At 44.3% G+C, this 72,089-nt stretch overlaps 1 protein-coding gene and 1 non-coding gene across 4 annotated transcripts; one reads left to right on the top strand and one right to left on the bottom strand.

Annotated features, from left to right (window-relative positions):
- Nucleotides 1-18,210: 18,210 nt before the first annotated feature.
- LOC123407891 (alpha/beta hydrolase domain-containing protein 17C-like) lies at nucleotides 18,211-34,703 on the top strand. 3 transcript variants are annotated; one of them, XM_045101130.1, is made up of 6 exons: nucleotides 18,211-18,625; nucleotides 18,779-19,152; nucleotides 19,649-19,685; nucleotides 20,526-20,762; nucleotides 20,852-20,899; nucleotides 33,995-34,703. In XM_045101130.1, the coding sequence occupies exons 2-6, from the start codon at nucleotides 18,845-18,847 to the stop codon at nucleotides 34,406-34,408; spliced, it is 1,044 nt and encodes a 347-aa protein (XP_044957065.1). In that variant the 5' UTR covers nucleotides 18,211-18,625; nucleotides 18,779-18,844; the 3' UTR covers nucleotides 34,409-34,703. The 3 variants fall into 3 exon arrangements, with proteins under 3 accessions (XP_044957065.1, XP_044957066.1, XP_044957064.1); XM_045101131.1 differs by lacking the exon at nucleotides 18,211-18,625 and having other exon boundaries at nucleotides 18,817-19,126; XM_045101129.1 differs by lacking the exon at nucleotides 18,211-18,625 and having other exon boundaries at nucleotides 18,817-19,138.
- LOC123414480 lies at nucleotides 29,740-29,878 on the bottom strand. The gene has a single exon (XR_006614438.1). It is a non-coding gene; the product is annotated as a small nucleolar RNA Z247 (small nucleolar RNA).
- Nucleotides 34,704-72,089: the final 37,386 nt, after the last annotated feature.

Raw genomic sequence — 72,089 nt, 5'->3', positions numbered from 1 at the left:
GAACTGGCTGATGTCAAATTACTAGATTCCAGTAGTGCTTGCTGAAAACCACTTGTCAATTCCTTCTGCTCCTCGTTGGGTTCGACACTCTTACTTATCGAAAGGACTATGATAGATCCCCTACACTTGTGGATCATCAAGACTCTTTTCTGGCACCGTTGCCGGGGAGTGAAGTGCCTTTGGTAAGTGGAATTTGGTAAGGAAACATTTATATAGTGTGCTGAAATTTATTGTCACTTGTCACTATGGAAACTAATCCTTTGAGGAGCTTGTTTGGGGTATCTTCACCTCGAACGGAAGCACAAGGAGTTGCTTCTCAACCTATTGCACCTACTGAAAATATTTGTTATGAAATTCCTTCGGGTATGCTAGAGAAATTGTTGGCTAATCCTTTTACAAGAGATGGAACATCACATCCCGACTTGCATCTAATCTATGTAGATGAAGTTTGTGGTTTATTTAAGCTTGCAGGTTTGCCCGAGGATGAGGTCAAGAAGAAGGTCTTTCCTTATCTTTGGGGGATAAAGCATTGACATGGTATAGGCTATGTGATGATACTAGATCATGGAACTACAACCGGTTGAAATTAGAATTTCATCAAAAGTTTTATCCTATGCATTTGGTACATCGTGATCGGAATTATATCTATAATTTTTGGCCTCATGATAGAGAAAGTATCGCTCAAGCTTGGGGGAGGCTTAAGTCACTGTTATATTCATTCCCCAACCATGAGCTCTCGAGAGAAATTATTATTCAGAACTTTTATGCTCGGCTTTCTCATGATAATCGCACCATGCTTGACACTTCTTGTACCGACTCTTTTATGAAGAGAGATATTGACTTCAAATGGAACTTATTGGAAAGAATTAAACGCAACTCTGAAGATTGGTAGTTTGATGAAGGTAAGGAGTAAGGTATGAATCTTAAGTTCGATTGCGTTAAATCCTTTGTTGAAACAAATACTTTTTGTGATTTCAGCGCTAAACATGGACTTGACTCTGAGATAGTAGCTTCACTATGTGAATCATTTGCTGCTCATATTAATCTCCCTAAAGAGAAGTGGTTTAAATATCATCCTCCCTTAGAAGTCAATGTAGTTAAACCCAATCCAGTTGAAGAGAAAGTCATTGCTTATAATGATCATATTGTTCCTAGTGCTTACATTGAGAAACCACCCTTCCCTGTTAGAATAAAGGATCATTCTAAAGCTTCAACTATGATACGTAGGGGCTACATTAGAACACCTACACCCCTTGAGCAAATTAGAGTTGAACCTAGCATTGCTATTATCAAAGATCTCCTGTCCGACAATGTTGATGGCCATGATATTCACTTCTGCGAAGATGCTGCTAGAATTGCTAAACCTCATGCTAGAGACAAACACATGTCTGTTGTTGGCACGCATGTTGTTTCTGTTAAGATAGGAGATCATTATTATCATGGTTTATGTGATGCGGGTGCTAGTGTTAGTGCAATACCTCAATCTTTATATGATGAAATTAAAGATGAGATTGCACCTGTCGAGATGGAACCTATTGATGTCACTATTCAGCTTGCCAATAGAGATACTATCTACCCTTTGGGAATTGTTAGAGATGCCGAAGTCTTGTGTGGTAAAACTAAGTATCCTGCTGGTTTTCTTGTTCTTGCTACCACACAAGATAGCTTTTGTCCCATCATATTTGGCAGACCTTTCCTCAATACTGTCAATGCTCATATTGACTGTGAGAAGCAAACTATCATTGTTGGCTTTGAAGGTGTGTCACATGAGTTCAATTTCTCCAAGTTCGGTAGACAACCTCATGAAAAATAGTTGTCTAGTAAGGATGAAATTATTGCCCTAGATTCTATTGTTGTGCCTCCTACTGATCCTTTAGAGCAATACTTGCTTGAGCATGAAAATGATATGCATATGGATGAAAGGAATGAGATAGATAGAGTTATCTTTGAACAACATCCTATCCTTAAGAATAATTTGCATGTTGAACTGCTTGGAGATCCACCCCCACCAAAGGGTGATCCTGTGTTCGAGCTTAAATAGTTACCTGATACTCTTAAGTATGCTTATCTCGATGAAAAAGAGATATATCATGTTATTATTAGTGCTAGCCTTTCAGAGCATGAAGAAAAGAAGTTATTGAAAACTCTGAGGAAGCACCGTGCTGCTATTGGATATACTCTTGATGATCTTAAGGGCATTAGTCCCACTCTATGCCAGCACAAAATTAAAACCGATCTTGATTCCAAACCAGTTGCTGATCATCAACGGAGATTAAATCCTAAGATGAAAGCGGTAGTAAGAAAAGAAATACTAAAGCTCCTGGAAGCAGGTATTATCTATCATGTTGCTCATAGTGATTGGGTAAGTCTAGTGCATTGCGTCCCTAAGAAGGGAGGTATTACCGTTGTCCCTAATGATAAAGATGAATTGATCCCACAGAGGATTATCACTGGCTATAGGATGGTGATTGATTTTAGGAAATTGAATAAATCCACCAGGAAAGATCATTACCCCTTGCCTATTAGTGACCAAATGCTAGAAAGATTGTCTAAACACACACACTTCTCCTTTCTAGATGGTTATTCTGGTTTCTCCCAAATACCTGTTGCACAATCTGATCACGAGAAAATCACTTTTACCTGCCCTTTCGGTACCTTTGCTTACAGACGTATGCCTTTTGGCTTATGTAATGCACCTGCTACCTTTCAAAGATGTATGATGGCTATATTCTCTGACTTTTGTGAAAAGATTGTTGAGGTTTTCATGGATGACTTCTCCGTTTATGGGTCTTCTTTTGATGATTGCCTCAGCAACCTTGATCGAGTTTTGCAGAGATGTAAAGATACCAACATTGTCTTCAATTGGGAGAAGTGCCACTTTATGGTTAATAAAGGCATCGTCTTAGGACATAAAATTTCTGAAAGATGTATTGAAGTCGATAAGGCTAAGGTTGATGCGATCGAGAAAATGCCATGCCCCACAGAATTTAAGGTATAAGAAGTTTCCTTGGTCATGCTGGTTTCTATAGAAGGTTCATTAAAGACTTCTCTAAGATTTCTAGGCCTCTCACCAATCTCTTGCAAAAGGATATTCCATTTGTTTTTTATGATGATTGTGAGGAAGCATTTGAAATACTTAAGAAGGCCTTGATAACTGCACCTATTGTTCAACCACCTGATTGGAACTTACCTTTTGAAATTATGTGTGATGCTAGTGATTATGCTGTTGGTGCTGTTCTAGGACAAAGAGTTGATAAGAAATTGAATGTTATTCATTATGCTAGTAAAACTCTAGACAGTGCCCAAAGAAACTATGCTACTACTAAAAAGGAATTTTTTAGCAGTCGCGTTTGCATGTGAAAAGTTCAGATCTTACATCGTTGATTCCAAGGTTACTATTCACACTGATCATGCTGCTATTAAGTATCTCATGGAAAAGAAAGATGCTAAACCTAGACTTATCAGATGGGTTCTCTTGCTACAAGAATTTGATTTGCATGTTGTTGATAGGAAGGGTGCTCAGAACCCCGTAGCAGATAACTTGTGTAGGTTGGAGAATGTTCTTGATGACCCACAACCTATTGATGATAGCTTTCCAGATGAACAATTGAATGTCATCAATGCTTTGCGTAGTACACCATTGTATGCCGATTATGCAAATTATATTATTGCCAAATATATACCACCTAGTTTCACATACCAGCAAAAGAAGAAATTCTTATTTGATTTGAGACATTACTTTTGGGATGATCCTCACCTTTATAAAGGAGTAGATGGTGTTATTAGACGTTGTGTACCTGAGTATGAACAGGGACAGATCCTACAGAAGTGTCACTCCGAGGCTTATGGAGGACACCATGCGGGGGATAGAACTGCACACAAGGTATTGCAATCCGGTTTCTATTGGCCCACTCTCTTCAAGGATGCACGTAAGTTTGTCTTGTCTTGTGATGAATGTCAAAGAATAGGTAATATCAGTAAACGTCAGGAAATGCCTATGAATTATTCAGTTGTCAATGAACCATTTGATGTTTGGGGTTTTGATTATATGGGACATTTTCCAAAGTCCAACGGGTATACTCATATCCTAGTTGATGTTGATTACGTTACTAAGTGGGTAGAAGCTATCCCAACTAGTAGTGTTGATCACAACACCTCTATTAGGATGCTTAAAGAAGTTATTTTCCCTATATTTTGAGTCCCTAGATATCTAATGACTGATGGTGGTTCACATTTCATTCATGGTGCTTTCCGTAAAACGCTTGCTAAGTACGATGTCAATCATAGAATTGTATCTCCCTATCATCCTCAGTCCAGTGGTCAAGTAGAGCTAAGTAATAGACAGATTAAACTAATTCTGCAAAAGACTTTTAATAGGTCTAGAAAGAATTGGTCTAAGAAGCTTGATGATGCACTGTGGGCTTATAGAACTGCTTATAAGAATCCCATGGGCATGTCTCCGTACAAAATGGTTTACGGTAAAGCATGTCATTTACCTCTTGAGCTAGAGCATAAGGCTTATTGGGCAATCAAAGAGCTCAACTTTGATTTCAAACTTGCTTGTGAGAAGAGGTTATTTGATATTAGCTCACTTGATGAATGGAGAGCTCAGGCATATGAAAATGCCAAATTGTTTAAAGAAAAAGTTAAGAGGTGGCATGATAAAAGGATACAAAAACGTGAGTTCAATGTAGGTGATTATGTCTTGCTATACAATTCTCGTTTAAGATTTTTTGCACGCAAGCTTCTCTCTAAATGGGATGGTCCTTACATTGTTGAGGAAGTATATCGTTCCGGTGCCATCAAGATCAACAACACGGAAGGTAATTTTCCGAGAGTGGTAAATGGGCAAAGAATCAAGCATTATATCGCAGGTACTCCCATAAATGTTGAAAGCAATATTATTAATACCATAACTCCGGAGGAGTACATAAGGGATATTTATCAGCCTGTTTCAGACTCCAAAAACGAAGAGGTATGTGATTCGGTAAGTAAACTGACTCCAAAACTTTTCCAGTAGCAAATTTTCTCCGTTTTGGAATTTTTAGAAAAATAGAAAAATTTAAAGTAGTCCAAAAAGCGCACGAGGAGGCGACAAGCCTGCCAGGCGCGGCCTACCCCCCTGGTCGTGCCTGGGTGACTTGTGGGCACCTCGTGTGCCTCCCGGACTCCGTTTTCTTGCGGAGTACTCCTTTTGGTCGGGAAAAATTCATTATTTATTCTCTCGAAAGGTCTGACCCTCGTATCGCGCAAATATCCTCTGTTTTCGCTTCGAGCTACTGTGCAGACAGATCTAGATCGCTATGGCATCCCCAAAATTTCCGAAGGACAAGTTCTTCGAGAAGGTCATCAATCCCTACCTCGCGGGTGTGCTGCAACACCCTCAATCTATTGAGATGCATGAGGGGGTGCTGCACATCCGTGATGTTGAGGGGTCCAAGAAGACCGAAAGCATGGAGGAGAGGCTCGAAGCAATGGAGCAACAAGTCTTCAAGTGCCAAGGGATGGTGGAACGCGGACTCAACGCCAACCACATGATAATCACGGAGTTCACCAACAAACACAAGATCGATGCAAATGACATCGGGAAGCACATCTCCAGGCTCTATGACAGAATAGATCACCTCCAAGCCCAGATCTACGACCTGCAGAACCAAAACTATGAGAATGAGTATTGATTTAAATCAATATGGTTGGCTGCAGATTTGAGGATTCCGGAGACTCGATCATCTTTCCATGATGGAGCACCTATGCCTTGGAAGACGGAGGATCAAATCCAGGTTTCAACAACTCCACCACCATCATCTTCGAAGGAAGAGAATTAAGCACGGGTATGGGCAATCCCCTTGGCTTGTGCCAAGCTTGGGGGAGTTGCCGCGGTATCGTATCACCATCACATCTTTTGCCTTTACCTTTTTCTTAGTTCGATCCTTTTTGGTTTTATCTTTCTCTAGTGGAATAAAGTTTTTAGTTTGTTCTAGGCTTGAGTTTTGCTTTGTGTCACCCCCAACGTATTCGAGTTCGTGAGCCATATAATAAAGAGTGTTTTAGTTAAGGGCCTTGCCTCATTCCATGATATAAAGAAAAGAATAATAAGAGAACAAAAGCATGAAAGATCATGTAATGATCTTACGGGAAGTGATGGCTTCACAAATAAAAAGAATGTTGATTTAAACTTGTTGTGGGTGAACAAACGTAGACCTTGGTCATTGTTGCAATTAATAGGAACTAATAAAGAAGGAGAGGTTAACATATAAATATATCATCTCTGACACCATCTATGATTGTGAACACTCATTAAACTATTACATGCTTAGAAGTAGATGTTGGACAAGGAAGACAACATAATGAACTATGTTTGCTTGGTTCCGAACAGTGTTATATGACTAGAGATCCCTTAGCATGTGACGCTTGCTTCCACCTCATATCATCCAAAACTTCCGCACTAAGTAGAGATACTACTTGTGCATCCATAAACCCTTAACCCAATTTTGCCATGAGAGTCCACCATACCTACCTATGGATTGAATAAGGTCCCTCAAGTAAGTTGTCATCGGTGCAAGCAATACAAATTTCTCCCTAAATATGTATGATCTATTAGTGTATGGAAAATAAGCTTTGTACGAACCTGTGATGAGGAAGACATAAAAGCGACAGACTGCATAATAAAGTTCTTTATCATAGGAGGCAATATAAAGTGACGTTCCTTCACCCTAAGAGGTCGCACATCCAAACCTCAAAAGCGCATGACAACCTGTGCTTCCCTCTGCGAAGGGCCTATCTTGTACCTTTACTTTTTGTCCTTAAAAGAGTCATGGTGATCGACACCAATTCTTCATTTCGCCTTTATCTTGGCTAACATCATGTGCTAGGGAAAGATCTATATTCATATGTCAACTTGGAAGTAAGTATTCATGAATTATTATTGTTGACATTACCCTTGAGGTAAGTAGTTGGTAGGCGAAACTATAAGCCCCTATCTTTCTCTGTGTCCAACTGAAACTTTGATCTCATGAGTACCACGTGAGTTTTAGCAATTGTAGAAGACGAAAGGATGATTGAGTATGTGGATTTGCTTTACAAGCTCTTATTTGACTCTTTCCAATGTTATGATAAATTGCAATTGCTTCAATGACTAAAGGCTATTGGTTGTTAATTCTCAATAAGGTTCTTGACCCATACTTTACTTTGTGAAGGATTTATCACTTTAGCATAAGAGATTATATGACGATATTGTTGTTCTAAATATGATCATGATGCCTGCATGTCCGTATTTTGTTTTACCGACACCTCTATCTCTAAACATGTGGGCATATTTATTGATCCCATCTTCCGCTTGAGGACAAGCAAGGTCTAAGCTTGGGGGAGTTGATACGTCCACTTTGCATCATGCTTTTATGTTGATATTTATCGCTTTATGGCTGTTATTACACTTCACGGTACAATACTTATGTCTTTTCTCTCTTATTTTATAAGGTTTACATGAAGAGGGAGAATGCCGGCAGCTGGAATTCTGGTCTGAAAAAGGAGCAAGTTTGAGATACCTATTCCGCGCACCTCCAAAAGCCGTGAAAATCAACGAGGAATCATTTTGGAATTTATAAAAAATACTGGGTGGAAGAAGTACCACAGGGGAGCCACCAGGAGGCCACAAGCCTGCCAGGCACGGCCCACCCCCCCTGGCCGCGCCTAGGTGGCTTGTGGGCCCCCTGTTGCCCCTCTGGCTCCCATCTTTTGCTATAAGGAGGGTTTCGTTCCAGAAAAAATAAGGAGGAGGCTTTCGGGAGGAGTCGTTGATACGTCTCCAACGTATCTATAGTTTTTTATGGTTCCATTCTATTATCTTGTCAAACTTTGGATGTTTTGCATGCCTTTTATATATTTTTTGGGACTAACTTATTAACTCACTGCCAAGTGCCAGTTCCTGTTTTTTCCATGTTTTTGACCCCTTTCAGAGGAGGATTTTGAACGGAGTCCAAACGAATGAAACTACCAAAAGATTTTTTCCGGAACAGAAAAATAACGGGGAGCCGAAGAATCAGGGCAGGGGGCCACCAGGGACCCCACAAGCCCTCATGGCACGGCCAGGGGGCCCCGCGCCCCCTAGCTTGTGGGCTCCCTGAGGCTCCTTTGCCCTAGGTTTTGCGCCTATATATTCTCTAAAATTCCATAAAAATCAGGAGATCATCGAAAGTACTTTTCCGCCGCCGCAAGCTTCTGTCTCCGCAAGATCCCATCTGGGGCACGTTCTGGTGCCCTGCCGGAGGGGGGATTCGGATACGGAGGGCTTCTTCATCAACACCATGACCTCTCCGATGATGCGTGAGTAGTTCACCATAGACCTACGGGTCCATAGCTAGTAACTAGATGGCTTCTTCTCTCTCTTGGATCTTCAATACAAAGTTCTCCATGATCTTCATGGAGATCTATCTGATGTAATCTTCTTTTGTGGTGTGTTTGTCGAGACCCGATGAATTGTGGATTTATGATCAGACTATCTATGAATCTTATTTGAGTTTCTTCTAATCTTTGTTATGCATGATTTCATATCCTTGTAATTCTCTTCGAGTTGTGGGTTTTGTTTGTCCAACTAGATCTATGATTCTTGCAATGGGAGAAGTGCTTGGTTTTGGGTTAATACCGTGCGGTGACCTCACCCAGTGACAGAAGGGGTAGCGAGGCACGCATCATGTTGTTGCCATCAAGGGTAAAAAAATGGGGTTTTCAACATTGGTTTGAGTTTATCCCTCTACATCATGTAATCTTGCTTAAGGCGTTACTCTGTTCGTCATGAACTCAATACACTAGATGCATGGTGGATAGCGGTCGATGTGTGGAGTAATAGTAGTAGATGTAGAAAGTATCGGTCTACTTGTCTCGGATGTGATGCATATATGTATGATCATTGCCTTAGATATCATCATGACATTGCACGGTTCTATCAATTGCTCGACAGTAATTTGTTCACCCACCGTGATATTTGCTATTTTGAGAGAAGCCTCTAGTGAACACTATGGCCCCCGGGTCTACTCCATGCCATATTTTCAGCCTTACTCTTTTACTTCGTTTCACTTTCTGCCTTCAAATCTCACTTTGCAAAGAATCTTGAAGGGAGTGACAACCCCTTTAAAGCGTTGGGTGCAAGCTCTTTTGTGTTTGCGCAGGTACTCTGGACTTTACGAGATTCTCCTACTGGATCGATACCTTGGTTCTCAAACTGAGGGAAATACTTACTGGTCATGTGCTGCATCACCCTTTCCTCTTCAAGGGAAAAACCAACGCAAGCTCAAGAGACGACAGAAGGATCTCTGGCACCATTTCCAGGGAAGGACTTTTGTTGCCGTAGCAGTCGCCGCCGCCACGAGGCGGAACTTGAGCAGAACCAATCTAGAGCTCCGGCACGGCCCTCCTGCCGGGGAAACTTCCCTCCTGGAGGGGGAAATTGTCGCCATTGTCATCACCAACAATCCTCTCATCAGAGGGGACTCATCACCATCAACATCTTCATCGGAACCATCTCATCTCCAAACTCTAGTTCATCTCTTGTAACCAATCTCCGTCTCACGACTTCGATTGGCACTTGTAAGGTTGCTAGTACTGTTAGTTACTCTTTGTAATTGATGCTAGTTGGATTAATCGATGGAAGATTATATGTTCAGATCCTTGATGCTATTCAATACCTCTCTGGTCATGATCATAATTATGCTTTGTGAGTAGTCACTTTTGTTCCTGAGGACATGGGATAAGTCTTGCTATAAGTAGTCATGTGAATTTGGTATTCGTTCAATATTTTGATGCGTTGTATGTTGTCTTTCCTCTAGTGGTGTTATGTGAACGTCGACTACATAATACTTCACCATTATTTGGGCCTAGAGGAAGGCATTGGGAAGTAATAAGTAGATGATGGGTTGCTAGAGTGACAGAAGCTTAAACCCTAGTTTATGCGTTGCTTCGTAAGGGGCTGATTTGGATCCACTAGTTTAATGTTATGGTTAGACTTTGTCTTAATTCTTTTTTCGTAGTTGCGGATGCTTGCGAGAGGGGTTAATCATAAGTGGGATGTTTGTCCAAGTAAGGTCAGCACCCAAGCACCGATCCACCCACATATCAAACTATCAAAGTAGCGAACGCGAATCATATGAACATGATGAAAACTAGCTTGACAGAAATTCCCATGTGTCCTCGGGAGCGCTTTACCTCATATAACAGTTTGTCCAGGCTTGTCCCTTGCTACAAAAGGGATTGGGCCACTTTGCTGCACCTTTTTTACTATTGTTACTTGCTACTTGCTACGAATCATCTTACCGCACAACTATCTGTTACCGATAATTTCAGTGCTTGCAGAGAATACCTTGCTGAAAACCACTTGTCAATTCCTTCTGCTCCTCGTTGGGTTCGACACTCTTACTTATCGAAAGGACTATGATAGATCCCCTACACTTGTGGGTCATCATATCCCCTATACTTGTGGGTCATCACAAACAACATTTTGTATCTGGGTGATCATAAAGGTGCTCTACACGTCTGTGTGAGGGTGTCTGTTGGGTTGGCGTGGATCAATACTAGGATTCGTCACTGTATGAGGGAGAGGTATCTATGGGCCCTCTCGGTAATACAACATCATAAGAAGTTTGCAAGCAATGTGACTAAGGAGTTAGTCATGGGATGCTATATTACAGAACAACTAAAGAGACTTGCCGGTAACGATATTGAACTAGTTATGGAAATACAGACGATCGAATCTCGTGCAAGTAACATACCGCTGGACAAAGGGAACTACATACAGGATTGATTGAATCCTTGGCATCGTGGTTCGACCGATAAAGATATTCGTGGAATATGTGGGAACCAATATGGGCATCCATGTCCCACTATTGGTTATTTACTCGAGAGGTGTCTCGTTCAGGTTCGTATGATTCTCGAACCCGTAGGGTCCACACGCTTAACATTTGGTGACGATGTGTTATTATTGGGTTATGTATATTGGCGACCGGATGTTCTTCGGAGTCCTGGATGAGATCCCGGACGTCACGAGGAGCTCCAGAATGGTCCAGGGGTAAAAGTTTCATATATGGGAAGTCATATTTTGGCTACCGCAAAAGTTTCGGGTTTTACTAGTATTGTACCGAGAAGCTTCTAGAAGGTTCTGAAAACTTCCGGAGGAGTCTGGAAGTCCACCAAGGGTTCCACCATGTCACAAGTATTTGCATGGTATGAAGGGATGCGCCCTGGCCTTGGCCAGGCGCACAAGTCTCTCAAGGCCCATGTGGCTTGGGAGAGGTGAAAAGTCCACCTTTGTATGGAAGGGAAGGGGCATCACTAGGATTCCACCTCCTCCCCCTTGGCTGTGGCACTAGGGCTTGGAGGGGCTATTCCCCATGCCTCTCCACCTATATATAGAGGGGAGGGTGCGCACCAAGATCACACACCAAGCCCTTGGCGCCCCTCTCCCTCCCGTTACTCCATTTTCTCCTCATATCGCATCAACAGTAGTGCTTGGCGAAGCCCTGCCGGGATTGCTCCCCACACCGTCGTGCTGGTTGAGATCCCATCTACTTCTCGTCCCTCCTTTGTTGTATCAAGGAGCAGACATCATCGAGGAGTACGTGTGTTGAACGCGGAGGTGTTGTCCGTTCGGCGTTGGATCGCGATTGGATTATGAAGATTACGACTACATAAATCGCGTTATATACGCTTCCACTTAGCAATCTACAAGGGTATGTAGATACATTCCCCTATTGTAGCTACGCATATCCATGGATAGATCTTCCGTGTGTGTAGGAATTTTTTTGTTTCTGACGCAGTGTTCCCCAACAGGTCTCTCCTGTGAAACTGCGTGAGAGCCACCGCTCGCCACCATTCGCTGTGCGCATGTCCAATGATCTTTGAGAGATCTACAAGGTTGTCAATTGTAACCTACATGTTGTCAGGAGCTTATTCTCCAACGATCATGGTCTGAGCTTTGATAGCATAACAGATATATATCGTCAACCTCGTCTATAGTCGCTAAACATTTGTTTCGATTCGTCGAGCTCCGATCTTCCCTAGTCTATATGACAGTACCACGAGAATCGTGGTGAGCTCCATTGTCGTCGCCCTCTACACTACACCTCTAGACCTTCCTCTAGTCATCGCCCGTCGAGCTCGAACACTGCCATGGCCGGTGAACTCATATTTGTAGAGCTCCCCTAGCTAAATTTGTCTGCTTGGCATGCTCCAGGATACCCGTAGATGCTATATGTCCCTTCAGATTGCTTGTCCATGGCCCTAAATTTCGCTTTCGACAATGTCATTCCACTGCTCCCTCAAAAACTCGAAGACAACGACAATTTCCTCCACTCCGGTGACCCCCTAACATCTGAGTGAGGTGCTCGAGGAAGGGATTGAACGTGATGCCCCGAACTGCTGCTCCTGTGCCCAACCACAAGCACAACTTCGTGGAATTTAGTGACCGGTGGCCTAACCCCGACGAGTTGACATGTTAGTAGTTAGATTAGGCTAATTAATTTGTTAATTACCCTTAATTAGTATGGCTTGTGACCCTCTCTAAATAACAAATAGTCTAGAAAATATTAATAATATTTTATTTCTCTTTTTCTTCCTTATTTTTTCTAGTTTGGCCCCACATGTAAGTATAAGAGAGATGGTGTAAGAGAAATGGTTTTCTTGTTTTATTTTCTGAGGGTGGGTCCCACCAGTAAGTGACACGTGAAGATTTGGGGGAAAATGTCACAGAAACAACCGTATAACAGTCAAACGGCTTTGAGTGCATGGAAACATCATGGAATGGTATTTCTACAAGTGCAACTAACCGTGGAGGGGGGAATTTGAGCGTGCTTCAAAATTAGGGGCAAATGTGAGTAGCGGGTTCGGGTGAAGGACACAAGAGTAATATACCCCCAAAATATATTATGATTTGAGCAACAAAGTGTTCTAAAGAAAATAAAGGAGATATCCATGATTTGCGCACTATTTAGATTTTTTTATTTGAATACAAAATGCACAAAAATAGGATCAACACTCCCCCAAAATCAATAAAATCACAAAACAAGTGTGAGCGAGCATAGATAGGTAAGAAAACATATCACTTGCAACAATCTTATGCTTAAGCAACATGTAAAAGGGATAATACAAGAATAGGATCAACCAAAATGGTGTGTGTGTGACATGGAAAAGCATTTGATAATACAAACATAAGGATGGGAATTAAGCATAAACATAGACTTGAGGGAATGAGAAACATGGTGCAAGACATGTCCTTCCAACACAAATGATATTAAGAAGATCACAAACAACTACAAATAGGTTTACAAGCTCAAAGATAACAAACTAAAAAACAAAGCTTGTGAAAACGATGAAGATGGGAAACAATAGCTCATCAAGACAAGCATGAGGACACCAATCTTCACCACAAATAAGTGCACCAAGATACAAAGAAATAAGACACTCACTCATAAGGTAAATGCTTTTACGGAGACACCAAAGAAAGAAAGTAAACTTGACATATATATATTTGATCAAAGAAAGAAAGCATGCGGAATGATATACACAAAGCAAATATGCAAGCACAATACATTCAAGAACCAAAGGGAGATACAATTTGGACATGACACCAGGTAAAACAAGAAGGCAACTAGAAGAATGACATGACATAAAGTTTTCCAAATTATATCAGTGACCCAACTCAACACATGATTGATTCCAAAACATATCAATAAGACATACCAAATGAAACAAATAACAAGGAATGAGATATCAGACTCCTAACATGAGAGCAAGGTTAAAATAAAGCAAATCAAACCCGGCCTCTACTCATATTCATGGTGGCACAAAGCATCGAAAAGAAATTTGTTGCCATCCATCAACACACACTTGATAAGGATCAAAATGTGTTATGATAAACACACACAGGGAGTGTTCTAAGAAAAATAGGATACCTCCCCCAAAAGTTGTGAATTACATATATTTTTTCATTTGAATACAAGGTGCGCAAAATGGGATCATAACTCTCCCTATAGCTATAGAAACACTAAACATGATCAGGAGCATCAAACGAATACACAAGAGCCAATGAAGACAACGTGAGTTAAAACAAAACAATTTCTTAGGAAGAAATAAGTCAACTATAAAAAAAGTTCAATGTAAGCATTATCAACATGTTTTACCCGAATAATAATACCAATTGTCAAAAGACAATATGTATTTGGAATAAACTTCCGATGGTAGACTGAAAAGGTATCCAAAATCATCTTCACAACAAAAAAGCACAAATAATTTCACTCCCCCATAAAGTGATAATCCCCTTTTTCCCTTTTAACAAGAAGCAAATAAAATCCAACTATAGATAATTAATGTACATTTTAGAATTTGAATATCTCATGAGTAAGACATACCACGTGAGACTAGATAATTTTGCAATATCAATACTAAGTGGTATCCTCATGTACACACATTTTTAGGATTGCGATGTGCCCAAAGCATACCACTCCCCAAAAAATGGATGATACATTAATATCTCACAAGAGCCGAATACGATACAAACAATATGCAAATAGGCTCTACATAAGACTCACACGCACATGATGTGCAAACCCACATACACATACTTGAATACTCAAGACAAGCAAATTGGAAGCACAACATATGCAAACAAATGCAAGATACAAAACCAAAACATGCAACAAACTTTTAATATAAATAATTTAAGTACAAGTTACCGCAAGATGGAACATTGGATATAAGATAGACAAATGGTAATCCAAATGACTTGACTCGAATCAATATAATTGATGAATAACCCTTAATTCTTCATGAGATAACCAAGTGTTCAATGTACTCCAACAACACCTATGATCAACTTTGATCTTGTTGGTCCCCAATCAAGTTGGGTCCTAAGAGGTTAGTCACAATAGGTTTGGTTCTTTCCTTGACAACACTGTGAGTAGCAACAAATTTGGCAAAAACATTACCAACCATATCCTATGAAGGATATCATCAATTATAATAGGTTTGGATAAGGTACCATTAGTGAATGAAGAAGCTAAGTGAACCTTCTCACGACATAAGTAGAAACACCCACTCCTTTCTTTCTTATTAATTGATTTCTCAACTTGAGGAGCATTAACTTCAGTATTCTTGGGAAGTGGCCTTTCTTTAAATTCAGGCATCTTCCCTTTTTGCTTGTCACGAAGAGCCTTTTTCTTCAAGTGGGAAAGATATAACATGACACCCTTAAATTTTGCACTTGAAGCAAATAATCTTGGCTGAATTCTTGACTTGTTCTTGGCCCTTATTCTTGTTGATCTTGGATTTCCTATTATGGGAGTCGAATCAAAGTCCACCTTTGTCATCGGGGGGATTTTCCCACTCAAAACATTTTCAAGTGTGAACTTCCCTTCATGACCCTTTTCCAAGTATTTCTTCAAAGAAGTGACTTGGGCCTTGAGCTCTTTAATTTTCTCTACATGGTTAGTATCACCACAAACACTACACGATAGATGCTTGATTATTAGAGCAACAAGGAAAGGTAAGTAATTTATCACAAGATGTAGCAATATTATGAGTCCAGGGATTACTAGGCCTAACACATGGCAATATAGCATTTTGAGTAGAAGTATTGCTAACGTTCACATGAGGCTCACTATATGTTACCATAGTAATAATAATCTCATGAGATAACTTTAGCCCATTATGTGAGTCTAGAAGATCACCATGAGAGTTTGGGAGATTTTTATGACTTTCTTCCAATTCCTCATAATTGCTAGATAACAACTTAAGTTGAGCCATTATCTCTAATAATTCTTTCTAAATACACATGCTTCAAAATAAATAGAGTTAGTAGCATAAGCATCATCATGAATAACAAGAGAACAAGCCAACTTGCCAAGCTTTTTAAATATGAATAATTAAATTATGCATGTGACTCAGTGAGTTCGATGGGCTCACCCTTAATGGCACTTGAGCCATTTTAGAGATGCTCAAAGTCCTCAAGGACTTTAACATGTGGAACTTCAAGCTTATCATTTTTTGAAATCATTAGCCACCTCAAGGGTTCTATCTTGAGATTCTTTTATGTTAGATAATTCTAGAGCAAATGTCTCCTTAAGAGATTCCTTGGTGGTTTGTTATTTTTCAAGAGCTTGAGATATATCTATGATCTCATTTGCGTAATCACGCTCATGACCTTATTCTATTTTCTCAATGGTGTCCTCATGCTCCTCGAGATGAGCTTCAACTCCTTAATTTATTTCTTGCCATCAATAGCAATTTACATGATTTCCAAGAAGCTAGAACAAGCAATTTTATTCTTATGAAGAGCTTGAAAAATCACTTCACCCTTAATCTCTAAGGAAGCAACATTATCATCCTCTTCATCATTATCACCATCCTCATTATCTCCATTATCATCATCACGAGATATATTGGGTTTTAAAGTAGGAGATATATTTAAGTCCATAACCATAAGGCAAGAGTGGGAACCAAGATATGATGATGTAGGATCCCTTGAAGGACCATGCAATCCCATATCCCGTTCCATAGAGTGTTGGGTTTCCTCTACATTGTTAGCACACCAACTAGAGGAAATAAATGCCTTTTTATCACGGCAACAAGATATAGCAAGCATATCATTATGAGATTTAGTTAAACAATTTCTACATGATATGCAAGTACTATCAACACAAGCGAGCGAAACATCTAGGGTGCTAGAAGTGTCTAAGTCCAAAAATGAAACATTGCAATAAGATACTAATAAAGGATATAATTTATCTATCATCATTGCAATGACTAACACTATTCACCATTTCATTACCTGGTGTAAAGCCACATGTTGGTGAAGTAGAAGTTAATATCTCTTCAAGACCATGTCCGCTGCTCTAGATCGACACGAAGCCATGTCCGCTGCCTACTCCTCCCTACCTGCTACGGGAAGTCATCAAGGAGGGTCACCGCGTGCCATGTCGTTCCACCCACGTGAGCGATGACCAAGGTGGGGTGCTCTACGCTAACGCAAATCGCCGAAGGAAGGAGGAGACGTTGTAACAGGAGAGGGACAAACGATGTCATTGCGTGGGGCAACGGAGGGATACCATCACAACATCTAGGCTGCTGCTGCAGCTACAGGCACTGTCGTGCGCCGACGGTGTTGCGACGGGGAAATGTCACCCATGCAGGTGATGCGAACCTCCCGTTATAACCGGCAAGGGGTAAAGCTGCAAGCGGCAAGCGACAGGGCTAGAATCGGCCACAGAGGGAGTTACAACCGACAGGGGGAACGACCGAGTTTCTTCTAGAATTCAGAGCTAGAACAACTTCTTCGAGAGCTATGACGACCGAAGAAGAACAACCTTTTTTGCTGGAACCAATGATTCTTTTTGCTGGAACCAACTTCTTTAGATTTGCGATGACCAATCAACAATTCCTTTTTTGTTGGAACCGGATTTTTTGCTAGAAGTGGTAGTCTGGGTTGGCACTGTCGGTGCATCACGGAGAGAGGCGGGTGTGCATACACCGGCTAGGGCGAGCTATGACTACCGACTAGAAAGCTACAACCAATGATTTTTGTGGGCACCGACGGTGATTGTTTTGGGTGGGATGGTACTGCATGCGGTGGTGGACGGTGGCGAGCGACATCAGGCTGTTGTTTCAAGGTCTTGGTGGGCGAGTGCGGGAACACGCATTGCGACCCATGGGAGGCGGCGTCATTTTTTTCTCGGTTTGTTGATGATGAGAGAAACAAGGAAGGAAGACGATGTAGGGGTGCGGATTTCAACGGTTGAGGCGTGTCAGATCGGACCGTGGGCGACCGGCCAAAATTTTGAATTGAATTTATAAAAGATAAGAGAAATTTGAGATGAATTTATAAATGATAGGAGTATAATAAATCTCCCACACGGGCCTATGTGCAAAACACACATGGATTTAGCAAAGCGGCAATATTCACCCCCTGAATAGAAAGAAAAATACAGTACAATTTTGGGAGGGCCTTAAAAGTCGGGCAGCGTGACCCTTCCGGAGCGCCGTTTATTTGCATCCATCCATCCGTGCGTGCGTGCGTGCGGCGTGACAAAATCGCATCGCATCGCCGTGGTGCGAGAACATGTGAAGAAAGGAAGAACATCTTTTGCAAAGGTGTGGGGATCCCCTGCGCTTTCTGCTGCCCCGTTCCAGCTTCATTTCATCACCTCGTCGCTGCTCCTGGTCCTCACTCCTCCTCTACACGCGCACACACGCTCTCCTTCTCTTTCTCGAGCGCGCACGCACGCACCGCACACCAGTCCACCACCCTCCCTCTGTCTCTGTGCAGCATGAGTAATAAATGGCAGTGGCAGCGTGGCTGAGGCGGACGGACGGACGGACGGACGGAGCTCTCTTCCCTACTGGTCCACACCCACACCCTCCTCTCCTCCCCGCCGCTTGCTCTTCTTCTTCTTCCTCCTCCTCCTCTCCCTCTCTCTCTCTCTTCGCTGCTCGCCATTTCCCCACAATGCACTAAACCCTCTTAAAACCTCCCGCCCCATCCCAGCAAACAACGGAACCGGACGGGGTTCATACGACTTGGGGGGATAGCAGCGTGCCAATTTCTTCTTGATGTTTTGTCGATTTGGCTTCTACTCTCACTGAACAAGTAAGTCCCTTGGGGAAGAAGATCCACACCAAACCCGTAGTTCCTCTTAGTATTTCCACCGCACCCTCCCCCAATTTTGTTTTTGATCCTCTCCGTTCACCCCAAGCTTGGGGGATTTTTTCGATCCATTTGATCGTTTTGGGGGTGAAACAGGAGGAGTGGAGAGGTTCCCTCTGATGAGCAGCAGCACTGCCTGTCGATGACTGAGCGCTGCCACCGATGCTTTCGGGGTGCTCGGTGTCCAGTCTCGCGGCGAGGTTCGCCTTCTTCCCGCCGGACCCGGCCACGTACGCCGTCCGGAAGGACGAGGCCTCGGGCCGCCTCGTCGCCTCCGGCGTCCCGCGGGACAACGCCCTGGATGTGCTGCTCCTCGACACCACCAGGGGGACCAAGGTCGTTGCCTTCTACCTCAGGAACCCCTGCGCGCGCCTCACCCTGCTCTACTCGCACGGCAACGCCGCCGACCTCGGCCAGCTCTACGATCTCTTTGTGCAGCTCAAGGTCAATCTCAAGGTCAATCTGATGGGGTTAGTGGTGCATTTTGTTTCTCTAGGAGGACACCTCATTCTACTCCGACTACTTTTTAAAATTTTTTTTGCTTCCCTTGTACCACTAGTAGGAATTATTATCTGACATGTTTTTTTTTTTTCATTCCTGCATTTCCTTTCACAAATGCTTTTTTTTTTGAAAAGGAGGATCACAGCCCTATCACAAATGCTGGTACGCGTACGACATCAAGTAGATTTGGTTATTGGGGCAGATGTTTTGCGGGAACACGGGACGGGATATCTGCAACCTAACCACTCCGTATATATTATTATAATATAAGAGATTCTGTAAATAGTACACATATAATAATCACTCCAATTTGCTGATCTTGAATCCTCAGTTACAACCATGCCAGTTTTTATTTTCAGCACTTTTCTTCTTCTGTTGCAATTTCAATGTGGTCTGGAGGTACACAAGATTTGCTGTGCAGAAAAGCCTGGCGTGATTTACTTTTTAATTTAATTATTATTGCAGATATGACTACTCGGGGTACGGAGCATCTACTGGCAAGGTAATAAGTAGTAGTAACTCATCTTCACTACCGTGTAATTTTAATTTTACCGTCGACTCTAATATACTCAAGGAGTAGTTGCTTATGTCATGGGGTAAATTTTACTTTCCTTTCCTTGACTAATGTATGCATAGAATGATAGTAACAATAACCTGAATTCATTAAGATACCTCGAGAAATGTGGTTCAGTTTCAGTTTCCAAGAACAAGCTGCATTTATCTAAACTGAACTGAAGAACGTTTGGCCCATGCCCCCGACTGGTGCATTCCAGTCGTATCAAGTATCATGGTCATTATAAACCTTTTATATACCTGCAACTTCTGTCCTCAGTCACGCATGCCATTGTAAACTTCAGGGCAAACAGTAATTTGGGCATGCCTTTATACCTTTATCCTAAAGGACAGATAGTAATGCCTGTATCAACTATCTATGCATTTTCTCAACTTCATTTATTGCTGCTTCATCCATTGAAATGGAGAACATTTTATGTTGATTGTTTCTGCTGTCTATTTCGGGCCCCCTGCATTTAAATGCAGTGAGAATTTTCTTGTTTTGTTCGATACTATCCAACATGGACCAGGTTCCACTATAATGAAGATAACGGAACAAACAAAATGCTATGGGTGGTGGTATTTGAAATTTATGTTTTTTCCCTACTGGGAGTTAGATATAAATGTTTGTGTATCCTGTATTTGCTTATTTGAGCTAAATCATATGACACTTTCACTTTGAATTACTGTCACCTAATTGGCGTTTGCACAAGCATGCGTATGTCCATATTTCTCCCTGGAGGAATTCATTTTTGTGGAAGGATTTTTATTCTTGTATTTTCAAGTGCAGCCAAGTGAAGAGAATACATATGCAGATATTGAAGCAGTTTACCAGTGCTTAGAAACTGAGTATGGAATCAGCCAGGAAGAGCTTATCCTGTATGGACAATCTGTTGGCAGTGGGCCCACATTGCATTTAGCATCTCGTTTACCAAGATTGCGTGGTGTGGTTCTTCACAGCGCTATCCTGTCAGGCCTCCGTGTTGTTTGCCATGTGAATTTTACTTTTTGCTTTGACATTTACAAAGTAAGCATCTCAAATTGATTATTCATTTCAGTCTGTACCTTTTGTACCTTCGGAGCTTTTACTAACGTCCAGCTAACTTGTTCTTGCAGAATGTCAAAAAAATAAAGAAGGTGAAATGCCCAGTGCTTGTTATTCATGTAAGTTTCTTTACTAACAAAACTAGCAGAGTTCCCATCCATTTTAACGGATCTAGAATAAAATCAACTTGTGCCCACAGACCTGCAAAACATTATAATTTAGTTTTTACCTTCAAACATCCTATGTTACATTTTATGTTCTTTTAAAATATATTATGTTTCACTTCAGATTTAGTTCCCTTGTTCCGCTACACATTAACAATCCTATCGGTAGTATAAAAATAATCGAATCAGGAAAGAAAATAAATTGAACGTTTACTTCCCAATTTCCTTTGTCTGCATCATGGTTATCCAGAAGAACCAAATATCATAAATAAACTATTGAGTTTACGACAAAATCATTTCATGTTAAACTTTGCTAAATTGCATAGGAAGACCACTAAATAAACAATCCTTCTAAATCTTGTTAAAAATTAGGCTCACAAGGAAATTCCAGCTCCCATTTTTAGGATGAGACCCGAATAAGGACCTTTACATGTTGTAGATTGTAGCCACAGGCTAAATCACTTTTGCAAGTAGCCAAACAAGGGCGGAAATCACTGTTCTGACCTTATCAGGAAACTTTGTCACAAAATGAACTCGATATGAAAGTACTTCACGATCAGACCCTTTTGGCAACGCCGCAGCCCGTGGCGTTTCTGCTCTATTTGGAAACGCCGAACCTACATGCGTTGCTCCCCTTCATAGCTAAATGGGATGTGTGAATATCTTGCTGGAAACGCCACAACCCATGGTGTTTCTTAATGGGGCAGCAACGCCACACCCCCTTGGCGTTTCTAGCAATGCAACATAGGCTGGCGTTTCTGCCCTGCCACGCAGCGTCTTGACCAGGCCAGCAACGCAGGTAGGTTCGGCGTTTCCAAATAGAGCAGAAACGCCGCAGCCTGTGGCGTTACCAAAAGGGTCAGGTCGTGAAGTAGTTTTGTGTGAAGTTCATTTTGTGCTATACTTTCCTGAAAAGGTCAAAACAGTGAAAAAGTCCGCCAAACAACACTAAAGTGTACCTATCTTGTAGACACATGTACTGGAAAGTACACACATGCCTCTCCTATGGCGACATCAAGTCAGACCCATTCTTGTCTTCGCCTATCAGCACTTTTTCTTACCTCATCTTGATCTTCTGCTAGTATACAAGTGGTGAGAAACTATACATCGTCACTGGCATCTGGCCATGCTGGTTGGGACCTTGATCTCAGTAACGTAGTCATCTAGAGTACACCACAACCCATCTGATTCAATTTCAAATGCTTACACAGAGTCAATTCACAAGAAGCAGACTATTTAGTTTGGGTATCACACCAATTATTTCATTTGATAACACCTGGTTTACTCTCGGGTCAGTGGACCTAATGGTCAGAAAATGAGGAAACAATAAGTGCAACTTGCAGCCACCTTTATCAATTGGAACTGATTTTTTTTAAATGATCAATGGGGGGGGGGGAAGGCTCCCCACCTGAATATATTCCAAAGTGGCCTTAATGCCAAGATATTGATCCAGTTTATAAGGAAAACCGGATCGAAAACCGTGCAATAGAGAGTAAAAGGGGAGAAAACAAAAGAAAGGCGCCCAAGACAAGACCCGCCTAGCTAGCAAAGTGAAGGACATCACCACGAGAGGCACAAGTAGATCAGGGGAGTTGTCGAGAGATAACAATACCAAGACTTAACAAGCAGCCTAGCGCACCACACCGGCGTGCGTATCGAGCACCACAGCGCAACAGAGGAGCATCCAAAACAACGAGTGACTAGCACGAACCTTAATTGGGAACTCCGCCATGGAAGATCGGGACGATTAGCAAGGTGGGGAGGCAACTTACGGCATCATTGAGCTAAGATGAACCGGGACAACGCCAATAGCACGAAGCTCGCTGCACAACAACGGCAACCATGAAGGTCTTGAGCATGCAAAGCAACAGGGGCGACACCACCAAAGAACACCACCACAGACGAAACATACCACCGTCGACCCATTCGGCCGCACCACCATCACCAACAACATACCCGCAACAACATCCACACGTCAACCAAGCAGACCCCATGATGATGCCTTCAAGAAGGGCCACGACGCAGATCCGCTGCCATCATCCGCACCAGGAGGAGCTGGGCTCCCTGGTATCTCAACTTTCGTCTTCATCTGACCAAGCAAGGAGACCCTTGAACATTGGTCGTCTGGTCGCCATCCAATAACACCCCATACAGGGAAGAGGTGTCATACAGGAACGAGGTGGCCCAGAGAGGAACACACCCTGCTAACCTGGCTTCGGAAGGAAGAAGCCGACCCACTCCAAAGAATGGTCGAGCCAAGATGACGCTGGCAGAGCAGCACCTCCTCACCGACACCAAGCACACCACCGTCGACCTCCCGTCAGCCGCACCACCACCACCAACCAACCCGCAGAGAGCAGCGACCACACGAATCGACCAAACCGATGCCTTCAAGAAGGAATGCGACACAAAAATGCGCCGCCATCGACCGTTCCGGAAGGACCAGCAACAAGGGTTTCCCCGGAGCTTCAGAGGGGAAGTCACCATCACGGAACTGAATTATGAAGGAACCAGTCGATGTAAAAGAACAGAGAAGGGAACATGAGGGCATTAGATGCTCTTCAAGTTTCAGTCAGATGTGATTAAAATGAATTGTCCATGGTAATTTGTTTATTATGCAGTAAGACAAGTGAGCCATTTTCCATTAAATCTATCTCGCCGTTCTGTCGATATAAAATCCAGCCACTCTATATTAAGCATGTCAGAACATATCAATACATTTAATCAACTGAAACTTGTACAAAAACTTGGACCTTTGACAGCATGTATAACACCCGAGCATTAGTAACCAGAGTATGAGTTTTAGCTAAATTAAAGTTGAAGAATGTGAACATCCATAATGTACAGATGTCTGCTGTGCAAACTGTTAGAATAAATCCGAGGTACGCGGTCGATCTACCGAGGAACAAGCAATCACAGCATAATGACGACACCGAGATTTGTTAACGAGGTTTGGCGAACTCGCCTACTCCCCGGTGCAATGATTACGGGCGCTCCTCCTCGAGATACTGCAACACCGGCCACCCGGGCGCCGGCACAAGCCGCCGGCTCCCCCTTGCGGGCCTGTCGCTATCTAGTCGTCTCTTAGGTTACAACGTGGGGTGCCTCCTCATATATAAGAGGCCAACGGTACGACGTGTCCGACTACGACACTACATGTATCCTACCCACACTACAACACCAAGTCCATATGTAACCCAACCCGTACATCAATATTCGACACAACTCTAACAAACTCCACCTTGGCGAATATTTTCACCATTTTGAATTTGTCCATGCATCAAACTTCCATGTACTCCGGACTTGTGTTGTCTTCTTCGTAGCTTACCGAGAGCTACCCGACGAGTCTGCCCCAGACCCGCCGCCTCCGTGGGATCCCACTGCTACTCCTGCAACTCCAGTCTCCGTGACTCCACCTGCAATAGTGCTTCCTTTCAACTTGTAAAGATGCGAAGCCGTCCTCGCTCCAATCATCACGGTCACCTTATCTTCCATGATTTCCATGGTCTTCTTATCCCGATCACAACGGCATACCATACCACTATCATGAAGAACTCCAAGCGAAATTAGATTCCTCCTTAGCCCCGGCACATGCCTGACTCCCCGAAGCATCCGCTCAACTCCGTCAAACATCTTGATTTTAATGTCACCTACTCCAGCAACACGATAACCAGTGTCATCGCCCATATAGGCTAAAGCAAAATCACCGGACTTGTACGAAGTGAACCACTCCTTGTTGGGTGTCGCATGAAAAGAGCAAGCTGAATCCAACATCCTCGCTTCACTTTTGGTTGACCGCCTGTCTGATACTACGAGGGCATCACTACTGCTGTCTGAGTCATTACCATGAATTGCCATATTAGCACTTGACCCACCATTGAGCTCTGGACAGTCCTTTTTAATATGTCCCCTCTGCTTACACTTGTGACACTGTATTTTCTTTTTCTTTTTCTTGTTCTTCCCTGCCTCATATCCCTTCCGCCAATCTTCACCCTTGACTAGCAAACCTTCATCATGAGAGACTTCCACCGCATTCTTCTTTCTCATATGATAAGATAGCAAGGCCGCAGTAATATCCTCATTCTTGACGGTCTCCTTGCCGTGCGTCAAAGTAGTGATCAAATGGTCATAGGACGATGGCAATGAACAAAGAAGCAGAATTGCCCTATCCTCGTCGTCAATCGTTGCACCCAAGCGTGCTAGATCCGTCACGACTTGATTAAAGGCGTTCATATACTCCACAAGATCCGACCCCTCCTGCATCTTCATCCCATATAACTTTTGCTTTAGATACACCTTGGTCGTCGCAGTCTTGGACATAAATTGACTCTCCAGCTTCTCCCAGATCTTCTTCGGTGAATTCTCATCCATCACATGATAAATAACCTGGTCCGACAGACACAACCGTATAGTTCCGGCTGTCCTCAACTGTAACTCCTCCCAGTCCTCCCTCCATCTTAGCTGGCCTGGCTTCCTGCAACAAGGCCTTCAAACATCCCTGTTGTGCCAACAAATCTTCCACCCTTGTCTGCCATAACCCAAAGTTTCCGGTCCCGTCGAACTTCTCCACCTCAAACCTGGTACCCACTGGCGCCATGGTTCTTTGTACGGCTGACTGTGTGAAAAAATAATCCGAGCTTCTCACGTGTAGTAGCTACCACACACAACTCGCGATGCTAGCTTTTGCTTTGCCTCAACCCTTGCTTTTGATGGATGTGTATCCCCTGATGGATTTTTTCTCTTCCAAATTTGATCTGGCTGCTTTGTCTCTCGTCTCGCTCGTCCAGGCGCCGCTGCTTTTAACTTGCATGCGTACGAGTTCAAAACAAACTCGGCTTCCTGGCTGTACATGAGTTCACCTGGGACTCGGTCCCCTTTTCTTGCAAAACAAATCTCCTATCGGACGAGCTGACCAGGACTCGGCCTCCTGCATGCAGCCTTGTACGAGGACTCGGCCTCCTGCATGCAGCCCTGCCAGGACTCGGTCCTCGAGTCCTCCTGCATGCAGCCTTGTCCGTTCTCGGTCCTTCCTGCATGCAGCCTTGTCCGTTCTCCAGCTGGATCGGCCTCCACGCCAGCTTGGGCAACCGGCGATAAGGCCGCACCAGGCCACCTAGCCTTGGATCACACGCACCAGACCCTCGGGCTGCACGGCCAGTCAAGCCGCTGTACGACACAACCATGACATAGTCCAGTATTAGATCGATCTGCTGCTCGTACTTCCGATAACCAGCGTAGAATTTCCTCGCCAAGCATCCACCACGAGTGATCCATCTTGACGAATTCTACTCCACCTCTAGATCAATAACCACGGCCTCTTCGAACCTTGCTCATGATACCACTTGTTAGAATAAATCCGAGGTACGCGGTCGATCTACCGAGGAACAAGCAATCACAGCATAATGACGACACCGAGATTTGTTAACGAGGTTCGGCGAACTCGCCTACTCCCCGGGGCAATGACTACGGGCGCTCCTCCCCGAGATACCGCAACACCGGCCACCCGGGCGCTGGCACAAGCCGCCGGCTCCCCCTTGCGAGCCTGTCGCTATCTAGTCGTTTCTTAGGTTACAACATGGGGTGCCTCCTCATATATAAGAGGCCAACGGTACGACGTGTCCGACTACGACACTACATGTATCCTACCCACACTACAACACCAAGTCCATATGTAACCCAACTCGTACATCAATATTCGACACAACTCTAACACAAACATTTCTATTTGTTTATCCTAACTTTTTGCCACATGAAGGCAAAATGATGCTTTCCAAGAAGGAGCAATAAATATTGCCATAGGAGGCTTATTGGAATCAAACACATGGAATCAAGCTAAACTGTAGCCCTAGTTACATTCAGGAGATTACCCAATCTGGTGCACTCAGCCCTACAGCTATCTTGCAAATGGCTGGAGGCATCATGTCCCACGGCTAGGCTACGTACCACCTCTAACCTCTTGACCAAGAGGGGCATCCATATCAGTGCAGCTCGACACCTAACCACTGATTTCACCTGCACAAATCAACCAAATTAGTGCCCATGCAGAAGTATTGAGGTAAGGAATACAAGAATGTAGAGAAATGGAATCATCCTTCATGCTTCAATATTTGTAGAGGAATGTTTACTACTCACACACCTCTTACAGCCTTGGGTTAATGTGTAACCATCCAATCATCCCACAATTGTTCTTTTGAGGACAATGTTTGATCTAAGATGTGCCACTGGACACCTGATACACTGATGTGCCATTGAACCTGATACCTGATACACTGATGTGCCATTGAACCTGATACCTGATACCTGATACCTGATACACAAAGGCCATTGAACACCAGCACCTCTAGTGATCTGAGATGTGCCATTAGAGTTCTTTCTGACTCACTCTATAAACATTAGGAGCTTATTTGGTTTGATTCAGCCTGCTGTAAAATTATAATAGGCACTGGCAGGCCTTGCATGGCTTGACTTCCATTATTCTGCTCTTTGGCCGAGCCCAAGAAAATGTGTAGTGTAGCCACATAAGGCATGCTGTGCTGTGAAGGACTAGGTTCAGAAGATCAGGATTTTTGTACAAGTCTAACCGAATCTACATCTAGTATCATGATTTCTGTTGCCTACGCTTATCTTCCACATGTTTCTTTTTCTTTTGCCTGTTTTGGTTTTGGTTTTGGTCAGAGGGCACCTTTGGTGGTACTCCGCTGCATAATATAAGATGTTATTACAACCGATCTGTGTATATCGGTTGTAATAACATATATTATGGGATGGAGGGAGTATACTACACCTTTGGTTGTTTTCTACTAATACACAACTATGGGTGTTCAGGAAAAAAACTATAAATACCATAGTTCCGGATCAAATGCATGTCCAAGAAATAAAAACTAGAAATGCCATAGTTCTGGAGCAACACACCTTTACTGGTAACTGCCCAGTTTCTGCTCTTTTACTATCACTTAACCTGCCAGTCATAATCTGATCACTAGAACTCTACAAGTCGACTAATTTCATTGCTCGTACAAAACGATGGTATCAGCATGTGTTGTCCATAGCTCTTACTGAAATGGCTTCGCTGTGCGAGATGGCGGAAAACGTCTTAGCCATCTTGGCCGACGCGTTGCATGTTATATAGAGGGGTTGCGACCCCAAACACGCGTACAAGTTTGTTGAAGAGATATTCTAGAGATATAACTTGAAGGAGAAGGAAACAAGAGATATGAGAAGATAAAGATTACATGAGTATCTATCTTGTCTAACTACTCCTTATTGCGGTTGAGAATATCCCCTAACGTGCTGGCTCAATATCACGGTTAACACCCTCCCTTAATCACAACTTCATCAAGTTCAGATTATGCTTAAAGTCTTCAAAACTTCTTGTAGGTAGAGCCTTGGTAAACCCATCTGCTACCTGGTCCTTAGAGTGAATGAACCGAATGTCTAAGAGTTTATTTGCAACTCTTTCTCGAACAAAATGGAAATCTATCTCAATGTGCTTTGTTCTAGCATGAAAGACTGGATTTGCTGATAAATAGGTAGCACCAAGGTTGTCGCACCATAAGCATGGAGCTTTAGTGTTTTTCATACCTAGTTCCTTCAAAATAGACTCTACCCATATAATCTCTGCTGCTGCATTGGCAAGTGCCTTGTATTCTGCTTCTGTGCTGGATCTAGAAACAGTGGCTTGCTTTCTTGTACACCAAGATATTAAGTTAGGTCCAAAGAAAACTGCAAAGCCACCAGTTGAACGTCTATCATCTAGACATCCTGTCCAGTTTGAGTCAGAAAAGGCACTAACAAGTGTAGAGGATGACTTGCTGAAATTTAGACCAATGCTGAAAGTATTTTTCACATATCTCACTATACGTTTTGCAGCAGCGCAATGAACTGTAGTAGGAGCATGATGAAATTGACAAACTTTGTTAACAACAAATGAAATGTCTGGTCTAGTGAGTGTCAGATATTGAAATGCACCTACTAAGCTTCTATATTTTGTGCTGTCTTCTGAGTTCAGAAGTTCTCCTTCAACAAGGGACAATTTTTCTGTGCTAGACAAAGGAGTGGGTGCAGGCTTGCAACTTTGCAAACCAGCCTTTTTTACTAGATATGCTGCATACTTAGCTTGGGAGAGATGAAGGCCATCTTTGTGCCGTTTGACTTCAATCCTAAGGAAGTAGTGTAGATCTCCTAAGTCCTTGAGAGCAAATTCTGTACTCAAAGTCCTTTAACAATCCTGTTATGGCTTCATCAGATGAGCTGGTTACAATAATATCATCAACATATATGAGAACAAATATGGATGTATTTGACTTGTTATAGATAAATAACGAAGTGTCTGACTTTGAAGGGACAAAGCCAAGTGCTTGCATCTTTTTACTGCGACGCGACTACCATGCTCTTAGGGCCTGTTTCAGACCATACAAGGCTTTGTCAAGTTTGCACACATAAGATGGTGCACGTGGATTTTCAAACCCAGGAGGTTGCTTCATGTAAACCTCTTCCTCCAGAACACCATGTAGGAACACGTTCTGTACATCTAGCTGTCGTAGGCTCCACCCCCTGGACACAACGATAGACAAAACAAGACGGATGGTGGCAGCTTTAATAACCGGACTAAATGTCCGGTCTGGATCTGTTGGAGCCACCGCCACGGCGTCCTTTGGAGTTGCCGCGAGGGGAGCCACCACCGCGACGTCCCCTGCCACGGGAGGAGCCACGAGAGCCACCGCCACGGCCCCTGGAAGCTGAGTTGGCCGGCGACTTGAAGCCGCCGCTGGAGCCGTGGTATTGTGCCATGCGCTGGTCAAAGTTACTAAGCATGGCAAAGAGTTCGTCAAGGGTTACCGGAGTGACGCGAGCGTCCAAGGCGGAGACCAGGGGCTGATAATCTTGATCAAGCCCGTGGATGATGTAGGACATGAGCTCGTCATCCTGGATGGCTTTGCCGGCTGCTGCGAGTTCATCAGCAAAACCACGCATGGCGGCGAAGTAGGAGGCCACCGGTTGGTTTCCCTTCTGCGCGTTGATCACCGCAGTTCGGATGTTGTTGACGCGGCTGAGTGACTGGGACGAGTACATGCTCGCCAGTGCCACCCAAAGATCTCGTGCCGTGGTGATAGTGGTCACCATGACGAGCACCTCCTTGGAGAGGTTTTGGAGCAGGTAGCCAAGGACCTGCGGGTCCTCCCTCATCCAGATTGGATGAAGGGGATTCGGCTTTGAGGACTCCTTCTCGGCGGTGTCCTTGGTGCTCAGGACTTTTGCCGGTTCCGGTGTTGTGCCGTCGACGTAGTGGTAGACGCCGGCGCCCTGCAGCTGTGCTGTGGTGATCTGAGTTCACCATAGAACATAGTTGGTGCGGTACAGTTTCTTCGGGACCCCGCCGCTGAGCAACGGCTGATGGGAGGTGAAGGAAGACATGGCAGCTGCGCACTTTGGTGGAGGTGGGCTAGCTAGGTTTAATGGAGGAAGATTGCTCTGTATACCATGTGCGAGATGGCGGAAAACGTCTTAGCCATCTTGGCCGACGCGTTGCATGTTATATAGAGGGGTTGCGAGCCCAAACACGCGTACAAGTTTGTTGAAGAGATATTCTAGAGATATAATTTGAAGGAGAAGGAAACAAGAGATATGAGAAGATAAAGATTACATGAGTATCTATCTTGTCTAACTACTCCTTATTGTGGTTGAGAATATCCCCTAACGTGCTGGCTCAATATCACGTTTAACATTCACATCCTATATTCATGTTCCCAACTGGAACTGCTTGTTATTACTCCCTCCGTTTCAGTTTATAAGTCCGGCACGTGTATCTAGGTCGTCAATTTGACCAACTTAATGAGAGGCATATATTACAAAAAATATATCATTAGAAACTTTAGATGTTCTATTTTCTAATGATATAATTTTTATGTTAAACAATATGTTTTATGTAAGTCAAATTAACGACCTAGGTACACGTGCATGCTTTATAAACTGTGATGGAGGAAGTACTAAATATTTTGAACCTTGCGGCTTTAGTATCTTGAGCTGTGCCTGAAGACTCTTAATTGAGAGATTAATGACATTAACTTAGCTGCTACTTTCAAACTTTTCCCTTGTGTGTTAATAATACTCCCTCCGTTCACAAATATAAGATGTTTTTATATTTCAACATGGACTACATAAACTTAAATGAGGGAACAAACACACTAAGCCCTGTTTGTTTGAGCTTCAGGGATCAGATTCAGCTTTGCCAGTGAAGCTGGATCTGGAATCTGACTGAACAAACATGCTAAGCCCTGTTTGTTTGAGCTTCAGGGATCAGATTCAGCATTGCCAGGGAAGCTGAATCTGGAATCTGAAACAAACAACTATTTCGTTTGAGATTCAGGGATCAGATTCAGCTTTGCCAGTGAAGCTGAATCTAGAACCTGAAACAAACAGCTATTTTGAATTAGCTTTGCCAGTGAAGCTAAATCTGGATTCAGGCCATTTTCAGTGCAATTGCCAGTGAACAAATCAGCTTTGCCAGTGAATGAATCGAAGTGAATCCACATGTGATTCGTATCCAATCAAAGCTTAAACAAACAGGGTAGCAGAATCAGCTTTGCCAGTAAAGCGAATCCGCAGGTGATTCAAATCCAATCAAAGCTGAAACAAACTTGTCTATATACATCCAATCCAGAAAAATGTTAGAACATCTTATATTTGTGAACGGAGGGAGTAGATATTTCATCTTCAATCATTGGTGGGCCTCATGTAGCAAAAGATACTTTTCTCTCATTTGTAGTTTCAGGCCTTTTGAGAAAAACTTAACCATACATGACATCTGTCAGGGCAAGACGATTGTAGCGATCTAGATTATAAAGGACATCCCTCAAGTTCAGTGTGCAACGCCAGCATCCACTACTAACTTGGTGTATAGACTGACCATTAGATAATATATACGCACCACCAACTTACAAAGCTCTTGGTGTTTCTCGAGCCCTAATATTTTGTACAAGCAATGAGGATAGATTTGATCAACCATTTCATACAGCTGAGCTGTTAACCTGGCACATAACCTTTCATGCCCTTCTGTTCTTACGGATCTCTGCATTTCCATAAAATTCCAATGTTGTAGAATTGGAGTGAGTAGTATGATTGGGTTCTCCACTGACACTATCAGAACAATTCTCTATAACTGAAACATCATATTCTTGAAAAGTTTCTTTTGGTAGTTCACTTTGTTTGCAATGTATGTAAGTAAACCGCTTGGTAACTAGCCTTTTTTTTTTCTTCGAAAAGGGGATTACTTCGGCTCTGCAGCACATGATGCACACAACCATTTTATTAAACATGGATCAAGTTCAAGTCAGCGAGTGCTTTTTTTTGGAAAAGGAGGTTCAAACCCCCGGCCTATGCATCAATCGATGCATACGGCCATCTTCATTAATTATTCAACATAGGTCTAACAAGAACATACATCAAACCATCCGAAGCCACCACTCACACCTACAAAACTCGATAATGTGGAGTGGTCTCACTCCCCATATCTAAAACCGGTGTCGTCACCGATCCATCCACATAACGTATAGGAACCCACAACCGGTGCAGCAGACCTAAAGCGTACACCACATGCACTCGGTTAAGACGCCACCATCATCATCAGGCTGCTGACCCATCTTCAGGAGAGAGATCTGTATCATCCTTGTTAGGCCGTCCATCTGTCGACGCCACCACGGCTCGTCAGTCCAGACGCGAAGATTCTAGAAGATCTGTCGTGCGTAGCACCTGCCGACCAGGCATGATACAACGTAGCACCTGTCAGCCAGGCATGACTTGACATCTCCATCGAAAGCTTCGTGCAAGATGATCGACGCCACCATGGCGCCAAACAGCGCCACCGCCGTGCGCTCATTTGTCTAGACACGAAGATTCTGGAAGAACTGTCGTGCGTAACACCTACCAACCAAGCATGACTCAGCGTAGCACCCGTCGGCTAGGCATGACTTGACAGTTCCACCAAATCTTCGGGCCAGACGAAGCCGCTCCATTTCCTGCCTTTGTCATCCAGCACTGCTCCACAAACGATGCTCCCAAGAGAGAAAGGGCACCGTAGTATCGCCATCGTCCGATCTGGAAAGTCAGATCTTAGGGTTTCCCCGAAGCAGTGCCCACCACCAGGAACCAGCAACCGTCCAGGACCCACATAGTGCCCACCACCACTCAGCCCTCAAGGCGACGCCTTCAGGAAGGTCACGACGTCAAGGACGCCGTCGCTGCCCACCGGAGTTAGGGTTTTCACCCGAGAGGCAATGAGGTAGGAAGTGGAGGAGTAGACGTAGACCGACGTCTCCAGGAAGAACAACGGCGCCCTTGAGCGTCGTCGTCGGCGCGGCCGACCAGGGCCGACCAATGGGTTTCCCCTTATCTGAATCTCCTCCACCAGCTTCATCTGCGGCAACGCCAGGAAACCGCAGGAGAGAAGCACACCGTTGGTATCTGGATCAATGAAGATCCAATCTGAACAAAATCTGAACAGTGACGAGTACCACCACCCTACGCTGGCCGACGGCGTCCGGGTGCCGGATCCAGAAGGATCTGACCCGAACTCGACGACGCCCGCAACCACCATGTCTTGCCCCTCCCGTAGCCGCCACACCGCGCCGCAAGAATGAACCCCAGCCTTCGACGCGCTCCGCACGCCGCCGCTAGGATCCACAGCCGGACGGACCCGAGATTACATAGTTCATCCACATAATCTACGAGTAGCTCCCCAGCCAAACTGGTTGAGTAAACCCCGGGCAACCGTTTCTAGCCGGCTTGGTAACTAGAATGCCATGTCCTGCTTGATGTGATCACGGTTGCCACTCACGGGCACAAGTCAATACTATATTTCCTTAGTCAGGGCCGATGAACAAAGCATGAATGCCTTCCATAGTTCTCTGTAGTGATTTTGTGTTTTTGACTAAACATTTATGTAATGGATTGATTTATTACGTGTATGCATATTTTCTCAAAGTTTTTCGTATGCACCAACTTGATGGTGTGTAGAAGTGGTGTTGTTAATTATACACCTATTGACGTTTGCAGGGGACCGATGATGATGTTGTGAATTGGTCACATGGTAATGAGCTGTGGAAGCTGGCAAGGGAGCCGTATGATCCACTATGGATCAAAGGAGGTGGTCACTGCAACCTGGAGCTGTACCCTGACTTCATCCGCCACCTCTCCAAGTTCATCCGTGAAATGGAGAGTGTGACGACGAAGACGAGGCTGAAGAAGATTCGACAGTCCCTCGAGACGGCAAAGACAGCGTACCGCGTGAACACGGCAACAAGCACCACCTTCACTACCAACTGTTGCTGTCGTATTCGGGTTCGCAAACCGAGCTGCAATTTCGGCTGCAGCTGCTGCCATGCAGTGAGGAAATGCTTCACATTTCGTGTATTCAAGTGCCCAGCCTGCTGCAGCTGCTTCAAGTGCTGCTGCGGCTGCGGCGGATAACGCCGATCTCTATGTGCTTGCGCTTGTGCTTGTATAGGAAAAAGGAACGGTCCGGGGGATATCTTCTAACCCTTGGAATGCTCTAGGACTAAACTTAGATTTTTCAGTTGGAAAAACATGTATTCCCCATTCTCCTCTGTAGTTGCTCGACAGCTTTGTGTAATGGTGGCATAAGCTATTGGCTGTCGAGCTTAGAACAGTCGTGAGGTTGTGAATTGATTTGAACCTGATCGACCCACACATGTTTCAGCTGTTGTGGCATGAAGCCATGAAATCTCAGAGTTTGGATCCGGTTCATCTGGGGCTACACCTGAACTGGACCGTTGAAGTCAATTTCGTCATTGAACAGGTAACGGAATGCAGCTGCTGGCCTCATTCTCTAGGCCCGGATGAGGAACATGACACATCGCCGTCTTATAGACAAGGCAAGATTTCGAGGTTACGCCGTGGCAATGTGTTTGCACTGTCACTCAGAAGGTGCGGCAGGAGGACCACGAGCAGGCTGATTCTGAATGAATGGAAGAAAGGGATGCGTGCAGATACAGAAACTGGGCTTATGCGTGCCAAACCCCAACTGCTGTATAACCTCTTCCTTGCCTTGCAAATGCAACCAGTCGGTGATCATTGCAGGCAGAATACGTGACTGAACCAACACTGGACTACTGGTACTGTATCAGCCAGTGGTGAGGTTTTTTTTTTTAAAGAAGGATCGCCCCGGCCTCTGCAGCATGATAATGCATGCAACCATTTTATTAGAAAAAAAGAGTTCCAAACAAGTGCAATATCTAATGAGAGCTCAAAAAAACTCATAAAAAACAAAGATTACATGTCACATTTGGCCAGATAAAAATAGCCTACAACGACTAAACATCTAGCCTATTAGTGTGTCGTCATTCATATCGGTTGAAGATAGCCCGCGCTGTCATCTCTCATCAGCTGCACCCAGTAACCAAAACCTTCGGCTGCACCCAGTAACCAAAACCCCATGGACTCCGCATGCCTGAGTTACGATCACGTACGGATCCAAGTTGTAGATCTGTACTACCTCCGTCCAAGTGCATAGGGCGACTTTTAGAATCCAAGAATTCCTAAAGTGTTAGACATAATCTAATTAACTGCTCCTCGTTTATCTCAAACGCCTAGTACTACTCGAGGAGTACTACTTTCCTGGCTCCTCGTTTATCCATGCAGTGACCGTACTGGTACTATTCAAGAAGGAAGATGACGTCTGTGAGAGAAGAAATAGTCAATGCATGCAGATAACACTAATGGCAGCATTAATATTGGGATTAATTGTCAAATCTGTTTCGTTTTTTAGCAAAATCTGCACGCCCGTCTCGTCCAATAATTCCCCGCCTAAATCGCTGAGCTTTCTAAAAATCGCCCTACACACCCGGACGGAGGGAGTAGATGACCTGCAAAACGTTGGTGAAATTCTTTCTGTCAAAAATTATATCATTTCTATAATTTCATATAGCCCAAAGCATGGCACTTGTTCCTATCGAATGTGTCTAGCTATGATGACGTCCATCTCATTAAGCCACGTCTCAAATAACATGTCCATACTCGTTGGAGACCACCCGCCTTTCCTTGATTCTAGCTTAATCTCATGGTCTAGATACAACCATTTTGTACATAAGCTAACATCCAGCAGATAACGCTAACTCCTTAATTACCTGTCCGTTTATTGCTCCAGATCCCGTTTCCTCTCTCTTCCCCACGCACCTCTCCTTGCTAGCCGTCAACCGCATCCCCGATGTACTTTCTGATTATGCAGCGAGTTGCCATCTAGGAGTACTAAGCTGCCATGATCGAGGTACAGGAGCAGCGAGCTCGCAACCCCATCTCCGTCGCCGTCATCTACAATTACTTCGATCACCGGTGCGTTCATAATGCATTAGCGAGCGAGGCGATGGACTCCGGTGCGTTCACGATGTGGCTCGCATAAGGCGACGGCGGCGTGGAGGTCGCATGCAACCATGGCCGCCTTGGGTCGCCCTCAAAGGATAGGTAAATCATAGCCTCAACTACTTTGCCATCAATTGAAATCTCGGCTAATTGTGTGTCCATGTTGCAGCTTCACTCCGTTCGTGCACCCCTCAATTGACGTCACTTGGATCATCTGGATCACCTAACGGTTGGAAGGAAGCTAGCACACCACTATATGTAGGAAGCACTGAATGGAAGCAAGTCTGTAGTTTGTGGGATACGCATGATATGATCTTAGGAAGCATTGTATTACTGGTGAAGGAAGCAAAAATGTACTATGTCTGAAAGATGTTTTATAAGTAGATGAAGCACATAAACAGAAAAAATGTTATGCTAGAAGCATTTTAATTTTGCAAAAAGAAATTATAATGGAAACACATTTGTAGTGGATGGAAGCACGTCTTGTGTTGGAAATAAAATAAAAAGGATATACAGGACTCAAAATTTTCAATGTGGAAACATATTCTTGGATGCAACTTTCTAGATGGAAGCAAACTTCTTGGACACAATTTTCCTATTAGGTCAAAATAAAATTTCATTACGAGCTAGTTTGGAATAGAAGCACATTGTCTCATAAGTTTTTTTTCGAAAAGGAGGCATCGCCCCGGCCTCTGCATCGAGTGATGCATACAGCCCTTTATTAAGTACTGGAATAATCCAAAGCAAGTACAAAGTCTAACGGTAATTCGTGAGCAGAAATTACAAGACGATCAACGCCCAAACCAATGATATAAATAGGTATAGTTGGCTAACTCCCTATTCTATTAGCATGTCGCCATCCATATCGGCTGAAGATAGCCTGAGCTACCATCTTCCATCGGGCACACCCAGTAACCAAAGGCTCCCTGGTTTCCACAGGAGTGAGTAAGGACCACATGCGGATCAAGGCGGTAGCCCTGAAGGTGACCTGCAAAAAATTAATACAATGTTGTGTGTTAAAAACTAGGTCATTTCTACAGTTCCATATAGCCCACAAAAGTGAAGATGTTCCAACTCAAATTAGTTTGGCTAAAGGAACGTTAACCCCGTCCAGCGATGTCCCAAATAACATGTTAATGCTAGTAGGCGGGGTGATGTTAAAGGCAATATGGATTGAGCGCCATAAGATTTTAGCCATAGGGCAGTCCAGAAAGAGGTGCTTAATTGTTTCATACGACTGACAGAAGCTACACCTTCGATTTCCCTTTCAATTTCGCTTGGCTAAGTTGTCCTTAGTTAAAACAATTCCTTTGTGAACAAACCACAAAAATATTTTTAACTTAAGGGACACTTTAACGTTCCAAATATGCGTAGATTTTGGAATAGGTGCATTGTCAATAATATGGTCATACATTGATTTCAATGAGAATGTACCATTGGAGGTCAGTCTCCAAGTAATACGATCAGGATCAACAGAAAGACTAACATCCATTAGCCTTCTGACTAGATGTAGCCATCTACCCCATCTATTGCCAACTAAAGATCTGCAAATCTGGATGTTGAGAGGAGTCTCACGTAACACTTCCGCAACAGACGTCTGTCTGCGCTGGGCAATATTATACAGCTGCGGATATTGTATAGCTAGTGGCACGTCCCCTAGCCAATTATCCTCCCAGAATCTAGTAGATTCACCATTACCTATGATGAATTTAGTCCTGTTAAAAAAGCCGTTTTTGTCCTCATTAGACCCTTCCAAAAAGGTGAATCTCCCGGTCTCAAAGTGACCTGAGCTAAGGTTTTTTGCTGTAAATACTTGTTCATCAGAATTTGTATCCACATACCTTCTGATTCCACAAAGAGTCTGAAAAGCCACTTGCTGAGTAGACACCTGTTCTTAACCTCTAAATTTTCAATCCCCAACCCTCCCTGATCATTTGGCCTACAAATAATATCCCATCTAGCCAGCCTATATTTGGTCTTGATCTCATCACTCTGCCAGAAAAATCGAGATCGGTAAAATCCAACCTTTTTCGCACCCCTACTGGTACTTCAAAAAAGGATAGAAGAAACATTGGCATGCTTGTCAACACCGAGTTAACTAAAACCAATCGTCCTTCATAGGATAGTAGCTTGCCCTTCCAGCAGCTCAATTTTTTCTCAAACCGATCCTCTATGCACTTCCAGTCCTTAATAGTTAACTTTCGGTGGTGAATAGGGATCCCTAAGTACGTAAACGGCAACGTACCACCTTCACAACCAAAGAGTTGATTATATGTGAGCTGTTCTGCTTTGGCGTCCCCAAAACAGAAGAGCTCACTTTTATAGAAGTTAATCTTCAACCCAGATAGTTGTTCGAATAAGCATAAAATTAGCTTCATGTTTCTGGCTTTTTTGAGATCGTGTTCCATGAAAAGGATTGTGTCATCCGCATATTGTAGGATGGAGACCCCCCATCTACTAGGTGTGGCACTAAGCCCCGTACTAACCCTTTGTCATTAGCCCTCCTGATCATTAGCGCTAACATATCTGCTACGATGTTAAATAGAATAGGTGACATAGGATCTCCTTGCCTAAGTCCCTTGAGTGTCTGAAAGAAATGACCTACATCATCATTAAATTTAATACCGACACTACCCTTTTGTATAAAACAATATATATGTTTTCGCCAAATCTCGCCAAACCCCTTCATACGTAGAGTTTGTTGCAAGAAAGACCATTTGACCTTCTCATAAGCCTTTTCGAAGTCTACCTTAAAAAGTACTCCGTTAAGCTTCTTGGAGTGCAATTCGTGCAGGGTTTCATGCAGAACGACCACTCCTTCAAGTATATTCCGACCAGGCATAAAGGCTGTCTGCGAAGATTGCACCACAGAATGTGCCATCTTAGTTAGCCTATCCGTTCCCACCTTTGTAAAAATTTTGAAGCTAACATTGAGCAGACATATGGGACGAAATTGTTCAATACGCGAAGCACCCTCTTTCTTTGGTAACAACGTAATCGTACCAAAATTAAGATGAAAGAGTTGTAAGTGCCCGGAAAACAAATCGTGAAACATAGACATAAGATCATACTTAATGATATGCCAACATTTTTTTATAAAACTCAGCTAGGAACCCATCTGGCCCCGGTGCTTTACCATTTTTCATACCCTGAATCGCTTGTAACACCTCTTTCTTTTGGAATGGGGCGGAAAGACACTCGTTGTCGGCCTGCCCGACCTGAGGAATATTCGCGATCTGATGCTCGTCCATAGACACAAAACTATGAGCCGGAGCACCAAACAACCGTTTATAATAATTTGTGATGTACAATTTTAGATTCTCATGACCTACTGTTGTACCCTCATCTTGCTCTAGTTGTATTATCCTCTTTTTCCGATGCTTGCCATTTGCAATCAAGTGGAAATTTTTTGTGTTGTCATCCCCTTGGACAATAGCCCTAACTTTAGCTCTAACAGCCCATTTCATTTCCTCTTCTCGAAGAAGGATTCGAACTCTTTGTTCAACATCATACTTTAAAGACCTCTCGTGTTCATCTAGCATACGAGTCTCTGCCTGACGATCCAGAGTGTCTATAAATTGGAGCAGTCTATCTTGATCGTCTTTATAAACCCCAGAGACATTCTTAGCCCAGCCTCTCAAGAATTGTCTAAGATGGCGAATTTTATTTTGCCATATATCAACACTAGACTTCCCCCCCATCCTTGTTCCATTCCCTAGCAATCATGTCCACAAACCCCTCACGTGTGAACCAACTGGATTCAAAAGAGAAACATCTTTTTTCCCCTTGTGAGTGGCCTGGCCAGAATCTAGTAGGAGTGGGGTATGGTCAGATATAGCCCTTTGAAGTGCACAAACCGTGACTAGGGGAAATTTATGTTCCCAGTCGACACTAGTAAGTACCCTGTCCAATTTTTCAAATGTTTGATTATGTAGAGAATTGGCCCAAGTATATTTCCTACCTGAGAGATCAATCTCCCGTAGGTTTAGGCTCTCTATAATTGTGTTGAACATAAAAGCCCATCTACCATCAAAGTTATTATTGTTCTTCTCATCAGCTCTCCTGATGATATTGAAATCACCTCCTACCACAAGTGGTAAAGTGTCATCACAAATTCGAACTAAATCAGCAAGAAAGGCAGGCTTTTGCTCTGTTTGTGCGGCCCCATAAACCGCAACGAGAGCCCATTGGAACCCATCTTCCTTGGTTCTGATTCGAAATTTGACCGAAAACTCCCCGAGCACCACTTCTCGAACTTGAAGTGTATGACAACAGACACCAAGTAAGATCCCTCCGTACCTTCCTCTTGGAGGGAGACAATGCCAATCAAATTCAGCGCCTCCCGAAAGAGAGTTGAGAAATTGCGATATGAAATTATCCCGTCCAGTCTCCATCAACGCGATGAAGTCTAGACTATGTTGTAACGTTGTTTCTGCAAGGAACCGAATTTTAGCCAAGTCTCTCAGACCTCTGCTGTTCTAGAACATTCCTTTCATATCTCATCGTAGAATTTTTTAGCAGTCTTGAATCTCGCGCTCCTGCGTATATTAGAAACTGAATAAACCCTCCTCTTATAAGTTCGTTTTGGCTTTTCAATAGCATACTCCTGGTCCATATAACGAGTTGTATCTTTGCCATCATCATTAAGTGAACCATTGGGTTGCTGGTTATGATGCAAAAACTCTTGTGACTCCTCACTATCCTCAGGCGAGGCTAAATTTTCACAGAGTAAATTCAGACCTCCCATATTAGATATTGCCTCATCATGCATTGGTTTAATGGAAGCTAACTTGCGAATAATATCCAACGCCCTATCAACTTCTAAGTCCAATAAATCATTAATAGATTTGGAAACCTCTTTGCTCGTACTACCCAAGTTAACCCCCACAAAGGTAGCATTATCTATTATGTCTTGCGGAGAAAAATGAAGAATGGAATGCTCAGTATTAATAGACATACCTGTCATATTCTGAACCTCTTTCATTTTGGCCGCCCGCATAGCCCGCCCAATCTGCAAGTCATCCACAACGGGCTGAGACTGCACACGTTGACTAGTCCGTCTCTCTGGACCCATCGGATTTGGAACACCCCCAAACGCTATGACTTCATCAATAGAGATTGTAGCTGGCTGCGGTGTAACAACTTTCGGAGAAGTAACTTCCTGTCCCACCGTCGGCCGAGCCGTAACAGGCAAAACGCCGTCCATAACCGTGCTGGCATCGTTAGCATCACCTATGACGGCACCCAACTGAACTCCGCTACCTTCTGGCGCAATGTCCAGGCCTGCATGCGCACCGCCATGCACCCGCCGATCAACAGCGACAACGAAAACAACAGCAGTATCGGCTGTGCAAGGTACAGGAGCAACCTGACTTGACGTAGCTGATTGTGGGTCATCTCCCATGCATGCACCACCTACGAACTGAGCAGCCGTGAGCTTCGTGGCCGAAACAGCAGCCGGTGTAACGGCCGGCACCGGTGCTCCAGCACCTACCGGAGATTGCACCGGTGCTCCAGCAACCGGTGAAACAGTAGCATCCCCAACCCCAGCGGATCCGCAAACTGGTACATCCTCCATATCTGAAATAATAGTCCGTGTTTGGTCTCTAACCTTTGCTTCTGCCAAATATGTCCCCAAGGAAACTGGTTGCAACCTATTCGTAGACTGCAGAATACCGATATTGCTCCTAGGCTTCTTACCCAGGAACCTCGGCAGTTTCACCCTCGAGTAAGGATCCTTGCGCGTTGAGCGACAAAATTTTGTCGGCGCAGAAGCAAGCTCAAAAGAACCAAACCGCAAGTCAAGATCAGACGCAGCGGACAAGTGTTTAGTACCAGTGCGTGAGGGTTGCATAGACTGAGCGGGTTGTGATTGCGTAGTCTTCTGAGAAGAAAACTTGGGCCCTGAATCAAAAGCAGTATCCGTGTTATCCTTGGCTCCATCCGCATCATCCCCATCAGTCATATTAGTATCCTTAGCCGTGTCCGGTACATCAAAGAGAGTAGGGCTCTCAATCTCCACTTGGAGAGTGTATCTCATCCCCTCATAAGTCCAAATGACCTCATCTGGAATAATTTGAATATCTAGCACACTCACCAGCATCCTCGCGACGCCTTTGGCTCTAGTAAACACCATATCCACCTCCTCTGTCTTACCAATAAGCGAGCCCAAACTCCATACAACTCTAAAGTCGTTAATGGCCCTGGAAGGAGCACCCGCAAAGTGTACCCAAATCTGCGGTAGCGGAACCCCCTTGGGCTCCTCACACTTCCAGGCATCAAACTCAAGTACACAGCTTGTGCTAGCCACTCTGCACATACCGAACTTAAGTAAACGAGCCAAATCCTCCTTAGTGGGAAAGACAACCTTAAAGACATTGTCTGAAATCAGCACCGGTTCCCACTTGAAAGTTGATGATACAAGCTCCTTGAGCTGTTGCACCACCTGCTCCACGGTCAAGATTCCCTGAGTCACCGTCACCGTGCCTGTGAAACCAGCATCTGGTGTATGCAGTGTCGCTGTCGCCGCTGGCGACTCGAAGAACATTAATTCTTGACTCGAGACACCATAGATGGTCACCACCGGCATAATCCCAATCGTAAGGGGGCACTTAGCTGTACCATGCGTCGGCTTAAGACAATACACACAGAGCTCAGCCTTGCATTCAGAAACAAAGTGTCCTGCCTCGCTGCATCGATAGCACACCATCTTCTCTTTCTTACGTGCCCACTTGGAAGGTCGGTCACCTCCATCTCCTTTTGCTACCCCAACATTCTGTTCAGCTAGAGGTTCGGCTGCCTCCTTCACTGGCTCTGGCCCATCCGCCTTAATAGGCTCATCACTCTCTGTCTCCAACTCTTGAGCAGGCATAGGAGGCCTTGGCTTCCTACCTCCCCCTCTGGCTGCCCAATTCTGTCGGAATCCACCTCTCTTGTGATGAGAAGGTCCTGACGTCCCCGGCACAAAATTGCCCGGTGGTGCACAAAAACCCTGGTTGGTATCCCCACTGCTAATAGCCGCATGACCGCGTCCAGTACCGTATGAAGATGATACGCGATGACCGTCTCCATATGTGTTATTACCGTCGTTGCCCCATCGTCCTCGCTGATGAACCCTATGGTTTGCTGGCTCTCCTGGCTGACTGGCTGGCCCAGGTGGGCGTCCTGCCTGCGCAGTGCCATGCCCAGCAGGAACTTGCTTGGCGATGGGGCGTTCCCCCTGTCCAGGCGGTCGGGGTTGCGAGGCCGGCGGCTGCCTGGGAGCACCCCTGCCCGCCATATCCCTTCCACCAGAAGAAGGAGGCGGCACTCTAGCAGCGCGCCCTAGTCCCAACGTCGGGAAGCCCTTGTTGAGTCGCCGAAGAACCCTAGGAAGCGCACCGTGATCGTCAGGGGTAGGAAGAATCGCACCGTGATCGATAGGATCAGCAGTCGACGAGGCTAAGTCCTGGGTCCTATACCCAGGACTAGCGCAGTCCGAGCCGGACTTGTCAGCAGCAGGCCTAATCTCCTGGGCCACATACCCATTAGAACCCATGACGCTAGAATCCAGCGTTAAACCGGCCGTAACCGTAGCCGATTTCAAAAAGGTTTCTCTTTGGAAACGCGCCTGTACATGCGGTAAAATCGGCTGAGAATCAGGCGCTGACTCCGTAATTCTCGCACCTGCCAAGTTCTTCTTTTTCCTGCCTTTGACGACGCACCAGGCCACCGGCGGGAAGAAATCCGACAAGGTGATCGGTGGTAGTTTACCTTTTGGCAGAGGACCGATCCAAGGACGAACCCTCTGCTTCATCATGGGTTTCCTAGGGATCCTAGGTTGAGCTTTTACCCCTTGCGAAGTGATAGCCTGATCCGCTCGCAAATCGTCAGCTTCAAGGCTTGTTCGGTCTATCGCATCAGACTTGATCTCCTCTGCTTCATCCTCTGAATCCTGATCTGCGAGTACCCAGAAACGCCCTCCAAATCGAGGGGAGTTAGAAACAAGATCAGCATGTACCTTGCTCGTGTGAAGATCCCCTCGATTATCCTCACAGAGCTCTCCAATGATTAGCTGAAACCCATCAATCTCCATGGTTTGCCCGCTCTTCGGATATTCTTCCATGTGCAAGTAGCGACCTGCCAAAATGTCGTTATCTTCATCCCGAATGGTAATGCAGCGAGATACGTGATGAAGTTTGATGAAACCGAATCGCTGCACTCGATCCTTTGAAGATGTGTCTTCGAAAGACACAACCCACTTCCGATGAGATGCCCCGCAGTTCCCTTCGCCATCGCCGTCGATCAGAGAGGATGTGCAGGTCGCCCCGCCATCCCGCTCTCCGATCGTCCCTCCAAACGCCTCTCCGATGTCCTCCCCGATGGCCGCAGGAAGAACTCCTCCGGTCTCCACACGGATCGCCCTACTAATAAAGGATCAAACGAGAACTTCTCTAAGTACACACAACTATTACACCCACAAAAAACAAACACCAATCACCACCACACAATTAGTCAAAAAATTGCAATCTAACGGCCTTCCACCATCCATGCACCACGACGTTGTGCAACTACCAAATTCACCAAAGGCTGACCGTGCTCCACCTCCTCCTACAGTCTCATCGTGGATCATTAAAAAATTACAGGCGCTACATTCATATCTAGACAAATTTAAGACAAGAATATTAGGACGGAGGGAGTATATGATAAGATCTAAAGGCTGGCAGTTCTATCTAACTCCACTAATTAACTTCTATGTCAATACTGGCCTGCAACTTAGCAACAAATGACACATTTGACACAACTATGAGGACATTATGTTATCCCCCTGATTTCTGTCTTGGTGATCAGAGGTATGTGGATCACACTCCTTTGTATACTTCTTTACCTCGGAAGTGAAGGTTTATGTTTTTAATGTCATCTGAGTTGCATTTTTGTTTTGTTAAGAGAATATTAGAACTGGACTATTTGTTTGGACAAAAAGACAGGGGATCTTCTTATTGCGCATATACAAACTATGTAGTAAAAATACAAAAAAGCGAGCCACAAGATCCAAGTTGTAACATGTTGTGTGTTCACTGCATCAGTTAGCCTTAGTGCAGAGAATATGTGTAGAATGTAAGAATTGTTTTCCCTGAACTTTAGCCGCATTGATACCATTTTCATGAGGTAATTACTTACTCATAATCATTTTTTTTGTGAATTTAGTTACTCATAATCTGGGACCTTGAATTTGTTATTGCTTCAGGATTATTGCATGTATGTTTATGTTCCTTCTCAAATTTAAGCCATTTTTTCTCCTGATGCTATATGATGTATCTCAAGATCTTGTTGCTCTTCGTTCTGAATTTTTTATCCGCAGAACAGTGAAAGGGGACAAGGCTGCACATAAATGCCATGCTCAGGAATGATTTCAATCTTTCAATTCCACATAACAGTAAGAAGGGCAACATGGCTGCACTTAAATTTGTGTTCATGAAATCAATATCAACAACCAGCAACTCCAAGATTCAAGTGTGGATGCGAGGTATAATCTTTACAACTGTGACTGTCTGGCCCTACTTTGGTCCTGTTATTGTTTCCTTAACATAAGCATTTATGATAGGGTTTTTTTCTTGAAGAATGTCATTGACAAGATGCTATGCAGTTTGTTTCAGATTTTAGTCTTCATAGTCCCCTGAGGTTGTTATCTCTGCAGTCTGACAATGGCGGCTTCTCACCTTTATGGATGACGGACTTGGTTTTCTCATAACCATAGTCATTTTTTGAATTTTATTGGTACAAAAATTGTATTTGCATTCGTGTCTACGTAAATGGAGAATAACGACGAACCCTTTAAATTATTCATTGTCCAACAAGGGGATTCGAGCTTCTATTGGATTATATTGTAATAATATGACTTGCGAATTTTGAACCATTATATATCTGACGAAAAAACGATGGCCTGAAGTCAGTCTGAACACTTCATTCATATACAGAAATTCACTTGTGGGAGATTCTATTTGTTTGGGAACTACATATCGAAAAATGTTGTATATTGGTAAGAGAATATATAATTGATGCTACAAAAACGAAAGATGGCTTGATATTTGTATTTTGTGCCATACCGATTTACGTTAAAAAAAGAGGCATGCTGATTCATGAAGAATAATATTTCTAATTGTTTGTCTCTCAAATTTGCGTACTATGCACTTTGTCTAAATGTCAAATTTCAGGATGTTTGAAACATCGTATGTTTGTCTAGACGTGCATTGCACGTGCACTTTTACTAGTTGAAGGAAAAAATCAAGTTTGAAAGCACCGACCTATAAATATGGAAACGTTGTAAAGGGGTGGGCCACACACTTACCTAAGCATCTAATCTAACGTTTCAACAAGAGCTAATCAAACGGCCATGCACGGGTCTCGTACATTGCTTGGGATCAGACGTCTGATCCCTAGTGGTGTCCTTTATGTTAAAGGCTATATGAATAATTCGTTATAGAAGTCTAACCAATGGGCATTCGAGAAAGAGGTGTTTAATAGTTTTATTATAATCGCAGAAGTAACATCTGAAATTACCCACCCATCTTCGTTTAACTAAGTTATCTTTCATGAGGATCACACCTTTGTGTAGGAACCACATAAGAATTTTAATCTTCAGTGGTACTTTGATTTTCCAAATATGTGGAGACATAGGTAATGTTCCGGCATTAATAAGATCAATATACATTGATTTCACTATAAAACTACTGCTTGTAGTTAACTTTTAGTGAATTGTATCTAGTTGGTCAGTTAGTTGAACTTCCATCAACCTATGAACCAAATGGAGCCACGCAATTCCATCGTTCTCCTACCAGAGATCTCCTAAGTTGAATATTAAGAGGGAACATCTGTAAAATATAGCAAGGTAAGCCTTCTTGCATTGCACAATGTTATACAAGGTCGGGTATTGCGTAGCTAGGGGCGTCTCTCCTAACCACGTGTCTTCCCAAAACCTGGATGTGTTACCATCCCCAATGCGAAACTTGACTGTGAAATATCTATAGGTACTTATTACGTAATATTTGTATCCATATACCTTCCGTCTCCACTGATAATCTATAAAGCCATTTGCTCAATAGACATTTATTCTTAATTTGTAACTTCTTAATTCCTAACCCATCTTGATCTTTTGGTCTACATATCATTCCCATTTAGCAAGTCTGTATTTCATCTTACTGTCATCTATTTACCAAAAAAATCGTGATCGGTAAAAATCAAGTTTTCTCAGTACCCCTACTGGTACTTTGAAGAAAGATAATAGAAACATCGGCAGGCTTGTCAGCACTGAGTTTATTAGCACTAACCGACTAAACCGATCTTCATAAGATATAAGCTTGTCCTTCCAGCAACTTAGTCTTTTTTCAAACCGATCTTTTATGCATTTGCCAGTGGTGAGCTGGTCATGCATTGGCATAATCTTCCAAGACTATTGGCATGTACCTTTCACCATAAGAATCCACCCAACCTAATTATATTATCGTATAATTTTCTTTCCATTCGATCCAAGGTTCCACTAGGCACTAATCCAACCTAATTACTAATCCAACCTAATTATATGCGCTACACATTCTTTAGCCAGTCCTATGTGCCGCTCTAGCGTAATGGCAGAACATGACGATACACCAAGATCCTGGCAAGACTAAGACAGGATTGGATTGATTGGCAGTTACAATTGCGCCATGCTGGTGCTGTTGCTGCCAGGGAATGGATCCACACTCGCTACTGTTCATCTGTATACCAGCAATAGTACCCTGTATTATTAGTGGTACTGTGCTAGTAGTATTTTGAACAGTAGCTCAAGACGTCTCATTACATACACTGGTCCATGCACGGCAGCTGTGGGGGCAAGATGATGGGGAAGCCCTAGCTTGTTTGCATGCATGCATGCTCTGTTTTTTGCTTCTCTAATTTTCTTGTGTGATTTTTTTAAAGTCATGGGTGTATATAATATTAAGTTGATTGATTCTGTTCTTGTCTATTCTTGCGACCTGGCTGGCAGATCTTGTTCTGTTGCGCGGCATGGTTTGGTTGGTGCGTCTATTTATTCATCGATTGCATTCAACTAAACTAATCCCTCTGTTGCTTGTTCAATCCATCTTTCAAATTAGCAATAGGAGGAGAGAGAATCAAGGTACAACTTTTTTTCTGCTACTATATCATTAACAAAATTGTCCGATCATCTATTCCTTGTATGCCCATCTTATTAGTTCCTTTCCAGTGCACTAGTGTTAAGGGTGTCACATAGACAAAAAAATGACGTAGCAAAGCAATTAAAAAAACAGAGAGCATTAGGCCACTTTCAATGCATTGGTGTTAAGATGAGGGGCAAAACACATTAAATAGTTTAGCAACTAAAGTCCCCCAATGCATAGTTGCTTAGCTTATTGTAGCTAAACCTTTTTATTTAATGCTTTTGCAACTAAAGTTATGCATGTATTGGTGCATTTCTTTCGTTTAATCGTTTTACCTAGGTTCACACGCTTAACATTGTTTCTTTCTGGGGTCACCACACTCATCTCTCTTCTATTAATTAGCTTGCTACATCAATTTTTTTGCTTATGTGGCAGCACCTATACAAGGTGGAGCATTGAGAGTAGCCTTATGATGATCCTAGGAAAAAACGGTGATAAGCGCGTGAACCTATATAAAATGACTATCAACCAATGCATGAATAAGTTTAATTATTAAACAATCCCGTGAGGAAAGCTTAGCGACAAAAACTAAGCATCTACGCATTGATAAGACAAGTTGTTAAGGTTTTTAATACACTTAATACCTCATCTAAGCATCGATGCATCGGAACAGACCTTAGTAAACATCTAGACTCATGCTTTATGTTTCACTGACTCAGACGACATCTCTGTGTGGTTCACTGCATTTGCGTGTTGGCCAAAGTGGTGGTGGTGGAGTGGGTAGCTGGGGAGTCCCCTTACACCTATGGCCCACGTGGATAGATATATGAACATGCAGCAGGGCGGCAGACAACGTTGTAGCACCTGCACACAATCACAAGGGAGTGTCATGTGTGTGTGTGGTAGTCATCGATGTTCTTCAGCCTGCCATTGCTAGAAGCAATGTGTACACCAAATTGGTTTTCTCGAAGGTTGCATGTATGTTTGGTATGTATTGGCATGTTGCATCATTAGTACATCTCATTAGTAGTATGGTCCCTCTGGTGGCATCGAAACGCCGTCATCTTCGACCAGATCAACCCTCTACCACCGCCCTCATCGTCGGAATAAAAGACGAAGCTCGTTCTTGGGCCGCAGCCGAAGTTCGAGGAACGACCGCATGCATTCGTGTAACCTGAATCTCTAGTTTTGAAGACCGAGCAACCCCCTTATGTCTTCTGCTCAATAGGGTTCCTCGGCCTCGCCATTCATGTGTACGAGGCCTCGGCACCATCCTGTACTCTATTCCTTCCTTGCCTATCAATGCAATGATACACTTAGGCGTATTCGAGAAAATAATAATTATTGAAGCATATAGAATTATACGAAGAAGCACATGATTGAGGTGAGCTTTCGAATGTTTTTGAGCCGTGAGTGTAACGATTCATTAGTAGCAACACCAATTACTTTTACTATGGAATGGTGTAATGTACACTGGAGCTAGCTCTGGGTATTTTATTTTATTTTATTTATAATTACGATGAGCATTTGTCTCATGAGGAGAGGATGCATGAGGAGCCTTGTGTGAGAGGGAAGCTAACTGCCTCTGATGGAGAAGAGATGCACACTCAGATACAAACAATAGGGAAATTACAAGAGCAAGACAGTGACGAGTGTAACCGTAAGTATGATGTATTCCTAGCTAATTATTTAGTGCTACATATGTGATGTATGTTGGAAACATTGTGAATGTGACGTCTCATCTCACCTCAGGGTTTTTTAGTGGTCGCGGAATGAATGCCTTGCTTAGAGGATGTTACTTTTTGAAATGGTCACAAGGGGGAGGCTCCCAACCTGAATATATTCCAAAGTGGCCTTAATGTCAAGATACTGATCTAGTTTATAAGGAAAACTGGATCGAAAACCTAAACAAGTTGACCCCATTTATAAAGAAAACCAGGCCGAAAACCGTGCAATAGAGAGTAAAAGAGGAGAAAACAAAACAAATGATGCTTAAGACAAGACCCGCCTAGCTAGCAAAAGAAAGGACATCACCACAAGAGGCACAAGTAGATCAGGGGAGTTGTCGAGAGATCACAATACCAAGACTAAACAAGCAGCCTAGCGCACCCCACCGGCGTGCGTATCGAGCACCACGACGCAAGAGAGGAGCATCCACAACAACGAGTGACTAGCACGAACCTTGATTGGGAACTCCGCCATGGAAGATCGGGAAGATTAGCAAGTTGGGGAGGCAACTTACGACATCATTGAGCAAAGATGAACCAGGACAACACCAAGAGCACGAAGCTCGCCGCACAACAACGGCAACCATGGAGGTCTTGAGAATGCAAACCAGCAGAGGCGACACCATCAAAGAACACCACCACAGACGAAACATACCGCCGTCGACCCATCCGACCGCACCACCACCACCACCAACATACCCGCAGCAACATCCACACGTCAACCAAGCAGGCCCCATGATGATGCCTTCAAGAAGGGCCACGACACATGCAGATGCGCCGCCATCACCCGCATTAGGAGGACTTGGGCTAGGGGTTTCCCCCGGTGTCTCAACTTCCGTCTTCATCTCACCAAGCAAGGAGACCCTTGAACGTTGGTCATCTCGTCGCCACCCAAAAATACCCCATACAGGGAAGAGGTGTCATACAGGAATGAGGTGGTCTAGACACGAACACACCCCGCTAACCCAGCTCGGGAGAAAGAAGCCGACCCACTCCAAAGAATGGTCGAGCCAAGATGATGCTGGCAGAGCAGCACCTCCTCACCGACACCAAGCACACCACCGTCGACCCGAGTGAGCCGCACCACCACCAACAACCAACCCGCAGAGAGCAGCGACCACACGGATCCACCAAGCCGACGCCTTCAAGAAGGAATGCGACACAAAAATGCGCCACCATCGACCGTTTTGGAAGGACCAGGAACAAGGGTTTTCCCTGGAGCTTCAAAGGGGAAGTCGCCATCACAACGACGCCTTCATGGGAGCAGGGGCTTTCGCGCCCAAGTGAGCTGACCACCATCAAGGAGCTCCGATAGACGTAGGATGCCGCACCATGCACCATCACGGGTCATTGGTCACGGCAGCCTGTCGCGAGTTCCCACGGGATGAAGCCAACCCAGATCTGACGAAGCTGACCGTCGCCCCCGGTCGCCCAACATGCCCCTCCACCACGACGAGCCAACAAAGCCCTCCTACACCTCACTGCAGCGCCAAGAGGGTCGTTCGCCGGAGCCCATGTCGCCCGCAGCCCGCATGCCCGCGAGGCACCTCCCAGCGAGATCTAGATCGAAGAGGAGAGCCATCCCGCTGACATGCTCCACCACCCGACCGTTGCCCGGCACACGACTAGGCCCTGCCGCCGGCGAGCCGCCGCGCCGTGTCCCGTCATGGCCGCCCCATCCCGCACCGGGGCCACCACACAGGGAGCCGAGCCCCCCCCCCCCCCCCGATGTTGGCACTGGATAGGCTTCGCCCGACCGCGCCTTGTGGCGGCGGCGAGGGAGGAGGAGCGGGAGGAGGGGGTGGGGGTTTGGCGGCGGCGGCGCAGTGGCCCTCTCCTTCGCACGTGGGGCTACGCAGGAGGGGTCGAGCGAGTATTTGTTTTGGCACATCTTAGAGGATGTAATGTTTATGTATGTAAACTACTACGTCACTAAACAAGGAGAGTAATTAAGTTGCAAACGGTGGTAGACACGTGAGTAGGAGTATATATCTTGTAAGCACATGCACATTGATTGTGCTGCTGAGTTTGGTTGGAGATATCGTAAACGAAAGTAATACTAGAAATAATCGAACGAATCATGATTCACTTGTGACTTGTGAAATGTGTTGGCGAAGGGCCATGTTTGAAAAGGAACAAAGTCCTACTACCATGTAGGAGTATATATAAAAATAATATCCTGACTGCCTCAATCAAGAAAGAAAGTGTCATCGATCATGACGATAATGACCGGGCATGTCGTCGTAATTTGGTAATGTGCGAGTTAATTGCGTGTTGAGCTTGAGCTAGGGCGAGGCGCCGACAAAACGAAGAGATCGGCCGACTGTGTATGCATATGTAGATAATAAAATTAAGGAAATATAGTAGTAGTAGTAGTGGGTGTTGTGTCGTGGCGAATGAGGAGCGGCTTTTGGCCGACAAGGAGGCCGGAGGAGAGGCGATGGTGCGACTATAGCTTGTTTTTCTTGTGCTGGATGGGCCATTTTTGTCAATGCCGCACGCACCCGTTGGTTGGTTGGTTGGCCTGTCCCTTCCCCTTCCCTTCCCTTCCTCCCAAATACTACAACAGCAGCAGCATTGCTCAAAGATGCGTTGAAAACTTAATCTCGCCTCCCTGTCAAGAGAATATTGTTTTCTTTTATTTAAAAAAAATTAAACTGGTGAAGAAGAGCATATTTGTTGAATGTTGATGCTTCACACACACAGTCACTCTTGATGTGAGCCCAGGTGGGGCAGGAGAGCTAGCTCGCTAGCCAATCATGGAGCTCCAGCCCACACGTAACGCAATGATCCCTTCTTCCTTTCCCTGTTAGGCTTAGGAAGTGGGGATGATGAATCTATATGCAGGCAAGGCAGGGTCCATGTGATGAGAGTCTGTGTGACGGTGCGTGCGAGTGCAAGGTGTACCCAGATGGCAAGTTTGGAAGCTTATCCCATCCTTGCTTTCCAACTAGACTATCTAAGCAGCGGCAACAACCATTACCGAAATCAGTAAATTTGCCGTTTGTGAGGGTCCTCGTCGTCTTCTTTTCGTCGTGGTAGATGACAAAGACCACATTTGCCGTTAGCTGCCGACGGCAAAAAAGGCTAACGACAAAGATAACTTTGTTGTCTCTGTTATTTTTACGAACGGTAAAAAAGCCACTTTGCCGTCTGTCAAAAATACTACAAACGGTAAAGATTACTTTGTTGTATGTGTTTTTTTACACACAGCAAAATAACATCTTTGTCATCTACAAAATAACACATACGACAAAGTATTCTTTATCTTTTGTAGTGCTTTTGACAGACGACAAAGAAAAAACACACCACGCGGATCGATCATGCGGATCAATTACGTGACACACAACACAACCCACGATGTCCCACCCATCCCCATTCATCACGCACAAGCCCCACTCACCTCACCTTTCTCTCTCTCTCCCCCTTATCCTATCCACCCATCGGTCATGTCTCCACCACACAACCCCCGCTCACCACTTCTCTCCTCCTGCCATGCCCGTCGGCCGGAGTCGGACCCGTCCCCGTTCATTGTCGCCCCGAACGCCGCACCAGGCGCCACCAGCCTCGTCCATCGTCGCGCCCGGCGCCACCGTACCTGTCCACCGCTGCGCCTGGCGCCGTCATTCCAGCCCTCCGTGGCGCCCGACGTTGGCGGCCCCGTCCACCGTCGCCCCTAAGCAGCCGCACCCTCAGTTCCTCTTCGGCTCCTTCTCGGTTGTGTGGCGCGGGCAGGGCTGTGTGGGATGGCGTGGTGAAGCAGTGCGGCCGGGCTGCCAGAGGTGCACACCACCAAACCGTTGGCCGCCACCTTGTTACTCTGCCGCTGGACGCGCTCGCCGTCGGACAAGCTACGACCATCTCTCTCCTCTATCTCGTGAATGACCAAGAACCGTTGCCGCAAGAACAACAAAGGACGACGTCTGCATATTTTTTTTAATTAAATGAAGACTCTTTGCCGTCTGTGTAATATACGACTAACCGAAAAGCGACATGGGGCTCACCTTCTAACGCCGTCCCTTAGGCCGTTCTGTTAGGTGCTTTTTTTTGTCGTCTGGCAGATTTAGTTGACGATATAATTGGTTGACCGAGAGCAAATTCTTTGCCGTCTGCCCGATGGGAAGCTGACGACAAAGTAGCTCTTTGCCTATTCATAAGATGTCATCAAGCTTTGTCGTGTGCTGGCTGACGACAAAATCTTTGCTATGTGGATACAAATCTTTGCTGTCTATTAGTGTCTGACGGTAAACTTCCTGATTCCCGTAGTGAATGCACGCAACCATTCTTGTTTTTCAAATTTGGTTTCTTCTTTATGGTGCGAGAGGTGTATGCATGTATATGTATAAAAGTTGCAGCTAGCGAGAGGTGGGCTATTTGACCGGAAGCGCGACGCATTCGCCGCACGTACGTCGGCCTAGTAGTACAACAGTAGCAGCAACATTAGTCGTGTGCTGCAACGCGCCAAAGGGCGGGCAATGTAGCTGGCTGGGGATGCCCCCAAAAAACCACTCCACGCAGTTGAAGCCGGTAGCGCGCTAACAGAGGCCAAAATGCAAGCTGCACCGACAACATTCGACTCATCGTCTCATCTGATCGGGGTGACTACCCTTTCAAAACTTGACCCTCCCATATATGGCAAGTAAATATAATGGCCTTTTACGACAAAAATTGTTATTCTCGAATGATGTACCACTTGGAATCAAAGAAATGACAAGATCTTCCGAGGAGTTCAACACACACTTCAATCGTGAAGATTTGTTTTGACAAGCTACTATAGGGAAACACCCCACAACTTTTCTTTTATTCCATAAACAGATTATATGTACATGAGAGGGGGTTGGGATGTACAAGTAAGGATGGGGGTGAGAAGGGTACAAACCTCAAGGAGGTAAGAAAGATATCCACTTAAGTAGATCATCCCTAAAACTAGCCTTAATCCTGTGAGCTAAAAGGGATATATCATGAATGAAACCAGATTTTCATTTACTGAAGCGTGGTCTCTCATGGTTGAAGATCCTGGCATTTCGAACTGTCCAAATATTCCAGCAGGCAGTAAACACAACTTCAGTGAAAAAAGGATGATGAAACTCCCTTCTCGCTGTCAGTGAAGTGGTCCACATAGAATTACCCTGCCATGAGGTCTGGAGATAAGTCCAAACCCTGCTGCTGAAGAGGCAGTTAAAGAAGAGATGATATCTATCCTCTTTGATTCTAGCATGACAAAGAATACAGATATTTGACTCAAACTCCTTCAAGTGCCTTCTTTCCAGCATGTCCTGTGTGTTGAGCCTGTCCATGATGAGCATCCAGGCAAACATCTTGACTTTCATTGTGCAACAACTTTTCCATATCCATCCAAGAAGTGGGTTGGGAATAATGGGCAGGTGCACATGAACATAATATTTTTTGGCAGTATAAGATTTGCCATCACTATTCCATAGCCAGATATCTTTGCAGGTTGGATCATTATCAAGATTCTAAATTAAAGAGGTGACTCAATCCAACTCTTGATGGGCCCTGTCAGATAGAGGCAGGTGAAACATATTGATCGAAGTGCCAGCTTGGTGAGCCTGGAACACTTTCTTAGCAGTGCAGAAAGTGTCAATGACAAAAGAGAACAATCTTTGGAACCTAATAGCTAGAGGCAGTGTAGAATCTCCTACTGTCCAGGAGTCAGACCAAAAGAGAAAAGTGTCTCCCCTGTTGGGTTGTACATATGTGACAGCTGTGTAGTTATCCAGTTTTTTGCAGATATCCTTCCACCAAAAGGAGTCACAGAGGGTGGTACCCTGAGGAACTGTTGTATGATAAGATGTGTTCCAGATTAAGTGCACCTAGGGTATATGAACCTTGTTCAAGAACTTGTCTGCATGTTTAAGCAACATGGCTTCATTCTGGACAGACAGATTCATAATGCCCAAACCCCCCTTCATTTTTGGCCTGGATACTAAGTTTCAAGAAGCAAGGGAAGGGGCATGGTCTTGTCCATTTTTCCTCCACAAACATTGTCTCTGTATCCTTTCCAACTGTTTGAAAATCCCTGGTGGTACATCCAAACTGCAGAGGAAAAATATGGGAACAGAGGACAAGGCAGAATTTAGGTATTGCAATCTCCCCTCCCTGAGCCAAGAAGGAGGAGCTAGCATAAAGTCTCCTTTCCATATTGTCAACCAAGGGCATTAGATCAATAATTCTTGGTCTTGTTGTCCCAACAGGCAAACCAAGATAGATGAAAGGTAAAGATCCAACCTTACAGCCAATAGAGTCAGCAAGTGTTCGAAGCTGTCCCTGATCAATGTTAATGGGCAATAAAGCAGACTTGTGATAGTTGACTTGAAGACCTGTGGATTGGGAAAAAAAGCACGAGCATCTTTTTAAACTCTAGTAGCTGAGACTCAACATCAGGCAAAATGATGAGTGTGTCATCCGCATATTGAACAATTGGAAAATCTTTGTCATGGCAGGATATTGGCAGCTGGATGAGGCCATAATGCAACAACTAAGTGACCAATGTTTGGAGAAAATCAGCAACAACAACAAAAAGGAGAGGGGACATGGGATCTCCCTACCTGACCCCTTTTTTGCACATAATTTTTTTACCAGGGACTCCATTAAGAAGGACAGAGGAGGAACCAGAACTGAGCAGCTGCTGTGTCCATAAAATCCACTTAGCATTGAAACCTTTGTACTTGAGGATCTGAAATATGAATTCATGTTCCACAGAGTCAAAAGCCTTTTCAAAATCAAGCTTGAGTATGACAATTGGTTGTTTGGATTGATGACATTGATGCAAATATTCCATGGTCCATCCAACACAATCTTGTATGGTTCTGGACTTGATGAAACCATACTGATTTTTATGAATACATTTCATGATCTGCAACTGCAGCTTGTTGGCAATCATCTTGGAGAGGAATTTAAGACCCATACCAGTCAGGGAGATAGGTCTGAAATCACCAACTTGTTCAGGGGATCTCTTTTTGGGTATCAAAGTGATATAGGAGGAGTTCATATTTTCCAACTTGGCGATCCCTGCATGAAAGTCAGCTGCAAGCAGATAGAAATCGGAACTAATGATACACCAACATTTCTTGAAAAAAGACCATTGAAACCATCTTGGCCAGGTGCCTTATCATGTGGCATTTCTTTGACAGTCCTATCCATTTCTTCTTTGGTGAAAGGCAGTGCCAAAACATCAAGCCCATCCACTCTTGGAGTGAGAGATTGTAGATCAAATGCTAAGTTGATTCCTTGAGAAGAACCCATTCTGTTTTTGAAGGAAGACCAAAAGCATCCAGCAATCTGCTCATGATCAGTGATAATAGAGCCATCTTCCAACTTAAGAGATGATATGGAGATTCTTTTGTATCTTTCAGTAGCCATGGCATGTAAAAATTTAGTATTTTCCTCTCCCACCTTGATGAACCTGATGGTAGCTCTCTTTTTCCAGTACAAAAATTGCAAATGCAGGAGATGATCTAGATGTAATTTGAAAATCATCCTGAAATTAGCTTCAGGTCTAAAAAGGGGGTCTGAGCTCCTCAAGGTCATCCAGACATAGCACCACCTGATTGCACTTATTAATAAGTGTTTTTAATTTGGAAAGAACAGTCTGCCATCTCTTCAGGGCCTGCCTCAGGTGTTTAAACTTATCCATGATGATGGCAGAGATGTGACCTTTCCTGGAAGGTGTGTGCCAAGACTGCTGTACACATTCCAGAAAACTATCCATCTCCACTCAATAATTTTCAAACCTGAAAATGTTACATTTAGGGATGGAGGTGTTGACTGTCACCACACAGGGAACATGATCAGATACAGACTTTGCTAAAGGCAGGACTTGAGTCAGGGGATAGGATGATATCCAGTTAGCAGAAGTGAAGAACCAATCCAGTTGCTCCAGGAGGGGTGAGTCTTGCATGTTGGACCAAGTGAAAGACCTACCTTTGAGGGGCAATTCCATAAGACCCAGGTGGCCGATGATCTCATTAAAAATGAACATGTCATTCACATCAGCACCAGGGAGATTTCTATTGGAAGGGGATTGAATAAAATTGAAATCTCCAAGCATCATCCAATCATCATTTGCAGGAATATTAAGATTGTATAGCCATCTGACAAATTGGTCTCGAGCTTCTCCTTGACAAGGGCCATATACATTTACCAGACTCCAGGCCTCAGATGTGTGATTGGAGATGAATGACACCAAAATTCTGCATTTCAACTAGAGTGCCAGTTAAAACTGAGGAGTTCCAAAGGGTGATCAATCCACCAGAGGCGCCACGCGAGGGGATGTAAGCAAATCGATCTAATCTTTTGGGGCAAAACCTCCTAACAATCTGAAAGTCAATATGTTGCATTTTGGTTTCTTGAAGACAAACAACCGTAGCCATGCTTTCATCAATTTTGTTTCTAACCGCTCTTTGTCGTGAATCAGAATTTAAACCACGCACATTCCAGCAAAGAACACGTCGGCTTCTCGTAGATCGACTATCCATAGCAAGTATGTAGAGAAGTAAAAGCGGAGTTACATAATAACCCACACATCCAAAGTTCTGACGGCCGTGGAACACAGCCAGCGGTAGCAAAATAAACCGGACAGTTAAAACATAGATACATGAGAGTAGTTTAATCATCAGTAGGTGCAGGCTTGGGAACATCAGGATCCTCCATAAGACGATCCTCTGACAGCTTCTCCGGTGCAATGCCAAGGCTTTGGCCCACCGCCTGAATTACACGCACATGAGTCGCAGGTGGGAGAGCCTCCTCCTGAGATGAAGACGGCGCCGCCTAAACCTTCGGGGTGTCCAGGGGTTTTGCTCGTGGCTTCCTCTTCTTGGGCACATGCATTGGAAGCTCCTGCAGCACCGGCTTGAAACCATCCGTCTTGATTGACCCCCTTGTACAGCGACGTACCGAGGAGTCCACAATGGGCATGGCCTTCTTGTGTGGCCCCCGCTTCGGGGCAGCCGGAGTCTCAAAGGAGAACCAAATCACCTGATGGAGCAGAGATGCTGTCAGATGAAGACGTTACCTGAGGAGCAGGAATAGGGTTGTTGTTGTGGTAGACGATGCGAGGTTCAGTGCTCTCTTCATCAAAAGCCAATGACCAGGAGCGCTTGGGAAGCACAATTGGCATGTCCATAGGCATGGCGAGGTGACGAGGAACATCCTTGGAGGTGAAAAACCCCATTAGCGCTTGAAAGGAGCGTGTCCAAGACACAACCGGCGGTAGCGGAGGTCCATAGGCCACCCGAACTGCTCCGATCAACAGCTGATCAGATCGGAACATGGGCTGCTGGTAAGGAAGAATCGCCAGACGATTGAAATCCTCAGCTTCCTCCTCAGCAGCTGTTGGAAATATGCCCTAGAGGCAATAATAAATTAGTTATTATTATATTTGTTTGTTCATGATAATCGTTTATTATCCATGCTATAATTGTATTGATTGGAAACACAATACTTGTGTGGATACATAGACAAAACACTATCCCCAGTAAGCCTCTAGTTTACTAGCTCGTTGATCAAAGATGGTCAAGGTTTCCTGACCATAGGCAAGTGTTGTTACTTGATAACGGGATCACATCATTAGGAGAATCATGTGATGGACTAGACCCAAATTAATGAACGTAGCATGTTGATCGTGTCATTTTGTTGCTACTGTTTTTCTGCGTGTCAAGTATTTATTCCTATGACCATGAGATCGTATAACTCACTGGCACCGGAGGAATACCTTGTGTGTATCAAACGTCACAACGTAACTGGGTGACTATAAAGATGCTCTACTGGTATCTCCGTAGGTGTCCTTTGAGTTAGTATGGATCAAGACTGGGATTTGTCACTCCGTGTGACGGAGAGGTATCTCGGGGCCCACTCGGTAATACAACATCACACACAAGCCTTGCAAGCAATGTGACTTAGTGTATGTCACGGGATCTTGTATTATGGAACGAGTAAAGAGACTTCCGGTAAACGAGATTGAAATAGGTATGCGGATACCGACGATCGAATCTCGGGCAAGTAACATACCGAAGGAGAAAGGAAATGACATACGGGATTATATGAATCCTTGACACTGAGGTTCAACCGATAAGATCTTCGGAGAATATGTAGGATCCAATATGGGCATCCAGGTCCCGCTATTGGATATTGACCGAGGAGTGTCTTGGGTCATGTCTACATAGTTCTCGAACCCGCAGGGTCTGCACACTTAAGGTTCGGTGAGGTTTCGGTATAGTTGAGTTATAGGTGTTGGTAACCGAAAGTTTTTAGGAGTCCCAGATGAGATCCAGGACGTCACGAGGAGCTCTGGAATGGTCCGGAGGTAAAGATTGATATATAGGAAGTCCTGTTTTGGTCACCGGAAAAGTTTCGGGCTCATCGATAGTGTACCGGGAGTGCCGGGAGGGGTGCCGAGGACCATCGGGAGGGGTGTCACGCCCCAAGGGGTCTCATGGGCTATGGGAAGAGATAAACCAGCCCCTAGTGGTCTGGAATAAGTTCCCACTAAGGCCCATAAGGTTTGAGAAGGAAAAAACACAAGGTGGAAAGAGTTTCCAAGTGGGAAGGTGGAATCCTACTCCAAGTAGGATTGGAGTAGGACTCCTCCACCTCCAATTTCGGCCAAACCTTGAGGTTTTGAGGCTGCCTCCTCCCCTCCCTCCCTCCTATATATACTAGAGGTATTGAGGGTTTTTGAGACACAACTTTGCCACGGGAGCCCGACCACATACCTCCACGGTTTTTCCTCTAGATCGTATTTCTGCGGAGCTCGGGCGGAGCCCTGCTGAGATAGATCACCACCAACCTCCGGAGCGCCGTCACGCTGCCGGAGAACTCATCTACCTCTCCGTCTTTCTTGTTGGATCAAGAAGGCCGAGATCATCGTCGAGCTGTACGTGTGCTGAACGCGGAGGTGCCGTCCTTTCGGCACTAGATCGGAGCGGATCGTCGGACGGATCGTGGGACGGTTCGTGGGACGGTTCGCGGGGCAGATCGAGGGACGTGAGGACGTTCCACTACATCAACCGCGTTTCTTAACGCTTCCTGCTGTGCGATCTACAAGGGTACGTAGATCGGAAATCCCCTCTCGTAGATGGACATCACCATGATAGGTCTTCGTGTGCGTAGGAATTTTTTTGTTTCCCATGCGACGTTCCCCAACAGTGGCATCATGAGCTAGGTTCATGCATAGATGTTATCTCGAGTAGCACACAAAAGTTTTTGTGGGCGGTGATGTGCGATTTTCTTCCCTCCTTAGTCTTTTCTTGATTCCGCGGTATTGTTGGATCGAAGCGGGTCGGACCGACATTACTCGTACGCTTACGAGAGACTGGTTTCATCGCTACGAGCAACCCCGTTGCTCAAAGATGACTGGCGAGTGTCGTTTTCTCCAACTTTAGTTGAATCGGATTTACCGAGGATGTCCTTGGAGAGAGGTTAAATAGCAATTCATACATCTTCGTTGTGGTGTTTGCGTAAGTAAGATGCGATCTTACTAGATACCCATGGCAACCACGTAAAACATGCAACAACAATTAGAGGACGTCTAACTTGTTTTTGCAGGGTATGCTTGTGATGTGATATGGCCAACGACGTAATGTGATATATTGGATGTATGAGATGATCATGTTGTAATAGTTAATATCGACTTGCACGTCGATGCTACGGCAACCGGCAGGGGCCATAGGGTTGTCTTTAAACTAACGTTTGTGTTTGCATATGCGTTTACTATATTGCTAGGACGTAGCTTTAGTAGTAGTAGCATAGCATACACGACAACCTCGATGGTGGCACGATGATGGAGATCATGATGATGGGGATCATGGTGTGGCGCCAGTGACAAGAAGATCATACCGGTGCTTTGGTGATGGAGATCAAGGAGCACTTGATGATGGCCATATCATGTCACTTATGAATTGCATGTGATGTTAATCCTTTATGCACCTTATCTTGCTTAGAACGACGGTAGCATTATGAGGTGATCTCTCACTAAAATTTCAAGACGAAATTGTGTTCTCCCCGACTGTGCACCGTTGCGACAGTTCGTCATTTCGAGACACCACGTGATGATCGGGTGTGATAGACTCAACGTTCACATACAACGGGTGCAAAACTGTTGCACACGCGGAACACTCGGGTTAAGCTTGACGAGCCTAGCATGTGCAAACATGTCCTCGGAACACATGAGACCGAAAGGTCGAGCATGAGTCGTATAGTTGATATGATTAGCATAGAGATGCTTACCACTGAAACTATTCTCGACTCACGTGATGATCGGACTTGAGATAGTGGATTTGGATCATGTACCACTCAAATGACTAGAGAGATGTACTTTTTGACCGGGAGTTCTTAAGTAATATGATCATTTGAACTAATTGTCATGAACATAGTCTAATGGTCTTTGCGAATTACGATGTAGCTTGCGCTATAGCTCTACTATTTTTATATGTTCCTAGAGAAAATTTAGTTGAAAGTTGATAGTAGCAAACTTTGCGGACTCAGTCTGTAAAACTGAGGATTGTCCTCGTTGCTGCGCAGAAGGCTTATGTCCTTAATGCACCACTCGGTGTGCTGCACCTCGAGCGTCGTCTGTGGATGTTGTGAACATTCGACATACACGTTTCTGATGACTACGCGATAGTTCAGTGCAAAATACTTAATGGCTTAGAAGCAAGGCGCCGAAGACGTTTTGAAACGTCATGGAACATAAGAGATGTTCTAAAGAGATGAAATTGTGTTTTCATGCTTGTGCCCTTGTTAAGATGTATGAGACCTCCGACAAGATTCTTTGTCCATGAAGTAAAGGAGAAAAGCTCAATCGTTGAGCGTGTGCTCAGATTGTCTAAATACGACAATCGCTTGAATCAAGTGGGAGTTAATCTTCCAGATGAGATAGTGATGGTTCTCCAAAGTCACTACCACCAAGCTGTGAGAGCTTCGTGATGAACTATAACATATCAAGGATAGATACAATGATCCTTGAGCGATTCGCGATGTTTGACACTGCGAAAGTAGAAATCAAGAAGGAGCATCAATAGTTGATGGTTAGTAAAACCACTAAGTTTCAAGAAAGGCAAGGGCTAGAAGGGATACTTCGTGAAACGGCAAAACAGTTGCTGCACTAATGAAGAGACCCAAGATTAAACCCAAATCCGAGACTAAGTGCTTCTGTTATGAGGGGAACGGTCACTGAGGCGGAGCTACCCTAGATGCTTGGTAGATAAGAAGGCTGGAAAAGTCGAAAGAAGTATATTTGATATACATGATGTTGATGTGTACTTTACTAGTACTCCTAGTAGCGCGAGGGTATTGGATACCGGTTCGGTTGCTAAGTGATTAGTAAAACAAAATGAAAGCTACGGAATAAATGGAGACTAGCTAAAGGCGAGGTGACGATACGTGTTGGAAGTGTTTCCAAGGTTGATATGATCAAACGTCGCACGCTCCCTCTACCATCGGGATTGGTGTTAAACCCAAATAATTATTATTTGGTGCTTGCGTTAAGCATGAACATGATTGGATCGTGTTTATTGCAATACGATTATTCATTTAAAGAGAATAATGGTTACTCTATTTGCTTGAATGATCACCTTCAATGGTTTAGTGAATCTCGATCGTAGTGTTGCACATGTTCATGATATTGGTGCCAAAAGATACAAGGTAATGATGATAGTACCACTTACTTGTGGCACTGCCGCTTGAGTCATGTTGGTATAAATTGCATGAAGAGGCTCCATGCTGATGGATCTTTATACTCACTTGATTTTGAATCACTTGTGACATGCAAATCATACCACATGAGCAAGGCCTTGTTTTCATTGAGATGAAACAAGATAGTAACTTGTTGGAAGTAATACATTTTGATGTATGCAATACATTGGGTGCTGAGGCACGTAGTGGATATCATTATGTTCTTACTTCAATGACGATTTGAGTAGATATATGAGTATTTACTTCATAAATCACAAGTCTGAAATATTGAAAAGTTCAATTCTGTTTCAGAGTGAAGTTCGTCGTAACAAGGGGATAAACTGTCTACGATATGATCATAGAGATGAATATCTGAGTTGCGAGTTTTGGTACACAGTTAAGACAATGTGGAAGTTGTTTCGCAATTCATGCCACCAAGAACACCATGGTGTGATGGTGTCATAGCCACAACCTATTTGATATGGTGCATACTATGATGTCTCTTATCGGGTTACCACTATCGTTTATGGGTTATACATTAGAGACAACCGCATTCACTTTAAATAGGGCACCGCGTATTTCCGTTGAGATGACACAGTATAGAATATGGTTTGGAGAAACCTAAGCTGCCGTTTCTTGAAAGTTTGGGGCTGCGACACTTATGTGAAAAAGTTTCAGTCTGATAAGCTCGAACCCAAAGCAGATAATTGCATCTTCATAGGATATCCAAAACAGTTGGGTGCATCTCCTATCTCAGATCCGGAAGCAAAGTGTTTGTTTCTAGAAACGGGTCTTTTATCGAGGAAAGGTTTCTCTCGAAAGAATTGAGTGGGAGGGTGATAGAACTTGATGAGGTTATTGAACCATCACTTCAACTAGTGTGTACTAGGGCGCATGAAGTTGTTCCTGTGGCGCCTACACCAATTGAAGTGGAAGCTTATGATAGTGATCATTGAGCATCAGATCAAGTTACTACAGACCTCGTAGGTCGACAAGGTCGCGTACTACTACAGAGTGGTACGGTAACCCTGTCTTGGAGGTCATGTTGTTGAACAACAATGAACCTACGAGTTATGGAGAAGCAATGGTGGGCCTGGATTCCGACAAATGGCTGGAGGCCATGAAATCCGAGAGAGAATCCATGTGTGAGAACAAAGTATAGAGTTTGGAAGAACTACTTGGTGGCCGTAGGACTATTAAGTAAATATGGATATTTATAAGGAAGGCGGACGATGATGGTGAAACGTCACCATTAAGAAAAGCTCGACTTGTCGCAAAGATGTTTCCGACAAAGTTCAACGAGTTGACTATGATGAGACTTTCTCACTCATAGCGATGCTAAAAGTCTGTTGGAATTAAGTTAGCAGTTGTTGCATTATTTATGAAATATTGCACATAGGATGTCAAAACATTGTTTCCTCGATGGTTTCCTTGAGGAAAGGTTGTATGTAATACAAACCAGAAGGTTTTGTCGATCCTAAGGGTGCTAACAAGTATGCAAGCTCCAGCGATCCTTCTATGGACTGGTACAAGCATCTCGGAGTTGGAATATATGCTTTGATGAGTTTATCAAAGCTTTTGGGTTTATACAAGGTTTATGAGTAACTTGTATTTCCAAAGAAGTGAGTGGGAGCACTATAGAGTTTCTGATAAGTATATGTGGTTGACATATTGTGGGTCAGAAGTAATGTAGAATTTCTGTGAAGCATAAAAGGTAGTTTGAAATGAGTTTTTCAAAGGAAGAACTAGATAGAGATGCTTGAACATTGAGCATCAAGATCTGTGGAGATAGATCAAAATGCTAAACAAGACTTTCAAATGAAATGCATGCCTTGACAAGTTTTTGAAGGAGTTCATAATAGATCAGCAAAGAAAGAGTTCTTGGCTGTGTTGTAAGGTGTGAATATGAGTAAGACTCAAAAGCCCGACCACGGCAGAAGAAAGAGAAAGGATGAAGGTCGTCCCCTATGCCTTAGACGTAGACTCTACAGTATGCCATGCTGTGTACCGCACCTGATATGTGCCTTGTCACAAGTCTGTTAAGAGGTATAGAGAGTGATCCAGGATTGAATCACTGAACAACGGTCAAAGTTATCCTTAGTGACTAATGGACTAAGGAATTTTTCTCGATTATGGAGGTGGTTACAGAGTTCGTCGTAAAGGGTTTCGTTGATGCAAGCTTTGACACTAATCCGAATAACTATGAGTAGTGAAACGGATTCGTATAGTAGAGTAGATATTTGGAGTATTTCCGAATAGCACGTAGTAGCAGCATCTATAAGATGACATAAATATTTGTGAAGAACACAGGGTTCTGAAAGTTTCAGAACCGTTGACTAAAACCTCTCTCACGAGCAAGATGTGATCAGACCCCAGAACTATATGGGTGTTGGATTCGTTGAAATCACATGGTGATGTGAACTACATTATTGACTCTAGTGCAAGTGGGAGACTGTTGGAAATATGCCCTAGAGGCAATAATAAATTAGTTATTATTATATTTCTTTGTTCATGATAATCGTTTATTGTCCATGCTATAATTGTATTGATTGGAAACACAATACTTGTGTGGATACATAGACAAAACACTGTCCCTAGTAAGCCTCTAGTTGACTATCTCGTTCATCAAAGATGGTCAAGGTTTCCTGACCATAGGCAAGTGTTGTTACTTGATAACGGGATCACAAAATTAAGAGAATCATGTGATGGACTAGACCCAAACTAATGAACGTATCATGTTGATCGTGTCATTTTGTTGCTACTGTTTTTCTGCGTGTCAAGTATTTATTCCTATGACCATGAGGTCATATAACTCACTGGCACCGGAGGAATACCTTGTGTGTATGAAACATCACAACGTAACTGGGTGACTATAAAGATGCTCTACAGGTATCTCCGAAGGTGTGCGTTGAGTTAGTATGGATCAAGACTGGGATTTGTCACTCCGTGTGACGGAGAGGTATCTTGGGGCCCACTCGGTAATACAACATCACACACAAGCCTTGCAAGCAATGTGACTTAGTGTATGTCACGGGATCTTGTATTACGGAACGAGTAAAGAGACTTGCCGGTAAACAAGATTGAAATAGGTATGCGGATACCGACGATCGAATCTTGGGCAAGTAACATACCGAAGGACAAAGGGAAGGACATACGGGATTATATGAATCCTTGACACTGAGGTTCAACCGATAAGACCTTCGGAGAATATGTACGATCCAATATGGGCATCCAGGTCCAGCTATTGGATATTGACCGAGGAGTGTCTCAGGTCATGTCTACATAGTTCTCGAACCCGCAGGGTCTGCACACTTAAGGTTCGGTGATGTTTCGGTATAGTTGAGTTATAGGTGTTGGTAACCGAAAGTTGTTCGGAGTCCTAGATGAGATCCAGGACGTCACAAGGAGCTCCGGAATGGTCCGGAGGTAAAGATTGATACATAGGAAGTCCTGTTTTGGTCACCGGAAAAGTTTTGGGCTCATCGGTAGTGTACCGGGAGTGCTGGGAGGGGTGCCGGGGACCATCGGGAGGGGTGTCACGCCCCAAGGGGTCTCATGGGCTATAGGAAGAGATAAACCAGCCCCTAGTAGGCTGGAATAAGTTCCCACTAAGGCCCATAAGGTTTGAGAAGGAAAAAACACAAGGTGGAAAGAGTTTCCAAGTGGGAAGGTGGAATCCTACTCCAAGTAGGATTGGAGTAGGACTCCTCCACCTCCAATTTCGGCCAAACCTTGAGGTTTTGAGGCTGCCTCCTCCCCTCCCTCCCTCCTATATATACTAGAGATACTGAGGGTTTTTGAGACACAACTTTGCCACGGCAGCCCGACCACATACCTCCACGGTTTTTCCTCTAGATCGTATTTCTGCGGAGCTCGGGCGGAGCCCTGCTGAGACAGATCACCACCAACCTCCGGAGCGCCGTCACGCTGCCGGAGAACTCATCTACCTCTCCGTTTCTCTTGCTGGATCAAGAAGGCCGAGATCATCGTCGAGCTGTACGTGTGCAGAACGCGGAGGTGCCGTCCGTTCGGCACTAGATCGGAGCGGATCGTGGGACGGATCGCGGGACGGTTCGTGGGACGGTTCGCGGGGCAGATCGAGGGACGTGAGGACGTTCCACTACATCAACCGTGTTTCTTAACGCTTCCTGCTGTGCGATCTACAAGGGTACGTAGATCGGAAATCCCCTCTCGTAGATGGACATCACCATGACAGGTCTTCGTGCGCGTAGGAATGTTTTTGTTTCCCATGCGACGTTCCCCAACAGCAGCATCCTCCTCCTCAGGTGCCATGTCTTTGGCAGCCTCCTCTGCAGCAGCATTGCCCCCATTAGGAGCGGCAGGAGCGTCCACAACATCATCATCACCCCCCTCCTCTCCTGCAGCATCATCTTCTGCAGCGGCTTCAGCATCAGCCGGTTGAGGATCAACCACCACAATCTCCTGAACAGAGTTGGAAGAAGTTGGTTGATCAACAACCATGGACTCCTGGTCTTGATCTGAAGCGGCAGGTTCCTCCACAGGAGCTTCAGGGGGCCAACCCCAACCGCCATCATCGTGTTGAGCTGGCGGCTCAGACATTGGGGTTGGTGGTGGTGGTGGCACAACATTCTAGCCCAGCGCTGGGTATGGCGGAAGAGCGAATAACATGTTGTTCTACTCCAACTGTCTTGGCAGTGGATGCGGATTGCCATCAAGGGGCATAGGATTCTCATCGTTCGGCATTTGCTCAGCAAAACCTGCACCCAAGATGAACAGAGGTGCAGACCAAGAAACCCTCGCCCCACCCCAAGCAGCATATTCCGAAAAAGTGACACTGCGGGGTACCAGAATATCATTTGGGAAAGACGCAAAGACGATGGAACGGACAAGATATGGATCATCACTGACCCAATGATGAAATTCCCCAAAAGTATTAACCACAGCCCGAAGATCATTAGTATTGCGGTAATCCAAAGGAACGCCTAAAAACATCAAACAACCCTGACGAAAGCCAGCAACCCCTCTAAATCCTACTCCCTCATTGTGCCGCATGCATCTGACAAAAGTGTCATCCCCCATAGCTTGGGGAACCATCCGAGCGGCAGCAAAGCTCTCTCCAGCTTCCCTAAGCTCAAATAAACCTACCCCCTCAATCCATGGTTGAGCAGAGCGGACATTAAAGCCGAGGTTGTGGAGAAGATCAACAACCTCCTGCCGTACCTGAGCGACTTGATCAGCAGGGGGGCAGGCATGACTTTGGTATAACGTACTGTTCATGTCTGCGGGCAATGGGGTTTGCCGGTGTGATGAACGTCCGCGGGAGGCGGTCAGGGCCTCCGTCAATGATGTTATGGCTTGGAGGCACAAACCGCTCAGGGTCGAGCTCGAAGTTGGCCATGTCAGGGAGAGTTGCAGGTGGAGGAGGTGTCAATGGCGGTGTCTCTGATGGAGTCCTGGGAGGCTATGAGTGCGATAGGACAGGCAGGAAGTGTTCGGCAGGCGGTGCGGCTTCCACAAGAACAATAGAGGTTCCCGAGAAATCGGCGACATGGGAGGTGGTGGGGCTCTTACGTTTCCAAGTAAGACAATTATCACGCATAAAAGAAGTACAATTAGATTTGGAATGGCCCACATAGCCGCAGGAGGAGCATATCAGCGACGTGCAGTTGGGAGCTAGGTGCCCACGTTCTGAGCAGATCGTGCAGGAAAATATCTCCGGAACCATGCCGTTGATCAGTTTGTCAAACTGTTGGTGGGCTTCTTGCGAGGAAGGTATTTCTGGACCCATCAAAGGAGAGCTCACCGATGGCCCATTAGGTTTAGCAGAATCAAGCCTAGAGGTAAAAGTATCCATCCCTGAGAAATCCAAAGATTTTGAAATCCCGCTTGAGGGTGAGGGGGTCACCCGATCAGCGCAATGAGAGGGAGAAATCCCATCAATCACGGGGATATTTGTTTCCTTGCCGTACAATCTGGGCGATGACGTCGACTGACAAACTGTGCCAAAAGTAATATGAGGTGTCGCCTTCGTCCATCGGAGTTCAACCGGTGGTGGTGCATTGATGATGACACGCTCCTGCATTGGAACAGAATAACCAGCAGATTGTAAAGTCAACAGTTCATCCTGCGTGAAAGGACATCGATAACCCTTGCAAACCTCATACTGTTGGAGGGTTGCAAAAGAGAGCTTCTTACGTGTAGATGATCCAAATTTTAAACATGATTTTCCTGGCCTGGAATGCATTGCCATCAGATCTAGTGCAACTCGTCGCTTAGAGGGGCTGACCAAAACCCATTCAACACCACACTGTTTCTTCCATAAAGAAAATTCCCGGTTCCAATACGGGCCACCATTACCCATAAATGAAAGAAACATTTAAAACTGGAGCACTTGTAAGAACGTAAATCCAAGATATGAAAACCAACTTGTTTGCAAGAAACCAGGAAGGAGAAAACCGAGTCAGAGATCTTCGTCACCATAAGATCAATGGCGGAACCCCCAATGGGAGACTCCAACGCCGCAACTACGGAATCCTCAGTGAGGCGAAAAGTATGACGACCAAAAGATACCACCATGATGAAAGGTCGACGACGATGCATCGGGTGTACAGAGAAGCCATAGGAGTAGAAAACTTTATCCGCAAAAGTTGCACCAGGGGAGAAATCCAGATCCAACGTGGAGCCACCCATGCAAGCCAAGAAAAAGCACGTACGTGATCGTGGCAGTGCACTGGAGATGATGCACCGAGTGGTGGAGGAGCACGCCGGCTAGAAGTCCAGATTGCCATGGAGTCGCCAGTGCGGGAGGTGGGAGGTGGGAGTCGCCTGCATCTTGTTCATCTTAAGAAAGATCTAAAGCTTCTTTAGTATAAGATAAAAAAGCATTCAGGGGAATTCAACCAGTGGTTAAATAATAACTTCTAATCTCTTAGTTACCATGTTTACAAGAACATGCATTGGTTAAATTTTCTTTTATCTGGATCTCTACGATCCTTTTATTTGTATTTTGTATTTTTGAATTTTAATGCAAAATACCGTAGAACTATTGTTCTATGGTTTGTGCTTAAAAAGGGCATATTTGATTCTAAGGATTTAAAAAATGCAAGAACAGAAAAAACAAAGGGTTGTAGAGGCATGTTTATTTGACCCTATAAAATTAGCAATAGGTGTTTGATGTGACAGAAAAATAAAAGAATTGTAAAAAAGATTAAAGTGGATGTTAGGTTTTCTCTGAAATATAGTACAAAACATTTCATAGAAAAATTCCTATGAGATTCAATCCTATGAATCAAAGAACCAATGTAGAAACAAATCTTAAGAATTTCAATCCTTTAAAAATGAAATATAATTTCTTTAAATCAAAGGAGCCCTAAAATGAAAGTGTGTGTATATCTCCAGCACAACAAAGAACTCGTATATATAAGGCTGGCCATAGTAACTTAGATAGTATCATGTACTTTGGACTAGTAAACATGCTGATGTGACACACAATTAAATAAAAGAGAAGGGTTAGAGTAACATAGGTAGATACCGTAACGTGTTAAATAATATGATATTATATGTCATGCATGTCAATAAATAAGATCATCTATGATATTATTTTATAATACTACATATTATAAAGATAGTATCATACAATAATATTATATGCATGATACTATTATATGATATTTTTCACTATAGCCAACCTAACCGATCAAAAACTAAGTAAATAAACTGTAATCATGCATCTAAAGGTAAGCTAGCTAGCTAGCTAGTTACGTAGTGCGACTCGTTTTCTTTTCCAAAACGATCGACCCACCGAGTGAGGTCATTCAGCACCACCATGCATGCATATTGGAGAATTTCTAGTGAGTAGTCACTGCGAAATGCTAGTCAGCAACCTTCGTACTACTTCCTTCGTTTCTAAGTATAAAATATTTTATAAATTTATTATAGATTAAATAAAGATGTACATAGACATATTTTAGAATGTAAATTCATTTATTTTGTTTTGTATGTAGTTTATGATGATTTTTTTAAAGATTTTATATTTAAAAATGGAGGGAATAGTACTAGGCAGGATGGGCCAACTAATTATCCCTGCACTGCACGCCTAGCTAGCTCCGCTCTTTCCCTCTCTTTGTAAATTGTAACGCATCGACCCCATCAGAACAATCTCAATACGTATATCCACACAAGACACTTGAAGCGTGCAACTAATGCAATGCAGGGACCATTTAGACGTACCTAGGTAGC

This window comes from Hordeum vulgare, chromosome 7H, assembly GCF_904849725.1.
Source record: "Hordeum vulgare subsp. vulgare chromosome 7H, MorexV3_pseudomolecules_assembly, whole genome shotgun sequence".
Classification (NCBI taxonomy): domain Eukaryota; kingdom Viridiplantae; phylum Streptophyta; class Magnoliopsida; order Poales; family Poaceae; genus Hordeum; species Hordeum vulgare.
The sequence above is the reverse complement of the archived record's forward strand: the minus strand, read 5'-3'. Positions and strand labels throughout refer to the sequence as shown.

Excerpts from the sequence above, each read along its gene's own strand:
- LOC123407891 (XM_045101129.1), top strand. The coding sequence starts at position 18,825 with ATGACTGAGCGCTGCCACCGATGCTTTCGGGGTGCTCGGTGTCCAGTC. Across the intron at positions 19,139-19,648 it reads AGCTCAAGGTCAATCTCAAG|ATATGACTACTCGGGGTACG; the intron begins GTCAATCTGATG and ends TTATTATTGCAG. Across the intron at positions 19,686-20,525 it reads ACGGAGCATCTACTGGCAAG|CCAAGTGAAGAGAATACATA; the intron begins GTAATAAGTAGT and ends TTTCAAGTGCAG.